General features: G+C 48.8%; 3 protein-coding genes across 7 annotated transcripts; all 3 read left to right on the top strand.

Moving 5' to 3' along the window:
* The first annotated feature begins 2,169 nt into the window (after positions 1-2,169).
* Positions 2,170-21,774, top strand: NEMP1 (nuclear envelope integral membrane protein 1). The gene is made up of 9 exons (XM_043889599.1): positions 2,170-2,336; positions 9,840-9,964; positions 11,088-11,307; positions 12,644-12,716; positions 13,957-14,050; positions 14,529-14,643; positions 15,341-15,566; positions 16,366-16,539; positions 17,287-21,774. The coding sequence occupies exons 1-9, from the start codon at positions 2,210-2,212 to the stop codon at positions 17,468-17,470; spliced, it is 1,338 nt and encodes a 445-aa protein (XP_043745534.1). The 5' UTR covers positions 2,170-2,209; the 3' UTR covers positions 17,471-21,774.
* Positions 21,775-24,321: 2,547 nt separating this feature from the next.
* On the top strand, positions 24,322-51,848 carry MYO1A (myosin IA). Of its 4 annotated transcripts, none has more exons than XM_043889609.1 (29): positions 24,322-24,378; positions 25,273-25,542; positions 26,980-27,156; positions 27,259-27,374; positions 27,629-27,723; positions 27,918-28,022; positions 29,299-29,345; positions 29,481-29,544; positions 29,745-29,843; positions 35,585-35,688; positions 35,806-35,953; positions 36,435-36,553; positions 36,628-36,714; positions 38,441-38,506; positions 38,665-38,769; positions 40,725-40,787; positions 40,986-41,186; positions 41,358-41,584; positions 42,157-42,357; positions 42,617-42,710; positions 43,171-43,320; positions 43,429-43,497; positions 44,134-44,208; positions 48,764-48,898; positions 49,758-49,864; positions 50,250-50,382; positions 50,502-50,654; positions 50,831-50,958; positions 51,212-51,848. In XM_043889609.1, the coding sequence occupies exons 3-29, from the start codon at positions 27,043-27,045 to the stop codon at positions 51,336-51,338; spliced, it is 3,132 nt and encodes a 1,043-aa protein (XP_043745544.1). In that variant the 5' UTR covers positions 24,322-24,378; positions 25,273-25,542; positions 26,980-27,042; the 3' UTR covers positions 51,339-51,848. The 4 variants fall into 4 exon arrangements, with proteins under 4 accessions (XP_043745544.1, XP_043745558.1, XP_043745564.1 ...); XM_043889623.1 differs by having other exon boundaries at positions 50,292-50,382; XM_043889618.1 differs by having other exon boundaries at positions 24,336-24,378; positions 25,276-25,542.
* A 4,673-nt stretch (positions 51,849-56,521) lies between these two features.
* Positions 56,522-63,240, top strand: TAC3 (tachykinin precursor 3). 2 transcript variants are annotated; one of them, XM_043878823.1, is made up of 7 exons: positions 56,522-56,736; positions 57,272-57,390; positions 59,591-59,696; positions 59,888-59,917; positions 60,412-60,465; positions 60,847-60,921; positions 62,985-63,236. In XM_043878823.1, the coding sequence occupies exons 2-6, from the start codon at positions 57,277-57,279 to the stop codon at positions 60,918-60,920; spliced, it is 378 nt and encodes a 125-aa protein (XP_043734758.1). In that variant the 5' UTR covers positions 56,522-56,736; positions 57,272-57,276; the 3' UTR covers position 60,921; positions 62,985-63,236. The 2 variants fall into 2 exon arrangements, with proteins under 2 accessions (XP_043734758.1, XP_043734750.1); XM_043878815.1 differs by having other exon boundaries at positions 56,523-56,736; positions 59,588-59,696; positions 62,985-63,240.
* Positions 63,241-68,993: the final 5,753 nt, after the last annotated feature.

Here is a 68,993-nt window from a genome sequence, read left to right on the forward strand (position 1 = left end):
GTTTACTACCGTTAATGAACCAGCATTGATACACTATTACTAACTACAGCCTGTCGTTTACTCAGATTTCCTTAGTTTTTATCTAATTTTTTTCTATTTCAGGATCCCATCCATGATACCATATTACATTTGGTTTCCATATTTTATTAGGCTCCTCTTGGCTGTTAGTTTCTCAGAGGTGCCCTGTTTGTGATGACCATGAGGAGTATTGATCAGGTATTTTGTAGGTTGCCTCTTTGTTTGTTTCGCTGTACCACACATGGCTTGTGGGATCTTATAGGTTCCCCCACCAGGGACTGAACCTGCGCCTTTGGCAGTGGAAGTGCAGAGTCATAACCACTGGACCACGAGAGAAGTCCCTCGTTTACCTCTTTATCTGAACTTTTTAAGTGGCTTCCCTGGTGGCTCAGAATGTAAAGAATCTGCCTGCAATGCAGGAGACCCAGGTTCCATCTTTGGATCTGGAAGATCCCCTGGAGAAGGAAATGGCAACCCACTCCAGTATCCTTGCCTGGAGAATTCCATGGACAGAGGAGCCTGGCCGGCTACAGTCCATGGCGTCACAAAGAGTCGGACCCAACTGAGAGACCTGATAATAAATGTATCTCAGTTTTATGAGTTTTGAGGAGGAAAACCACAGGAATACCATTTTCTCCACACACTATCAAGGGTACGTGGTAGCAACAAGATGTATTACTGCGGATACTGACCTCTTTAGGTCAGCCAGGGGAGTGTGTGGTGGAAGCGTGTGAGAGATAGGATGACTGTTGCACCAGAGGTGGCCTTGACTTCTCTTTCTGAGAATGAAATTTCTTCTCTTGCCTGTTGCTCGGCTTCGTTTTCACTTTTAAAAAATCCCTGTTTTGAAAGCTTGACCCTTCCGCAGCAGTTACCTCCTTCTCTGAATTTTTGATTAACTCACTGGACTCCATCATCTCTAGTATTCCTACTCACCACTATCAGATCAAAGCTATGGTTTTTCCAATAGTCATATGTGGACGTGAGAGTTGGACCATAAAGAAAGCTGAGCGTTGAAGAACTGATGTTTTTGAACTGTGGTGTTGGAAAAGACTATTGAGAACACCTTGGACTGCAAGGAGATCAAACCAGTCAGTCCTAAAAGAAATCAGTCCTGCATATTCACTGGAAGGACTGATGCTGAAGCTGAAGTTCCAATATTTTGGCCACGTGATTTGAAGAACTGACTCATTAGGAAAGACACTGATGCTGGGAAAGATTGAAGGCAGGAGGAGGTGGTTGGACAGCATGATCGATTCAATGGACATGAGTTTGAGCCAGCTCCAGGAGTTGGTGATGGGAAGCCTTGGGTGTTGCAGTCCATGGGGTCACAAAGAGTCGGACACGATTGAGCAGCTGAACTGACCTACCAGATCCTCTAAAAAATTAGATGCTTCAGTTTCGACTAACATTTATTGAACACTTATTATGTGCTAGGCCCTCTGATAGGCTTTCACCGTGTGAGCCATTTAATTGGAAGCACCTGATGCATAGAAAGAACTCGTGCTTTGTGGTAAGACCTGGGATGGAACCACAGCCCAGCCCAAGAAACTGCAATCTTGGGCAGGTTACTTTTTCTGTCTTAGTTCTGGCTTCTTTATAAATGAAGCTATTTATCTCCCAGGATGTTGTGAGGAATAAAAAAGCTTCTCTTAATCTTCGCATGCATTTAGCTCCCCCCCCCCCAAAAAAAAACCCCTACCCTACGACTACATTTTTATACGTTAATGTTTATTCCCTATCAAACTGTCAACAGAATTTTTTGTATAGCTTCCGTTTTAAATCATTTAAGACGACTTAAGTTTCCCACAACGGAAAGATCACGGTGAACAGCAAAGAAAGAAAACAGAAGGAATCTGAGATAGTTTCGATGGAAATAACAAGTTTGGTCAAGAACGCCTCGCCCTTTCTGATTTTCTATTGGTTAAGCTTACCATCAATCGGTCCAGTTGTAAATAAAGTGGAGACGGAAGCATGTTGTTAAGGGGCGGGATCTTCCTGTCGCCATTGCTCCCGCATCAGTTGCTAAGAGGCGGGACTATAGGGTGCAAAAAGGACCGAGTGCTCGAAGCACCGCCCATCCGATTGGTTGATAGGGGGCGGGCCTTGTAGCGAATAGGCTGCTGGTCCTGCCTGTTCCGGGTTAGTTGCCGGGGAGAGGCACGTGAGGAGGAGGCGGCGTGAGGCGACCATGGCGGGAGGAATGAAAGTGGCGGTCTTGCCGGCAGTTGGTGCCGGGCCCTGGAGCTGGGGGGCCGGGGGTGGTGGGGCAGTGCGGCTGCTTCTGGTCCTCTCCGGCTGCTTTGTCTGCGGCTCAGGTACCGCGGGCAGCAGCTGCCAAGGGGGCGGGTGCCGAGGGTTTATATTTAGAAAGGTGGGGAGTGTCCCCAGGGCGTGGGCCGTTATTCTGCTGACGGGCGCGGGCGTGGGGCGGAGAAAGGGGCTACATCCTTGGCGAATGGGCGCCCGCCTTGGGGCCAAGGGCCCTGGGGGCGGCTTGCGGGAGCTATCCAGAATGGGAGGAGCCTGGAGCCGTTTTGGCGGAGACCGGGAGGCCTGCACTGGGTGAAAAGCGGTCCTGGGGGCTCCGCCTTGCTTCACTGGCTTCCTCGATTTCATTGGTTAAAAGGAAGGTGACCCTAGGACCTTATGGACAGACAGAACTGCCACTGGAAAGGGAGCAACCTGTTCATTCAGGAAATTAGCAACACCTGGGCATATGCTGTCAGGGCGCGATGGCTGAGCAGATGATTGTAGTTCATTGGAATGATCTCTTTTCGATATCTTGCGCACTTGTAAGATCCTTGGCCCCTACCGGCCTTATGGAACCGATCTGGAGCAGTTAAATTCCAGTTTCCGAAAAGAGATAGAAACGTTACTTAACGTCTAGTAATTTTCTTTTGGAAATTTATTCATTCCTCAAGCAAACTTTCTTGATGCCTGTTGCTGCTTAGTTGGCTTTGGACTGGGATGAAATTATCTTCCTTTTCCGCTCTAATTCAGAAAACCTAGGGTGTGTTTGTTAAAAAAAACAAACAAAAAAAAACCCCCTCCTTCGAACCTTGTTAATTGCACTACAGAAAGATAAGTTTGGAAGCTTCCACTGGAGGAAGTTGAGACTCTTGGGGTTAAGGATAACCATATCTTGTAAACACATATTCTTTCTCTCCTCTCCCATCGTTTGCTGCCTCTTTCTTCTTGTCACTTAATGATTATCCTGAGCTACAGCTTTAAGGTTATCTCACAACCTTAAGGATCTACAGAACTAGTTTGAAAGCGCTGCGACCGTCTGAAACTTTTTTTTTTTTTTTTAAGGGAGAGGGGTATAGGTATCCAAGAAGACACTTTTTCCAGAGTCAGGGCCCAGAGTATCATTTGATGGACTGCATATGATCTGAATGACCTTTGACCAGATGTTTAACCGTAGAGGTTGTGTACTGTGGAGATGAAAGTGTTTATTCCAAAATGCTCCTCCTTAGTGCTCAGTAGTCTCAAGGTTTCTTTAATAAGGAGGTGAATGGGGACTTTGTAGTTTGGAGAAGGGTAAACTCAGGGAATACTTGTTCTTCGTGGCCTAGTGGATGATGTAGGTGGTAGCTACAAAAGACAGTCATGTAATAGAGAACTTTGTAAAGTGAGAGGTACCTAAAGAGAGAATGCAGTACTTCAAAAGGCAAGAGTTCTTTCTCACTGAAGGTTGTTGAAGAATTCGATTATAAAAATCATTTGAATTTATTTTAGACTATTTGACAAGAACAATTAAGCATAAAGAAGTAAAAAAAGAAAAATTCACTTTATTTTGTCAGAGTCAGTCCGTTTAAAGCACTCTTCTGGTCTGTATCCATGTGTTTTTAATTTAAAAAATTTTGTTTGAATTTATAATACATTCATGAACTTGTCAGCAGCCCATTTCTCTTCCTTGGAGGCCACCAGTTGTTACCAGAGGTTGTTTCTCATTTGGTTTTGTAGCATAAGCATTTTCCTTTGTCATTTAGAAGTCTTCATTAATGTTATTCTGCTTTTATGCTATGGACAAATTTTTTTTTTTTTTTAGAATAGATTCTTAGAAATGGCTAAAATATATTTAAGACCCTTGAAACATCTTGCTAAAATATTTTTCTGAAAATATGTTTCAGTTTATACCACTATCAGCTCTTATTTGTTTTTGACCTTATCCTTGCCAGCACTGGATATTCCAGACTGAAACACCTTTGCTAATTTGATAGATTGAAAGTGGTATCTTAATTATTTTGAATTTATTGTATTATTTGTGAAGTAGCATCTTTCAAATGCTCATTATTTATCTGTTTAGACTCACATTTTTTAGAGTGTGTCCTTTGCTCTTGGTCTGTTTATTGTGATCACTATTGGGGTTTCTGTGTACTTTTAAAATCAATTGATGAACCTTTTTAACATATTAAAGATATATATTTTATAATTATTTATTACAAACTTTTGATGTTTGTTCCTTTTTATCTTTTTTCTTTATATCTTTTTAAATAGAAGATTTATATTTTTATGTGGTTGCTTGATGTTATTCTTTTTTAAATTTTTATTTGGTGAAATAGAGAACCATGCATGATCTTAGTTTCCCAACCAGGGATTGAACCCAGGCCCTGGCAGGGAAAGTGTGGAGTCCTAACCACTGGACAGCCAGGGAGTCGTAGGCATTTTAGTTCCCCGACTAGGGAGCAGACCCACACCCTCTTGTATTGGAAGCCTGGAGTCTAACCACTGGACCACCAGAGAAGTTTGTTGATTTTATTCTTTAGATTTATTTCCATTGATTTTATACTTAAAGAGCCTTCTAGAATTGAGATCTTATATGTGTATATTTTGTAGTACAATTTAATTATTTTTCATTTTACTTTTTAACCAATGATTAATGTTAGCATTTGGTGTGAGATGAGTGTCTAGATGAATTTTGTTTTCCAGATAACTGTCAATTGTCCCAGCATCCCATTGACTAATCCTTTGCTAAGCCCACTAACTTAAAGATGCTAGTTTTTAAGGAGAATTTTAAAATGCTTTTAAGTAAAAAAAATAAAATAAAATGCTTTTTAAGTATGAACTGGATTACCTCTTGACAGAAATGATTAGAGGCTATTTAAGAATTAGAAGAGGTGGTTTTTCATGACTTTTTTAGGTCTTTTCTGGTCCTCACATACTATGAATCATTTTCATTACCTTCTACCAGTAGATGTTAGATGATCAGTGTTGATTGAACAGTTGATGAATATAAGTAAATAAGAAGTTTCTAACTTTTGAGTAGCTAGTTCATGGGTAAATACATGCAAGCAAGTTTTGATCCACTAAATTGCAAGAAGAATTTGATCTTTGGGCTTAAAAGGCATTTTAAAATTTATTTTTTGACTACCTCGTGGCATTGGAGATCTTAGTTCCCTGACCAGAGATCGAACCCATGTCCCCTGCTGTGGAAGCTTGGAGCCCTAACCACTGGACTGCCAGGGAATTCCTCCCAAAGTGCTGCCTCTTATAAATATTTTATTTCCTTAGGAAAATGACACTGAAGAATGTATTTACCGAGTTTTGTCTTTTTATGGATTTATTTTTGGCTGCACTGGGTCTTTGTTGCCGTGAGGGCCTCTTTGCTGCTTCCGGCGCATGGGGGCTTCTCTAGCTGCGGTGCGGGCCTCTCCCCGCGGTGGCCGCTCTGTTGCGGAGCGTGGGCTCGGGCGCTGGGCCCGGTGGCTGTGTCCCAGGGGCTCAGTTGCTCCTCGCCACGTGGGGTCTTCTGGGATCAGGGAGTGAACCCGGGTTTCCTGCATTGGCAGGTGGATTCTTTACCACTGAGCCACCAGGGAAGCCCCTGAAGAGTTTTAAAATTGTCTTAAAAATACTAATGCCTTTTCCTGGCATTAAGTTTTTCAGATGGCCTATGCTATTGATGTATTATTTGTATCTTACTCTTTCCCTGGTGGGAAAGAGTTTACCTGCAGTGCTGAAGACTGAGGTTGGATCCCTGGGTTGGGAAGATCCCCTGGAGAAGGGAAAGGCAACCAGCGTTCTTACCTGGAGAACTCCATGGACAGAGGAGCCTGGTGGGCTACAGTCCATGGAGTCACAAAGAGTCCGACACGACTGACCGACTAACACACTTTCTTGAAAATGGGTTTAAAGATATATTGTGTTACCTTACTTGTTGTAGGAGAGGAGTTAATAAAGTGTGACTCTTGGGTTTTTAAAAATTTATTTGTAAACACACTAGTTTTAAGTTTCACAGAATTTGACTTTCTTACAGTCTCCAGAAGAAAATAAACTCTTGATCCAAATTTGTGAGTGGGTGTTCTTTCAGTATATTTGTGGATTTCCTAGTGAAACAAATGTCAGTAGAATTTTGGAAAGGTTTCACTTTGTGAAAAATAGGCTTGGAGGAAATCCAAACTACTATTGAACACCAGTGAGACGTTGATAGCTGGGGTTCAGGACATTCTACCCCAGAATGTGGCACCTTGGCATACTGAATACTTGAAGCTGAAGGAGCCTGAGAAAACAACAGAAGCTGAAAAGTCACTGACCTTCCCCGCTTTGCCCTTTTTCCTTGAAATAGGCCATAAAATCCTCCCGTGAGAGGTGCCCTCCCCATACTGGAAGGGAAGGAGCACCCTTAGCTTTGAAGACAAGGGATACTAAACCCCAATGAGCAGGCCTTGCTGAGTTCCCCTGCTTTGCTGCAGGTACCTCATACTCAGCCCGTCTTACTCCTCTGTGATGATCCACTCTCATCAAACCTAGCATAAAAGTACTTGGGTCTGCTTCTTCCGGTCTTTATTTCCTTAGAGGCTTTCATGTCACATGTGACGTGAAAGTCGCTCAGTCGAGTCCGACTCTTTGCGACCCCATGGACTATAGAGTCCATGGAATTCTCCAGGCCAGAATACTGGGGTGAGTAGCCTTTCCCTTCTCCAGGGGATCTTCCCAACCCAGGGATTGAGCCCAGGTCTCCCACATTGCAGGTGGATTCTTGACCAGCTAAGCCACAAGGGAAGTTGCATAAAACAAATATGTATGCTTTTCCCCTGTTAATATGTCTTTGTCAGTTTAATTTTCAGGCCTAGCCAGAGACTCTAAGAGGGTGAAGGAAAACTTTTCCTTCCCCCCACAAAATCAACTGAATTTTAAAATGTTGAGATATAATTCACATACCATAAATCCACCCTTTCATTGGTTTTTGGTATGCAGTTGACCCTTGCACAACTCAGATTTGAATTGCGTGAGTCCACTTACACATGGATTTTTAGTTTCAATATATACACATTACAGTACTTCTGGTCTTTGGTTGGTTGAATCCACACATGCGGAACTGTGGGTCCCGAGGGCTGGTTTTTGAAGGAGCAGAGAGGCAGCATCCCTACCCATCTGTCAGTCAAGGGTCAGCTGTGTTTGTAATGTGCAGCATCACCACTAATTCCAGAATCTCTTCATTGTTCCGAAGTGAGACCCGATGCCCGTGAGCAGTCAGTCCCCATTCCTTCTCCTCCCAGCCCCTGACAACTGCTACTCTGCTTTGCTTTTGTGGATGTTTGCATAAATGGAATCATTTAATATGTGGACTTTTGGTTGACTGGCTTTCATTCAGCATAATGTTTTAAAGGTTCATGTAGTATGTATCAGTACTTTCTTTTTGTGTCTGGATAATATTCCATCGTATTGATAATACCACTTTTTGCTTATCCATTGATCAGCTGATGAGATTTAGGGTGTTTCCACATTTTGGTTATGGGTGTTGCTGCAGTGAAGTTTTATGTACAGGTATCTGTGTGAACATGTTTTCAGTTCTCGGGTGTATACAGAGGAGTGGAATTGCTATGTCTAATTGTTTTTGTCTTTGAGGAACTGCCAAGCTGTTTTCCAGAAAGTACCATTTTTCATCCCCACCAGCAATGTGTGAGGGTTCCAGTTTCTCCACATCCTTGCCAACTGTGGTTATTGCCCTCTTTTTTCTTTGGTTATAGCCATCCTACTGAGTGTGAAGTGGCATTTTATTGTGGTTTTGACTTGCATTTCCATAGTGATTAATGATGTTGAGCCTTTTTTCATTGTGTTTATTGGCCATTTGTATATTTTCTTTCAAGAAATGTCTATTCAAATCCTTTATGCATTCTAAAAAAAATTTTTTTCCCCTCTTTTTGTTGTTGAGTTGTAGTAGTTCTTTATATATTCTGGGTACTAGACCCTTATCAGATACATGACTTGCAAATATTTTCTCCCACTTTGTGGGTTATCTTCATTTTCTTGATAGTGGCCTTTGAAACAAAGAATTTTTAAATTTTTTGAAGCCATTGTCTAATCCAAGGTCACAAAGATTTACACACTTGTTTTTTTTTTTTTTTTTTCTTCTAAGTATTTTGTAGTTTTTGCTCTTAATGTTTAGGTTTAGAACTGAATTTAACTTCAAAATTAGTCTTAGCTTCACTCTAAAATCGTGTCATTGCCTTTGTGCGTGTGTAACTGGCTTTGTAAGTTTTGGTGGAGGTTTTTGTTTTGGGGTGTTTTGTTAGTTTATTTAAATCTTTCCCCCTTTACACTGAGAACCAAAGTGATAACTACATTTCCACTTAGAGTAGCATTTAATGAGTTGTTATATACAATGTGGAACAAGGAAGATACTGAAATGTTCTGTGGTAAAGAAGGTAGCTTGTGCAGACTGAGGTGGGAAGATAATGAGAGTGGTCACCTGTTAACCTTAACTTGGCTGAGTTTGAGTATAAACTCCTGAGGGCACCTCTTCTGTTTTGGTAAAATCTGAGGGGGTGTTGGAGAAGACTTTTGAGAGTCCCTTGGACTGCAAGGAGATCCAACCAGTCCATCCTAAAGGAAATCAGTCCTGGGTGTTCATTGGAAGGACTGATGTTGAAGCTGAAACTCCAGTACTTTGGCCACCTCATGCAAAGAGTTGACTCATTGGAAAAGACCCTGATGCTGGGAGGGATTGGGGGCAGGAGGAGAAGGGGATGACAGAGGATGAGATGGCTGGATGGCATCACCGACTCGATGGACATGACTAAACCCTGGGAGTTGGTGATGGACAGGGAGGCCTGGTGTGCTCCGATTCATGGGGTCGCAAAGAGTCGACCCCAAAGAGTCGACCCGACTGAGCGACCCAGTGACTGAACTGAACTGAGGGACTGCATATGTTAATTGGCCACTTTTAAAACTTGAAACAAAAATAGCTAGAAAAAAGAAACTTTGCAGTCTTTTAGTATCTGTTTAAAGGACTTTAAATATAAAAAAAAAAATAAATAAAGTACTTTAAATACAAAAGATGTTGCTAATTTTGTTCATCCTACTCAGCAAAGGAATAGGGGAAATCACTGGATGGGTTATTTTAGCTAAGCCTTTGTAAGAAAAACAGGACCTGGTGTGAATCTCAGTTAAGCTATTTATTAGCTCTGTGGCTTTGGACAAAGTATTTAATTGTTCCTAAATATCAGTTTCCTCATTTATAAAAATGAATATTATGAGAGTGCCTACCTGATAGCATTGTTAGGAGGGTTAAATGAGACACATATTGTCTGTCTTAATACACACATAATAGTGGATTTTATTATTACTCATCCTGGATCAGTGACTATAATATTTTAAAAAATTACATTTGATGGAAGCAAGACGCTGCCTTACTCCTTCTCCCATCTTAGTTTTCTTTTTTGTGTCGGTCCCTGATTTTTTTTTTTCAGCCCCTGATATTTTAACTCCAGCTTTTAGAAAGTAGTCAGTTTAATTCTTTTTATGAAATGAGTTGTGGTTATTAATTTGTTTTGTTATTATATTTAACTGTTATTTTCTTTCTTTGCATAAAGCCGAAATTGGTTTAAAGGTGGTCATGCTTCAGGAATCCCAAGTTTTTTATATGAATACCAGTCAACAATGCTGTTACAAAAATGTGCTTATCCCAAAGTGGCATGACGTATGGACACGGATACAGGTAATGATTTGGAGGCTCTGGGGAGTGGCAGATTTTGTGAATATCTGATTAGTGAGTACTTTGACACTTTCTTCCCTTTTCACAATTAAAAAAATATATATAAAATTAACAACCTTGATAAGATTGCAGTTATTCTTAATCTCATCAGTGTTTTCATCAGTAAAACCTTCATCCCTGCTTTGTGTTCCTCTCTCTGTTCCTTTAAGTGGCCTACAATAGTTGACCCTGAGGTAAACTTCCTTCCTCCTTTTCTCCTAGAGACTATTTTCTTCTCTTCCCCGGCTCCTTTTACACACACACACCCCTCTTTCTTTTTAAAGGCCATGTGCCTTTGGGCTGGAAACTGTTGCATGCTTGTCAGGATGTACACTCTGCCTTGCTTCTACTATTCTGTTTTGATTCTGCACAAGATGTTGCATAAATGCCCTGAACTGGTTTCCCCTTGATAGAATGACTTTGGTCTTTTATTTCATAACACTGTTGAGCCACCTGGCAAGCAAGCGTGTCTGGCTGTAGTGATTAAACAAAGTGAGTCCTTTGGAAATGTTTCTGCTGCTGTAAGCATAGTCACTGATCAGGGCATTTGTTCACATCTAATTCAAAAAATTATTTTTTCATTGTCTGATATAAAGATCATATTCCATCTGGGGCACACTATAACCAACATTTACCCATAATCAGTAATTTGTGACAAAGGGTTGAACTTCTCAGCCTGTCGTTATGGGAAACATTTTTGGTGCTGTTTATGCCTGGCAGTTTTCTTTATATTCTGGACCCTTGCTTTGTATAATCTCTCATAAATACCTGTATTGGTAGCTCTTTCAGCTTGGAAGTCTTTTTTTTAACCCGTATGTTCTAGCCTCACAGTAGATTCACCGTGTCAGCGATAAGACGTCCTCACAGCTGCCTCTCGGCCATGTGCAGTGCTATTTGCCCAAGTATCTTTTAGCTGCTTTTATCTTTTATCTCCACGTTTCTCTTAAGCCTGCGAAGAGCCAGTGCCATGAATGATTCAGCTGTTTATGCTAAAGGTTTTTTTTTTTTTTTTTTTAACAAATTGTATTTGGAAAAAGTTTAAATTCGTACTTCCTTCTTTCTCATCCTGATTTTGCTTGTGTTACAGATCCGGGTGAATAGTTCCAAACTGGTCCGAGTCACCCAGGTGGAGAATGAGGAGAAACTGAAGGAGCTAGAGCAGTTTAGTATCTGGAACTTTTTTTCCTCCTTTTTAAAAGAGAAATTGAATGACACCTATGTTAATGTGGGTCTGTACAGCAGAAAAACCTGCCTCAAAGTTGAGATTTTAGAGGAAGACACCAAATACAGTGTCGTTGTGACTCGGAGTAAGTCTCACCTCTGTTCTTCTGGTGGATTCTGTGTGAGAAGAGACGAGCTTTGGAGGGTATAATTAGTGAGAGAAGCCAGCCCAAGACAGCTCCACCTTGGTTCTGATTATAACCTGAATATACCACTGCTCCAAACATTGCAGAGAGACTCCACCCCTCTTAAAGCCTTCAGGCCTAGGTCTGAGCCTTCCCGCAAGTCTTTCATTCTGAGTGCTCCCGTTCTTGGATGGTGAAGGCTTTGCATTCCTGATACTTGCAGTGGCTCTGAGCTGATACACCTAGCATTCTTCAGAGTTAGATAGATGTATTCTTCTGGGTGCTTTAACTGTAGGCCTGTATATTTGAGGCCTGTATATTTCAGCCTACATTTAAAAACATGAATGGTTAAATCAAACAAAATAAAATAAACCTGAATACCTCACAAGCAAAAGAATATATGTGGAACCATAAATATGAAGATCACTGCAGTTTCAGGCTTATTTAGTATAACTGGGAGTTTTCCCTTCTCTGGATGTATCTGAGAAAGTTTCACAGAAGAGGCAGATCATTATCCTGCTGAATTCTCTATGACTTTTGGTCTCTTGGTAACTACTCTCCCAGGAGAGTAATGTGAGCGGTAGAAATGTTTCTGGGTTTCGCTACGAAATTAGTTGTGAGCCTCTAACTGTCCTAGAGTTCCATAGTTCTTCGGTTGAACAGGATCAGCCTCCTTTTGCATTTCATGATGCCTCTTGCTCCTGTTTGTGGACCTCCCCTAGACGTAACTTGAATGTGAAAGCCGTGGGAGCGACTGGTGCACCAGTAAGGGGCCTGTGCTTGGGCCCCCCGTCCTGGGCGATCGGACTGAGTGTAGGCTTTTGCAACACAGTGCTCAGATATTGTCAAAAGAAGTAGGTGGTGGTCTTGGTCAAGAAAAGCAGCCTCTCAGAGAACAACCGAGGGCCCTGACCCAGAGTTCTGGGCCAATCGGCTGAATCTGAGCCTGTGTGACTTAAGGCTTGAAAACCAGGGTGGTGGAGACCCCTTGTGGGCAATTGCATGAAGTGCTGATGGTACTATGGCTCCAACCATTGCAGAGCTTAGCTTCTCTTAGCCTTAGCATAGGTAGCCAAAACAAAACAAACCCTTGAGGGAAGTGTAGGTTAGACGGGGACCTGATTATACTTTCCCTTCGGAAGGCTGCCCAGGCTTTGTGTGGAATGCTGTTAAAATGCTGTTTAGGTGGGCTGTTTGCATTTATTAGCTGACCAGTGATGCCAACATTGCCTTTTATTCTGTAATGCTTTAAATTGTTTGTTTCCCTTGTTAAGCAGAAATATTTTATTTATTTCAGGATTTGACCCCAAACTCTTCCTAATTTTCCTCCTTGGATTTACACTATTTTTTTGTGGAGACTTGCTGAGCAGGTAGGTTCTAAGGCTAGAGGGCGGAATGAGGATGCTCAGACCTACCCCGCTTGACTTCTATCGTGAAGTCTTAAAAGTGCTGCCATTCCCTTTAGGATGGGCTAAGTCATTACCTGCTTCAGTCATTAAAAAATACTTTAATGTGTGTTATTATTTCTATTTTTTCTTGTGTTAATAAGATTGGCAATAATGAAATTCCCCCATTAGGTCACCCATCGTGTGATGGGATTTAGCCAGTATATCACCACCCTTCTCCCATTAGCCATGTTTAGCCCTCATTTTTACAGGGCCGTGTTTTACATTTTACAGGATAAGTTTCATGCTGTTCAGAAGTAAAGAAGCAGGGATCAATCACTTCACTCACTTCCTGCCTGTAGAAACTCGCTAGCTAAGATCGGTGAGACAGGCATGTACAAATACAAAGGAACACGGAGTCTCCCTGACGGCTCAGATGGTAGAGAAGCTGCCCGCAGTGCAGGGGACTGGGTTCAATCCCTGGGTCGGGGAGATCCCCTGAAGGAGGGCACGGAAACCCACTCCAGTGTTCTTACCTGGAGTATTCCCTGGACAGAGGAGCCTGGCGGGCTACAGTTCATGGGGTTGCAAAGAGTCGGCTATGACTAAGTGACTAACCCCCCCACACACAGATAACAAACATTCAGCAGAGATAGAATCAACATTAACTTCGTATACAAGGAAAGTATTTGTGAAGTAGTGAATGAAAGCTTAACCAATTGAAGTTCAACTGGAGTGAGGTTGTTGGAAGTTGTTCTTTATTTTGGGGATGCTGAGAGAAATTCAAAATGAAGGAGGGATATTTGGCAGAAAGAGCCTAGACTCTGTTCTATGCCCTGTGGGGTAAGCAATTCAGTTCTTGTTATTAGTTTCCACTTGGTAGTCCTCTTATCCCATTTTTCTCCCCAGAGAAGCTGTGCAGTTCCCAGAAGAAAGAGTCTCATTAAAAGCTGGGTGGGGAGCAGTACTGGGGATGGGAGCCGGAGACCAAGCAGAGTTTATTGTTGGGGTGTGTTTGAGGGGCCGTCACTGGTACTGATCCTCATAATTTGGCAGCAACTACACTGTACTGGTCTCTTTAGTTTTCTGCCCTCAAACGTTGAGCAAATACCTGTTCTCATCTCGTACGTTTTTTCTACCTTTTGGCTGGGATTGTGGTCTGGTTTGAACAGTGCCATGTGTGAAGAATACAAACGTAGCAATGAAATGAATTTTCTCTCTGCAGAAGTCAAATCTTCTACTATTCTACTGGGATGAGTGTGGGAATTGTGGCCTCTTTACTAATCATCATTTTTATAGTGTCCAAGTTTATGCCCAAGGTAAGTGGCAGAATCCTCACATGCAATTAGGATGAGCTTGGATAGATGAAGGACTGTTTTCTGGGATAATCTTACAGCACTGAAAATTTGCATTGATGGCTGATAAGTCAATATCCTACTCTTTCCTCGTTTCAGAAAGATACTTTCCATGATGAAACTTGGAGCCTGATGACACACAATCTCTCCCTTTTTATTTGAAATCCTGTGTACAGTGTGTGTGGAGGGGGGGGTGGTTAAAGTGTTTTTCCTGTTTATTAATTATATATGTTATATAGTCAGGCTTTTAAGTTATTTAGCATCTTTTTCCCAGTGTTCTTTGCAGACTGTATCATTTTAAGTGTAAAGTACATATTTTTAAGAGGGATGTTTTGTGCATTTTTAGTAGGTTGAATTTTTTTTAAATCGCGGTTCCATTTTGCTTCTTGTATGTGGGGAAAGCCTGTTGTAACTTTTTGCTTTCACTTCTACTCTGTTTTAGAAAAGTCCCATTTACATCATCCTGGTAGGAGGCTGGTCCTTTTCTCTATACCTCATTCAGCTAGTTTTTAAAAATTTACAAGAGATCTGGAGGTGTTACTGGCAGTATCTTTTAAGTAAGTGTTATTGGTTTTGCTTTCCTTTTTATGTGTTTATAGGCTGTTTTAGTTAATTTGATCGTGAAAAGATATTGCCTGCTTATGGAGTTTAATAGTCTATGCCATTTTATTAACTCGTAAGGGTCATAGTTTTTATTTCTAACTCTACGGTTGTCACCTTTTCTTAAATCAAGATGCTGCTGCTAGGGAGAAGACTAATTTGTTGGGGTTTACAAGTACATCTCTTTATGCATAGGCATCTTTCTGAAAAGCTGTAAATTGACTTTTTGAATATAATCATATTTTAAATTCTCTTGAAGACCTTAAGTAAAGGACTCTACAGTGAACACTATGTAAAACACGAAAAGAATCCTTTGGTTGTAAAGATAGTAACTCTTAATCTATCCTTTGAGAAGGAATTAATTTGGATTTTCATATGTTAGGTTTTTGAAACAGACTATTTCAGAGTTGTTCAGCATGTAGCTTTAATTCCCCATTTGAGAATTAAATAAGTTTGAGACAACAGAAATGATAGAAACTTAAAAGAGATTAATATATGTGAATAATGAAGGAAGTATGAATAATTGAGTAAAGATCTTATCCATTTTCCTGGTTCAGTAGGTGCTATATAGTGAATTTACTGCTGTTCCCCAGACAGGATATTTTTACCAGTTGTAGATGAAAAAAGAATGTCTTCTGATAACTCTTCTCACAGGCTATGTCCTCGCAGTTGGGTTCATGAGTTTTGCAGTCTGCTACAAGTATGGGCCTTTGGAGAATGAACGAAGTATCAACCTGCTGACCTGGACCTTGCAGCTGCTGGGCCTGTGTTTCATGTATTCCGGCATCCAGATACCACACATTGCCCTTGCCATCATCGTCACTGCGCTGTGTTCTAAGAACCTGGAGCACCCTCTTCACTGGCTGTACATCACCTACAGGTTAGGGTAATGTGACTTTGTACTGAAGCACACAGTGTGGGCTGCGGTCGCAGCAAAAGGAAACACAGGTTTTGACCTGGGAGCCTCTTTGTTAGTGTCCATTTATTGTATTATGTTTCACTTGTGTTTCTTTCAAGTCTTTCTTTTTAGAGTCTCTGTAGACATTTTAAAGAACTTATAAATTCTAATCATTTGATATAAACATCTAGTAAAGTGTCGTGTGTTCCTGTTACCACTAGGTGGTGCAAAGTATATCACTTTTATGCTACAGGCCTCAGGCACCTGGTTTCGGATTATGTCACACTGCCTTTCAGACTGTTCTGGAAGTCCTAGTCTTAGTTTAAGGTGTAATTCAAGCATGTGGTCACTTTTACCTGGTGACCATGGAACGGTCATGGGTTCTGAGGTTATCAATGGTTTTTCTTTCTAGTACAGATAGTCAAAGTAATGCCTTCTCTTCATGGGGGCGGGGCGGCGGGGGGGGGGGGGGGTCCAGGTTAATGCACCGCAATCTTATGCCATCATTTTCTTGTAGTTTTCCATTTATTGGGAAATAAATATTTTGTCTATCACTTATAAGTGAATTTATTGTGGCGTTAGTGAATAATACTGACTACTCTGACTTGTCAATAGTCTAATGTGTCAGGGTCCATTATAACTAAGGATGTCTGTGGAATTAAGATGACTCTTAATGATTTAGGCTCTCTGCTATATGCTTGACCCACTGAAGGGAGTTAAGAGATAACGATGGACACAGATTACTGATTAATCATTCACGATGTTATTTTGGTGAGCACAGAAAGATGTGTAAGGCAACAGAAAAGACTGTTCCCCCTCGTCTTCTGACAGAAGAAGAATATCGGCTACAAGGAGAGGTGGAGACCCGAAAGGCCTTAGAGCAGCTTAGAGAATACTGCAATAGTCCAGACTGCTCAGCTTGGAAGACTGTTTCTCGAATTCAGTCTCCGAAGAGGTAAACAAACTCTTGGCTAGAAGTACCAGGCATCTGTCAGGGTAATCATGACCCTAGAGTTTTAACAGAGATTATATTTCTATAATCATTTTGTATTTGTGGCTTTGTTTTCTTGTTCTTCTAGGAGTAGTCAAGGGAAAAGTACGTATATCATATGTTAAGCCGTAGCCATTTTCTGATTCCTCAAGGAACTATTTACTCTAACTTTGATGGTTGCGTTGAAATGAGAAGACTCTAGTACAATATTAAGTTTCCCCTCTTACAGTTTTGTGTTGCTCTCTGAGTGTTTAATATATTTTTTGAGGGGGGAGGGATCTTTTCATTTGGAAGCAGTCATACCAATGAATATATGAAACTTCAATTTGGAGTTTTGATGGCATAAAGTTTATAGAGCCATAAACACAAATAAATGTGTAATGCTCCTTAATCTTATCAAGGATTACAGATAACTGAAGGAACTTTAGCACTTCCATGACTAAAAAGGGTAAGCAAACTTCCATAATTTGAAAGTGCTTGGTAAGCAGGATGGTGTTGCAGGGAATGTCAGCCTATGATCCTAGTTTTCCTTTTCTTCTTATTTCTTGCTTTAGTCTACTTACCTGCCAGAGTGAGGATAAGGCTGGGGTCTAGGCTCAATATCATTTGAGCTGAGAGCACATCATGGTTTCAATTTTTTCTTATTTTGAAAGAAAACAGGGTGGAAGGCAGCTTCTAATGAGTAAATGAGTATTATCTTCTCTTTTCCAGGTTTGCTGACTTTGTGGAAGGTTCTTTCCACCTCACACCCAATGAGGTTTCTGTCCATGAGCAGGAGTATGGCTTAGGGAGCATTATGGCCCAGGATGAACTCTCTGAAGAAACGTCCTCTGAGGAGGAGGGCTCCGATTCCCGGTACCCCCTTGTCGTACAACAGAACAGCTTCCTGACTTAGGTGGATTGGCTGGGTGCTCAGTGGTCCAGGCTGCCTGTGTTTGGTGTGCAATTGCTTCTCAGATCTTTGAAGCCGGGTGAGGTGACTGCAGAGATTCTTCCACTGAAACTAGAGGCCTGAGGAGACCTCCCTCGGGAAGTGGTCTCGGTGGGGCCTCGGGGGGTCCCGAGGAAGCAGAGCGGATAACGTAGTGGCTGCTTCCCGGTGCCTTGTTGGCTCAGCTCTCAGCCCACGTTTGTGTTTCCGGAGAAACTGGATTGCCGCAGCTCGCCCAGGGCAGTCCAGCTCCTCTTTGAAGTTGGCTCAATTGTGGCACTTCAGACTCGCAAGTGACACCTGTTACATGTGAATTAATGCTTTCAGACTGTGGCTGCATCTTCAGAGACAAATCCACAAATCTGAGCCTCTTACTTCTGCTTTCATTTCAGTGACTTTAGCATAATCCTTGTTTTAACTGTTCTAGGAGGAAAATGGATTATCATTTGCCTGTCTTGTTTTTTAAATTAATACATTTAAAAAAGTGAAACTATGTTCCAGCACTAGCAGGTGCTCCAGAGTGACAAGCCTCCCACGTATTTATTAATATGGGTTGTTCATTAAAGCCCCAGTAACTCTTGTGCTGAACTTTGAGTTAACTCTCACACCTATGATATTCTAAGTCCTGCTTACTTTAGGAACATGCCTGCAGGCCCTTCTGTAGATGAGGTCTGTTGGGGTTTTTATTATATTGCATTGGCCAACAAGTTCAGGATTTTCCATAAGCTCCTTAATGGAAACAAATTTTTTGGCCAACCCAGTATTTAACTTCCAGTTCCAAATAGGCTTTCAGGCATCCCTTCCAATTCCTCTTTGTTCCCTTTGCCCTTTCAAGAAGGGTCTATTCTCTCACCTCTGAGTATGTACATTTCAGATTGTTTTATTTCTTATATTCTCTTCTGTTTGATTTATAGCATCATTCCCACTATTTAGGAGAAGTGATCTTATTTAGGGAATTTAAATGCTTTTTACAGGTTCTCTTATTTTTTCCTGTCCACTGGTCACACATCTTTGAATTGTTGTGGGATCACAAAATTAGCTCCTTTTCCTTCTCCTCCCTTTGTCTACCCATCTAAATACCTATTCTTACTGGTCTTTGCTTCCACCTGTCCGTCTCCCTGCAGGAAGCCTGGCTCGTTTGTGGGCCCTGAAACTACCTGTGAAGCTCTTGATGCGACGTGCATGTTGTAGCTGTGTGGCTGCCACGGTTTGCGTTGCCAGGAGACAGGCTTCAGACCATCCTTGTGCCTCTGGGCGCTTGCACAGCCATCCGGGTCAGATGTGCTTTCCTATGACTTCTTGTACTTATTTGCAATTCCGTTTCTGACCAGAGGTTCCTGCTGCCATTTATTACAGTGGCATTGTTTCACATTCTTTTGCCATTGGAAAGTACCCTTATAAACCAGCAATGCTATTTATGAGGGAGCAAATTCCCAAGTCTCTGTCATTCACTTGGTTCTGTCTTTGTGATCTTCACCTTTGCACCGTGGAAAAAGCTGTAATTACTTTAGCCAGGAAGATAGGCACTGATGGCAGGAGCGTAGCATGGAACTGACTGACTTACCATGTCGTGAAGCAGGCAGATGATTTTTGTTAAAAATCTGCAATGAATGACTCCTTCAGGCCACCCATTTAACAGATAATTTTGAAAGGCTCTTGGCTCCTTTACTGACTTCCAGAATGTCAGCTCCGAGACTCCCCTCCAGGTGGCCAGTTGATTTTTTCTGCCAGTGTTTCCCACAGTTTTAAACTCTCCTAAAAAGTGACAACTGCCTCAGTTGGCAAATAGACTTATAGAAGAAAGTGGAAAATAAACAGTATTTGGACAGATGACATGGGTTAAAATGCTTTACATTAGGAAACCTTTCTACCTTTGTAGTTATGTACATGGTAGCATTATATCCCTCTGCAGAAAACTATTAAGGCTTCTGAGTTTTACTTTTTTTTTTTTTTGCCTCATTTATAGAAATTGAAACTTGGCATATTTAAGCATAAGCTGATTTGAAAAAATAATGCGGCCGTACAAGTGGTCTCAGGGTTCCCTTGAGCCTTTGGTACCTTCCCCACATGGCCACTTAGGGATGCGGCCACTTCCTCTAGGCTGATACTTCTGACACCTGTCTTTATCTCAGTGAGAACGCGCTGTGAAGGAGAGAAGGATGCTCGTCTTTTCTGTTTAGTAAACTCCTTGTGATACACCACTTCCATCTCAAGACGAGTTTTTCTCACTGTGTTTGCATTTGGGGTGAGTGAAATCAAACTCGGTTTATTACTCCCTGTCTGGAAGTTGGAGAGCTGCACCTTAGGCAGGGCCAACCACAGCAGGTCGTGTTGTCAGGAGCGCGCCTCTCAGACAGCGAGGGCCGCGCCCTGCGTCCTTGGCCTGCCCTCCGCGCAGCTCTTCCCCGGACGCCTCGGGGCCTCTGCGTGCCGGGGCTTGCTCGGCTCGCTGGCGTCAGGCGCCGCTCGGCCGCTTGTGTGTTGGCTCAGCCACCGCCTGAGGCCCTCGTCGCGTTTTCTCTGGCGGCACAGCTCCTCCTGCGGCTCCTGCGTAGTCTTGTGTCTCAGACCGACCTCGTCGGGAAGGGCTGCAGGGGTAACTGGAGTGAGCTGGACATCGGAGCCCTCGTCTGCCGCCGCGTCAGCGTCTTGCTCCACAAATATCAAGCTGCAAATTGGCCCTCGGAGTCAGGGTCTCATCAGCATCAGAAATCTATGGCCTCTAATGGATCTGATCAAGTTATATAGAGCATGCCTCCCATTAATGGGAGTACAAGTCAACTGGCTTAAAACACTTTCCCTTCACTTTCCCACTCGGATTGCTTTCGTGAGACCAATGGAACCAATGACTGAAAATAAGGAAAATTCAGCACTTTTGATATCTTCTAGTAAGAAATTCCTATCAGCCACTTCATGCCCCAGAGCTAGTTTATTTCCCCCCTAAAATCACGACTTTTATATTCTGTTGCAGAATTTTGCTGATGAGAGACTCTGGAGCACCAGTGTTGCATTTTGTGCTGACACATTCCATTCTAGGGCCCCGCCTTTTCTTCACTGACTTGTGTTCCCTTCAACCCAGTCCCCACTTTGCATGTGTGATAGACAGTTGATGAAGGAAAGCACCCAAATAGGCTAGATAGTTCCCCAGGCCCTCATTTCCGTAAAAGGCTTGGGAATGAATTATGCAGTTGCCCTTAATCTTTTTGTTGTTCCAGAAAAAAAGATGGGCTCAGATGGATGCCTCTGTAAAAATGGTTCTTAGCTATGTACTCATAACTTTTCTCTGAATTGAGTAGTGAAAGTTGAAGTAGGAGGAAAGGAAATTAAATGTCCTAGTATTCCTTTGGACTCAGGTCTGACATATGAGATAATAACCTATATTGAAATGCCAAGAATTTTATCTGAACCAAGGAGAGGACAGTTTGACAGATTTATTATTCCTTCATGTTACATAGGCACTGAAACAAAGTAATAAACATAAAATAGCCATTGTACAAGGCAATTGCACCTAAAACTTTTTGTTTTTGTTTTGATGTAACAGAAATTGATCATTATTTTTTTAGGGAAACCTATGCAATTGTGGTGACCCAGTGGCGTCTCTTGGTAATTTAGCTTATGAATTCACTTGCTGTTGAGGTAGATTCTAGACAGTTATTAACTTGAAAAGGGAGTTTGGTGCCTTATGTGATGGGAGCCAGAGCCTGCTGGGAATAAACAAAGCGAATTCACACCAGTGTCAATGCACAGCTCTAGCAGGGAAGGAAGGACATTTGGGGACACAGCACCCCCAAATTTGGGGCTTTTGGCTCCCACACCCCCTGCCCATGTGCATCACCATCCTCTTCACACTCTTGACAATAACTTGAAAATGGTGAAATCACTGTCTCTGCCTTTTTCTGCAGCATGGGCAGTGTTCTCATCTTGTTAACATAATAGGTAACTCTTAATGTGAGCATTAGAACTGTTACAGCCTGCAGTTGCCTCAGTTTATCATGTTTCTAGGATTGATGGTGAAGTAGGGAGTTCCTGGGTAAGTTTTAGCCTGTGGGTAATGCCTTAGTGTTAGTTTAAAAGGTTTGTCATTTATATTTAAAATAAGTGTTAATGAATGTTTGAAAGGAACAAAATGATCAGGGATGACTCTTTGCCATGGGTCTCATTTTCACTCTTTTCTGTAAGAAAAATAAGCAATGTCTTATTATATATTTTTTCATTTTTATTGTACAAGTTTGTAAGTAATCCCAATTTTAATAAAGTTTTATATACTATGTAGTGGTTTCTCTTAACGAACATGTACTTTTCTTGCTAGGAGCTCTTGTTTTCAGGTAATCAGCAATTAGCTCTTCTGTTTCATCTTTCTGGACAGGTGTTTTGCATGTTATTTATTTTCTTTTTTTTTTAAAACCACCTCTTCCCTTGGGGTTTCCTAGTGATCTAGTGGCTGAGACTCCACGCTCCCTGGGCAGGGGGCCTGGGTTTGATCCCTCGTCAGGGAACTATCAGCAGATCTCGCATGCCGCAACTAGAGAACGTGCGTGCCCCAGTGAAGATCGAAGACCCCACGTGCCAAAACAGACCCAGTGCCGCCAAATAAAACATATTTAAAAAATAAACCACTGCTTCCCATCCTGGGTCTGTCTTGGTCTACTTCCTTGGCCTGAATGGTTTCCAGGATGCCGGATCTCTAAGAGGTATTCTGTAGGAGCACCACTGTACTGTCTCATAGGAAAATAATGCATAGATTATTCCTGGTCAGGGAGCTACTTTGTACTCTGATTCTTTTTTTTTTTTTTTTTTTTTTTTATGGTATAAAGTATCTTCTTTTTCTCCACTGAGGTGAGGATCTAGCTGTGAGATACCCACCAACAGCTTTCTGTCGGGTGAAAGGGAGCCGGGCTTTCGTGTAGTGAGTATTAGGGGACATGGAATAAAAACTTCAACTGTGTCTAGGCCCGGCTTCCGCAGTAGGAAGGAGACTGGTGCCTTCCATTTTCTGTTTTGGCTGTTTTCTTTGCTCTGGGAATCCATTCTAGACTTTGCATTAATTCTGTACCTACCTCTTATTCAGGCCACATGGAAATCTCTTGTCCATTTTTTAAAGACTATGAAATAGGATGGAAACAGGATGTGGACCATCTGTGAATTTATGTAGATTAATGCACAGTGATGACATCTTTTCATTCTATAACCCAAATAGGTAAATAAGAGACATTGGATGATCATCAGTGGTTGAATTAGTAAAAAAGCATAATTGCCAGATTTGTAAGATCGTAGGATTAAAAAAAAGATGTGTAAAATTAGTTCCTTTCAAACTTCAACATGCATAGGAATCATCTGGGGAGCTTGTTAAACTGCAGACTTGGGATTCAGTAAGTCTGGGTTGAGGCCCAAGATTCTGCATTTCTAATAAGCTCCCAGGTGATTCAGATGCTGCTGGTCCGTGGACCTCACTTTGAGTAGCATTCTACTTGTTGCCTGGCAGGTGGTAAGTATAGCTAACTCTTCAACAGCCTGGGGAGGAGGGCATTGGTTAGATGTGCCGACCCTCTGTCCAGCCAAAGCTTATCCTATAACTTTAGTTGATGGGCCTTGGTACCTGCCATCCCATATCTGCAGACTCAGCCACCCATGGATCAGGGAGTTCAAACCCATGTTGTTCAAAGGTCAACTCTACTTGATCAATGTTACTGATTGATACCAGATAATTGATGAGAGTCAGAAGACCCTCTACCACCAAATATCCTCTCCACCATATCTTTGTTGTGTCACTTGTGTCCCTGGGAGGACCAGTGAGTGCGAATTGAGCAAGTGTGAGGGCAGGTTGCTGTCCTCTCAACTCAGAAATCAGCGTCCAAGGGTTTAGAATGGCTGTTGCTTCTAGTTCCTCTTTGCGGTCTTTCTGAAGTGTAGTTTATAAAATGATACAATTCACTAGTTTTAAATTTTACTGAGTCTGACAAATGGAAACAGTTGTAACCACCGCCAAAGTCATGATCTAGAGCATTTCCATCACCCCAAAAACTTCCCTCACGTCCCTTACACAGACTAGAAATTTTGCTGGGAGAAGGAAGGGGATTTAAGCTCCAGTTGCTTCAGTTTTCCTGAGAAGCAGGAGATGAGGATCCTGCATCCCCCTGGGTCTCCTCCCCACCCCAAGAATGCTGACAGATCTTGTAATCCCAGCTGGGTCAGGTGTGTATTTTGTACCTTCTTAATTTAGACTGACCCACTTGTTCTTGTTTGCTAAGAACTTTCTGGGTTTTAGCACTCAAATACTCATGTCCAGAAAACTCATCTCAGATCCTAGACAAACCAGGGTGGTTGGTCACCCTAGCTGTGACATTCATGCCCTCTTCTAAGCCTGAGTTTTCTTATCTCATTTTAGAGTCAATTCTCTCATGGGAGCACAAAGTAGGCACTCAATAAACAAGTCCATGGGTGAACATACATGAACCTCACTGCAGGCAGCTGCAGATTCCTGGCCTGGAGAACATGAGGCCTGGGTTCTGGTCTTGGCTCTGCCATGTCTGCGATGGTACGATCCCGGAAAAGTGGTTTCCCACTCCAGGTATCTCCTCCACTGCGAAAGAGGGGATCCTTAGTCACTTCTGCCTCTGCTGTGACACAGCTCTACCCATCCACGGAATGATGTTCTGATGTCACTTCCACCCAGCTTTCTCTTTCTTTCTTGCCCCTTGCCATTCCCCCCCTTCAAATATATATATAGTAGGTCAATAAATTATGTAAGGGCAGGTTCATAATGGAATTGCTGATGGGCCAGGCTTTCGCAGAGTGCCGTGAGAGCAATAGAGTGTGGACTTTGAGCCAAGCAGCTGTGGCTGGGAGTTGGAGAATCAAGTTTCTATCTTCAGGTAAGTGTTTGTGATTACCTGATTTGCTCTTTATGCATTATTGGGAGGGAGGATGGTGGGGATGGGGAGCCTGCTGTTTAGGAATTTTCCTGGGTGGATGAAGAGGTACCGTGGCAAAGGGGATTTTATATGCTTCTTGTCTAGTGGAGGCAGTGATTTCCAGCTAAGTTAGTGCCCAGGAAACAGCACCCAGGCTATTACTCAGTATTCTAGCACAGAAGAAGGGGTATGGAGAGAAACACCAGAACTGGCCCGTGCCGGAATCTCTGGCCAGCTTGGGCTCAGGAATCTGCGTCCTGTTTCCGGTTCTGCCACCTGCTGTCTGCGGAACTCCGGGCTCATCGTGTGACCTCTTTGAGCCTCGGTGTTTGCCTCTCATTGTCCTTTTGGGGGGAGTGATTCTGCACTGCCCACTTCACAGGGTGGGGTAACTCAGTGAGAAGACAGCCGTGGGAGTTCAGTGGAACCGAATAAATACAACGTTGGGTGTTGTCCCTAACTTGGAGGCAAATGGAGAGAAACTTGGGGGTTTGTCTGCTTTTTTGTCTGCCTTTGTCTGTTCCTCCAACAGTGTCACCAATATGCCTGGGCTCCCAATGAGATAAGAAGGGTAGGTGTGAGGGAGGTGCTATTTCTTTGGTCGGAAGACGCCACAGCCTATCTTCCTCTTTGACAAAATTCCTGATTTCAAGAGGGCTCTTCCTTGGCAGTAAAGTCTGCTCCTTCTGCCCTCATTTCCAAATGTGGGGGGCGGTGGAGCAAGAACTCTGCTTCAACCCTTCCGCTCAGGCCGGCCAGATACCCTTTCCTACCCAGAGGGGCCTTTGTCCTGTGGCCAAGCGTCTCCCTCTGGGGCTGCAGGCCTGTGAAGGGTTAAGCGAGCCACACCCTCAGCAGGAACAGCCTCGGACTTTGCGCTGCCTCGCCTGGCTGGACTGGCACGGGGAGCCCTGGCTGGAGGAGGCAGCACAGAGGAAGGTCGGCACCGTGGACGCCGGCTAGAGTGGGGCAGAATCTCTCCTTTTCCGACACCATGGACAGCTCCCACTAAGGAGGACGCCTCTGCACCCTGGGGGCCTGGGTCTCCTATGCCCCCTTCCTGTCACACTGGGATTTCATCTGCCATTCTCTGACGCTGAAGTTACGCCCTGCTTCCAGCGTGGGGTGAGTCCCGCCTTAACCAGTTCCTCTTTTCATATCTGAGGGTGCCCTATGTGGGGGCTTCTCCCCTGTGCCCCAGCCTCCAACCAATCTTATTCTCATTCCTTTCAAACCTAAATCCAAAGATGCCTTCTTCACTGCCCTGCTTCTGCTTCTTACCTTGCCTGCCGAGTTATTTAAAATCTTAACTTTTTCTCAAATGGAGAAAATGTGGGGTGATGATAGTATCTGCCTCCTGGAGATACTGTAAGCAGCAAATGAATGAGTATGTGCAAGGTCCTCAGAGCCTGCCCGGCCCATAGCATTTGCTACCTGATCGCTGCTGGCTGCTGTAATCGGTATTCTCACAGCTCCCTCGGTTGTGACTTTACAGGAAGTGACAAGCGCTCAATTTTCCTGGAGCTTTTTGGGGAACGCAGAGCGGAGGGAGAAGGCGGCCTGTGTTCCCTTTTTGCCCCACCGCCCTTCTGGCTTTCGGCCCTTCCCCCGCTCAGGTTCAGCGATGCGGGAGAGGAGGATGTGGCTGTTTCACTCCTGTTAGGGAGTGGCGCTGACCATTGTACTAATAGCTCTGTCCTGCACCCCGCCTACTCAGCCCCACAAGAAAGACTGAGGAGGGTTGGGTTTCCTCCTTAGGGAGCACCTGCCGTGTGCCTACCGTTTGGGGCCGAGCCTCTCCCACTCTGCTTTCCTTGCTGGTTCCCACCAGTTACTGAAAGGCTAGGTGTGTCCCTCTGGGGCAAAGTCCATGCCAGAAGCTTAAGGTCGTGGATGTAAATGCTGGAGATAGAGATTGAAAAACGGGGACAGACGAGGAGGCACATCCAAAGTTCCCGACCACTGCTTGCTTGTTGGGGAAAACAAATCTCATTTTCATTTTCTTTGGGGGCACTCCAGCCTTTAATGGGGGAGCTCCTGCCTCTGTCCTGGGGCTCATCACCTTGTCCAGGCCCCATTTAAAAAATGAATCTCACTGTAACAGTGAGAAGGGAGGGAAAACTTTGGAGCAATCCTGGAAATGAGTATGGGTGTGCCGGGTGAGGAAACAGGCTCTGTGAGAGGCAAGGAGTCAGGAGGGAGATGGGGCCCAGAGTCAGGGAACCTGGACTCGGGCCGGGGCCCCAGTGATGGAGGGAGGGGGCCTTGCTTCCCTTGCCTCCCCAGCCCTCCCCCCTGCAGCACAAGGATGCCCCCCCCCCCAACTGCCACCTACTGGGGTCCTTCTTTACCCTGGGGCTTGGAGGCAGGTGGTCCTGTCACACCCACCAACCCTAATTCAGGGAGCGGAGTCTCCCTCCCGCCCCGGCTTCCCTGCAATCTCCACAGTTAGCTTGGGCTGGTCTGGAGGCCTCTTCCAGCGGGCCAGGGGCTCTCGCCGGGGCCAGGACTAGGGGGAGGGGAAGGGTCTCTTAGGTCCTTCTGCCTTCCTCCCCTACATAGTTACTGGCCGCAAAAGCTGAGCAGACACCAGCAAACTGATCCCGACCAATAGCGCCTCTGGACATGACCCTTCTGGAAGGTTCTGTAGGGGTGGAGGACCTTGTGCTCCTGGAACCCCTGGAGCAGGAGTCTCTGATCAGGAACCTCCAGCTGCGCTATGAAAAGAAGGAGATTTATGTGAGTGCCCATGGGTGTCCCTGGCTGTGGATGTGTGGCCAGAGAGTCCCCAGGTCTTTCCCAGACCCATCCTGGCTCATCCATCATCTCCCCCAACTGCAGACCTACATTGGGAACGTGTTGGTCTCGGTGAATCCCTACCAACCACTGCCCATCTACGACCTGGAGTTTGTCGCCAAATACCGGGACTATAGCTTCTACGAGCTGAAGCCCCATATGTGAGTGGAGGCGCCGGGGGAAGGTGACAGGGCCCAGCTCGCCGTGACGAGGCAGCCTCATTTCCTCCATCCTTTCTCCCGAAGGAGGCTCTCCAGCTGCCCCTTCCTCCCTGGGCCCTTTGGAGGCCTCTTACTAGGCCAGCTGTTTGCCACGGTCTGGTCCGTGCGGGAGGGCGGATGAGTCTGGGGATCGCGTGAAAGACAGAGTCTTGAGCGGACCCCACACTAGTCATCACCCACTTCCTCCCTGCCAGCTATGCACTGGCAAGCATGGCCTACCAGTCGCTGAGGGACCAGGACCGAGACCAGTGTATCCTCATCACGGGCGAGAGTGGCGCTGGGAAGACGGGTGAGGCGCCGGGAGAGGGGCCGGGGACGCCATGGGGTCGCCGCTGGAACTGCCTCCTGTCTCTCTCCGAGACAGACCCAGGCCTGCCCCCAAGCCCTGAAGTTCCTTCCTGGGTTTCTCTGAATGGGGTGAGGTGCTGCAATGAGGGAGGTTAGGGGCAGCGGTGGGGATCCACGCGGGGCTTTCTCTTGCAGAGGCTAGTAAGCTAGTGATGTCTTACGTGGCGGCCGTCTGCGGGAAAGGGGAGCAGGTGAACTCAGTGAAGGAGCAACTGCTTCAGTCAAACCCCGTGCTGGAGGGTGAGGAGTCCGGCCTCTGTCCTCTGTCCTCCCCACCCCAACCCTCCCCACCATCCCCCGTGTTCCCGAGATCACTGTCCCCCCCACCATCCCCCGTGTTCCCGAGATCACTGTCCCCCCCACCATCCTCCATGTTCCCGAGATCACTGTCCCCCCCACCATCCCCCGTGTTCCCGAGATCACTGTCCCCCCCACCATCCCCCGTGTTCCCGAGATCACTGTCCCCCCCACCATCCTCCGTGTTCCCGAGATCACTGTCCCCCCCACCATCCCCCGTGTTCCCGAGATCACTGTCCCCCCCACCATCCCCCGTGTTCCCGAGATCACTGTCCCCCCCACCATCCCCCGTGTTCCCGAGATCACTGTCCCCCCCCACCATCCTCCGTGTTCCCGAGATCACTGTCCCCCCCACCATCCCCCGTGTTCCCGAGATCACTGTCCCCCCCACCATCCCCCGTGTTCCCGAGATCACTGTCCCCCCCACCATCCTCCGTGTTCCCGAGATCACTGTCCCCCCCACCATCCTCCATGTTCCCGAGATCACTGTCCCCCCCACCATCCCCCGTGTTCCCGAGATCACTGTCCCCCCCACCATCCCCCGTGTTCTCGAGATCACTGTCCCCCCCACCATCCTCCATGTTCCCGAGATCACTGTCCCCCCCACCATCCCCCGTGTTCCCGAGATCACTGTCCCCCCCACCATCCCCCGTGTTCCCGAGATCACTGTCCCCCCCACCATCCCCCGTGTTCCCGAGATCACTGCCCCCCCATCCCCCGTGTTCCCGAGATCACTGTCCCCCCCCACCATCCCCCGTGTTCCCGAGATCACTGTCCCCCCCACCATCCCCCGTGTTCCCGAGATCACTGTCCCCCCCACCATCCTCCGTGTTCCCGAGATCACTGTCCCCCCCACCATCCCCCGTGTTCCCGAGATCACTGCCCCCCCCCATCCCCCGTGTTCCCGAGATCACTGTCCCCCCCCACCATCCCCCGTGTTCCCGAGATCACTGTCCCCCCCCACCATCCCCCGTGTTCCCGAGATCACTGTCCCCCCCACCACCCTCTCTGTTCCTGAGATCACTGCCCCCCCCATCCCCCGTGTTCCCAAGATCACTGTCCTCCCCGCACCATCCCCCGTGTTCCCGAGATCACAGTTTGTGTTCAGCCTGAAAAATCTGAGACTGGCCTGATGGCTGGAGGACCGTCCCCCTTTCCTGTCCCTGGAGTCCTTCTTCTGCCCTCAGCCACCTCACTCCTTCTCCCCTCATCTCCACAGCTTTTGGCAACGCCAAGACCATTCGCAACAACAATTCCTCTCGATTTGTGAGTGAACATCTCCTTGGCCTGGGATGAGAGAGTGTGGGGTCTTGAGAGGGAGGAACATGGCCCAGATGCCTCCTGGACAGGGTGATGAGAAAAGGCGGAAGCCAAGTCTCTCTTTCTCTCTGCTCTCTGAAGGGAAAATACATGGATATTGAGTTTGACTTCAAGGGATCCCCCCTCGGTGGCGTCATCACGAACTGTACGTGCCTCCCGCCCCACTTACCCCCTCTCCCACATGCCCCATGGTGTCCCTTTCTGCTAATCTACCACTGCAGAAAGGAGGAAGGTTAGACTAACAGGCTTCCCAAGCGCTGGGAACACCAGGGATTAAGATGGAATTAGAGGGAAGTTGCGGTACGTCTCAGATCCTCAGAACATTATTTTCGAATTTTCTGTCAGATCTGCTTGAGAAATCCCGTGTGGTGAAGCAACTTGAAGGAGAAAGGAACTTCCACATCTTCTATCAGCTCCTGACGGGAGCAGACGCAGAGCTACTGAGTACGTGCCAGCCCCCGACATGCAGCAGAACATCCTCAGCCTCCATTCAAGCCCCAGAACCCTTGGGCCCCTCTGGATCCCTAAAGCCATCTTCCCTGGACTCTCAGGGCACTCCTGCCCTGATTCTCACCCGCCCGCTGTTGGGAGCAAATCCTTTGACTTCTGTGTTCTCTTCCGTTTCTGGGGTTTTAGTCCAGGAATAAGCCTGCTTACCCCTTCACCACTCTTACTTCTCTGAACTGCCTTGATTCCTTTTCCCCAATTCAGTTCAGTCACTCAGTAGTGCCTGACTCTTTGCCACCCCATGGACTGCAGCACGCCAGGCTTTCCTATCCTTCCTTCACCAACTCCCAGAGCTTGCTCAGACTCATGTCCATCAAGTCGGTGATGCCATTTAACCATCTCATTCTCTGTCATCCCCTTCTCCTCCTGCCTTCAATCTTTCCCAGCATCAGGGTCTTTTCTAGAGAATCAGTTCTTCACATCAGGTGGCCAAAGTATGGGAATTTCAGCTTCGGCATCAGTTCTTTCAAAGAATATGCAGGACTGATTTCCTTTAGGATTGACTGTTTTGATCTCTTTGCAGTCCAAGGTACTCTCAAGACTGTTCCCCAACACCGCAGTTCAAAAGCATCACTTCTTTGGTGCTCAGCTTTCTTTATAGTCCAACTCTCCCATCCATACATGACTACTGGAAAAACCATAGCTTTAACTAGATGGACATTTGTTGGCAAAGTAATGTCTCTGCTTTTTAATATACTGTCTAGGTTGGTCATAGCTTTTCTTCCAAGGAGCAAGCGTCTTTTAATTTCATGGCTACAGTCACCATTCACAGTGATTTTGCTGCTGCTGCTGTCACTTCAGTCGTGTCCGACTCTGTGTGACCCCATCCCTGGGATTCTCCAGGCAAGAACACTGGAGTGGGGTGCCATTGCCTTCTCTGTCACAGTGATTTTAGAGCCCCCCAAAATAAAGTCTCTCACTGTTTCCATTGTTTCCCCGTCTATTTGCCTTAAAGTGATTGGATTGGATGCCATGACCTTAGTTTTCTGAATGTTGAGTTTTAAGCCAACTTTCTCACTCACCTCTTTCACTTTCATCAAGAGGCTCTTTAGTTCTTCTTCACTTTCTGCCGTAAGGGTGGTGTCATCTGTGTTTCTGAGGTTATTGACATTTCTTCCGGCAATCTTGATTCCAGCTTGCACTTCATCCAGTCTGGCATAGCGTGTGATGTACTCTGCATATAAGTTAAATAAACAGGGTGACAATATACAGCTTTGACATACTCCTTTCCCGATTTGGAACCAGTCTGTTTTAATTGTTCTAACTGTTAGAACTGTTGCTTCTTGACCTGCATACAGATTTCTCAGGCGTCAGGTAAGGTGATCTGGTATTCCCATCACTTGAAGAATTTTCTGCAGTTTTGTTGTGATCCACTTAGTCAAAGGCTTTGGCTTAGAAAATAAAGCAGAAGTAGATGTTTTCCTGGAACTCTCTTGCTTTTTCGATGATCCAGCGGATGTTGGTAATTTGATCTCTGGTTCCTCAGCCTTTTCTAAAACCAGCTTGAACATCTGGAAGTTCATGGTTCACGTACTGTTGAAGCCTGGCTTGGAGAATTTTGGACGTTACTTTCCTAGTGTGTGAGATGAGTGCAATTGTGTGGTAGTTTGAATATTCTTTGGCATTGCCTTTGCAATCGGAATGAAAACTGACCTTTTCCAGTCCTGTGACCACTGCTGAGTTTTCCAAATTTGCTGGCATATTGAGTGCAGCACTTTCACAGTATCATCTTTTAGGATTTGAAATAGCTCAACTGGAATTCCATCACCTTCACTAGCTTTGTTCGTAGTGATGCTTCCTAAGGCCCACTTGACTTCACATTCCAGGATGTCTGGCTCTAGGTGGGTGATCACACCATCATGATTATCTGGGTCATGAAGATCTTTTTTTTTTTTTGTATAGTTCTTCTGTGTATTCTTCCTACCTCTTAATATCTTCTGCTTCTGTTAGGTCCATATCATTTCTGTCCTTTATTGTGCCCATCTTTGGAGGAAATGTTCCTTTGGTATCTCTAATTTTCTCAAAGAGATTATCTAGTCTTTCCCATTCCATTGTTTTCCTCTATTGCTTTGCATTGATCACTGAGGAAGGCTTTCTTATCCCTCCTTGCTATTCTTTGGAACTCTGCATTCAAATGGATATATCTTTCCTTTTCTCCTTTGCCTTTAGCTTCTCTTCTTTTCTCAGCTATTTGTAAGGCCTCCTCAGAAAAGCATTTTGCCTTTTTGCATTTCTTTTTCTTGGGGATGGTCTTGATCACTGCCTCCTGTACAATGTCATGAACCTCCATCCATAGTTCTTCAGGGATTCTGTCTATTAGATCTAATCCCTTGAATCTATTTGTCACTCCCACTGCGTAATCATAAGGGATTTGATTTAGGTTATATCTGAATGGTCTAGTGGTTTTCCTCATTTTCTTCAATGTAAGTCTGAATTTGGCAATAAGGAGTTCATGATCTGAGCCACAGTCAGCTCCCAGTCTTGTTTTTGCTGACTGTATAGAGCTTTTCCATCTTAGGCTGCAAAGAATATAATCATTCTGATTTCGGTGTTGACCATCTGGTGGTAGCCAAGTGTAGTCTTCTCTTGTGTTGTTGGAAGAGGGTGTTTGCTGTGACCAGTGTGTTCTCCTGGCAAAACTCTGTTAGCCTTTGCCCTGCTTCATTTTGTACTCCAAGGCCAAATTTGCCTGTTACTTCAGGTATCTCTTGACTTCCTACTTTTGCATTCCAGTTCCCTATAATGAAAAGAACATCTTTTTTGGGTGTTAGTTCTAGAAAGTCTTCATAGAACCATTCAACTTCAGGTTCTTCAGTGTTACTGGTTGGTGCATAGACTTGGATTACTGTGATATCAAATGGTTTGCCTTGGAAATGAACAGAGATCATTCTGTCGTTTTTGACATTGAACCCAAGAACTGCATTTCAGACTCTTTTGTTGACTATGAGGGCTACTCCATTTCTTCTAAGAGATTCTTGCCCACAGTAGTAGATACAATGGTCATCTGAATTCGCCCATTCCAGTCCGTTTTAGTTCACTGATTCATAAAATGTTGATGTTCACTCTTGCCATCTCCTGTTTGACCTTCTAATTTACCTTGATTCATGGACCTAACATTTCAGATTTCTATGCAATATTCTTCTTTATAGCATTGGACTTTACTTCTATCACCAGTCACATCAACAACTGGGTGTTGTTTTTGTTTTGGGTCCATCTCTTTATTCTTTCTGGAGTTATTTCTCTACTCTTCTTCAGTAGCATATTGGGCACCTACTGACCTGGGGAGTTCATCTTTCAGTTTCATATCTTTTCGCCTTTTCATACTGTTCATGGGGTTCTCAAAGCAAGAATGCTGAAGTGGCTTGCCATTTCCTTCTCCAGTGGACCACACTTTGTCAGAACTCACCCCATGACCCATCCTGGCTTCTTGGGTGGCGCTAGTGGTAAAGAACCCGCCTGCCAATGCAGGAGATGCAAAAGACACAGGTTCAGTCCCTGGGTCAGGAAGATTCCTCGGAGAAGGAAATGACAATCCACTCCAGTATTATTGCCTGGGAAATTGCATGCACAGAGGAGCCCAGCAGGCTATAATTCAAGGGGTCGCAGAGTCAGACATGATTTAGTGACTAATCTCCTCTTTTTCCCCAAGCAGGCTTCAAAAACAGAATACTTATTTCCATCTGCCATGCTTTTCTACCTTTAATTTAAGGGACTTTATCCACAGCTCAGCAGGAGATCGGACAGGATGTTACAAGTATTCAAGAACTTTCAATGAGCTCTAGTTGAAGTTGTTTTGGGTCTATATCTGTCTCACCCATGACTTTGTCCTTGGTTTTTTCTTCTTGGATAATTCTGTGGAGGTTCCATTCACTCATTCATCAAACACCTCTTGAACATCTGCTATGCTTGAACATCCTGCTAGCTTCTAAGGATACAGAGTTGAGTAAGACATGGACCTTGTCCTTGAAGAAGTCATCTTCTAGGGATGGCAGATGTGTGAGCAGACACGTCCCGGTGTAGTGTGGCTGTTGCCAGTACGCTGTGCAGTTGGCTACGGGGCGGAGTCATGGAGCACCACGCTTTGCCTTAGGGAGGAGACCATCTCAGCCTGGATGCTGGCTGGGCCTTACTGCAGGGTCTGATGGGACTTTAAGCCCTGCCAGAGTTTCCTCTCTAAATCCCACCTCTGGCCGTGGGCACTATGGATATCTGATGCCTAAGAACTTATGGCTTTGATTTCTGGTTATTCTGTGCTGGACTTGTGCCTGTCTCCTTTCACCCTCCTGGAGATCTCTATGGCTTAAGAGCCCCCACAGGCATCATCTTCCCTCCTGGCTTAATAGTCTTGATTGTATTCAATTTGTCTGAATCAGACACTGGAGTCTTGCTCTGGCTGATTCTCGCTCACTGATTTGAGTCCGGGTGGGGCCTCCCTTCCTGGTGTCATCCCAGGGCCTTTCTGACTCATTCTCCTTCCAGACGCCCCTCTTTAGCAGCCTCCTGTTTCAAAATTTGTGTCTCAGGGGAAGCTGCCATTAAACCCCACTTTGAGAGTCACTCTCTAATTCTCAGATCTTTTGAGTAACAGATAACTGATACCATTCAAGCTCTGTGATTAACTCCTTCCTTCCCATCTCCATGAATGGCTTTGTCCATTCCCTTGATTCATTTATTAAAAGAAAGTTCTTGCATGCCAGTCAGGCACGCAGAATATGAAGATGAAAAGCACAGCCCCAACATACAAGCTGTTCATTGGTAAGAGGAACAGGGAAAAAACCCAAAACCCAATCCCTGAGATGTGGTCTGGGGTAGGGATGCACCGTGTGGAACACAGGAGAGCCTTTTGGCTCTGCCCCAGCCTGGGGAAACCTTCCAAAAGGGGGTCTGGTGTGGGGAACATAGTGTCTGCAGCTTGGTCGGTGTTTTGGGAACAAATAATGAATGCCCAATCTGGGTGATGGGCCACGTGTGGAGGCCGGGGGTGGGTGGGAGGTAGGTGCTCACCCTTCTTCCCTTGCCTCGTTCCTCCCAGAACCACTGAGAACCAAGCGGCATGGCAGGTTTGCATTTCTGGGTTTATTGTTTGAGCCCTGAGGGCGGAGAAAAGAGTAGAAAGAGGCTTTTCTTTCATAAAAGTTGGGGGAAACCGCAAGGATTATGAAAACTCACTTCCCCGGTAGCTCAGCTGGTAAAGCTGCCTGCAATGCAGGAGACCCTGGTTCGATTCCTGGGTTGGGAAGATCCCCTGGAGAAGGGATAGGCTACCCACTCCAGTATTCTAGGGCTTCCCTTGTGGTTCAGCTGGTAAAGAATCTGCCTGCAATATGGGAGACCTGGGTTCGCTCCCTGGGTTGGGAAGATCCCCTGGAGAAGGGAAAGGCTACCCACTCCAGTACTCTGGCCTGGAGAATCCCATGGACGGTACAGTCCATGGAGTTGTGAAGAGTCGGACATGACTGAGTGACTTTCACTTTCAAACCCTAAATACAACTTTAAAAGTAGCCTGTAATCATAAGAATTAATGATCCCAACACAAAGAAGACACAGGGAGAAACTAAAACAAAGACGGCTCCTCTGAATAAATGAGTGAACCAACCCGGAGCAAGGGCCGTGAGCGTCAAGGTCGGAGGACTCAGAGAGCCCGGGTACTGACCCTTCCCCGATGCTGGTCCTTGCAGAGGCCCTGAAGCTTGAGCGGGACCCAGGTGGCTATGCCTTCCTGAACCCGGACACGTCCAGGGTGGATGGCATGGATGACGATGCCAACTTCAAGGTTCTCCAGGTGGGTACCCAGGATGGGCCATTCGGCCATGCCCTGAGTCCAGGCTCTGGCTTTGGGAAGGGAGGCAGGCTTTGGACTGGCCTGAAGTTCAGCTTCCGACTCTCCTTTCTTCCCTAGAGTGCGATGACTGTGATCGGCTTCTCCGAGGAGGAGATTCGGCAGGTGCTAGAGGTGGCAGCCCTGGTGCTGAAGCTGGGGAACGTGGAACTGGTCGACGAGTTCCAGGCCAATGGGGTACCAGCAAGTGGCATCCGTGATGGGAGAGGTCTGCACCCAACCAGCTCCCTGAATCTCCTACTGCAATTTCTGTTCTCCCACTGTCTTCAGCATAACAGACCTCACTCTGATTAAGTCTCCCTCTGCCCACTCAGGAGTTCCTCCCCAAACATGCTCATTCAGAACTCCCTGTGAGACATATTGGAATGAAGTGTGGATGTTCCATAGCCCTTGGTTCTGGGACTCTGTGAATTCTCAGTAGATTCTTTGCAAAAATGGGGACAATTACACTCATTTCAAGAGATTCTCATATTAAAGGAGATGATACATGCAAAGTGTCAAGATCTCCCTTCTGTCCTCCTCCTTCTCCCCAGATGTTCCTCCAAGGCCATATTCTGGATGGGCTGTAAGGACTTTCCCAGTAAGACTCGGGAACAGCAGGCCCCCAGCAGTTTCACGTATCAACCCTCCCTCCTCCTCTGGGAGCAAACCCTCTCTCAGGCCGTGTTTTATTTCCTCATCACTCCCAGGTGTTCAAGAAATTGGGGAATTGGTGGGTTTGAATTCAGTGGAACTAGAGAGAGCTTTGTGCTCAAGAACCGTGGAAACGGCCAGAGAAAAGGTGGTCACCGCACTGACCGTCACCCAGGTGAGGGGCTCTCGGGGGAGGCTGGGTTTGGAGTCTGTTCTGTGGCTCTTGCTGACCAGCAGCCTGCCCTCTAGGCTCAGTACGCCCGGGACGCCCTGGCCAAGAACATCTACAGCCGACTTTTCAACTGGCTAGTGAATCGCATCAACGAGAGTATCAAGGTGAGGGATTGCCCTCCTTCCTCAATGCTTTCCTCTGCCTGCCCCATGCCTTGGGTTTTGAGATGAACAGAGAAAGAATGATAGTGTGTTTTCTTTTATCTACTTATTTTTGATACTGTGTTGTTTTGGAAATACATCTTTTTTTTTTTTTTTTTTTTTAATTCAACTATCTGGATTCTCTATCAGCTGCCTGGTCTTTCAGCTGCACAAAGATTCTGAGCCTCAGTTTCCTGATTTGGGAAATGAGACACTAACATTTACGTGTTTCCCAGGATTTAGTGAGGATCACTAAATTTAGTGCTTCCCTGGTAGCTCAGTCGGTAAAGAATCTGCCTTCAGTGCAGGAGACCTGGGTTTGATCCCTGGGTTGGGAAGATCCCCTAGAGAAAGAAATGGCAACCCACTCCAGTATTCTTGCCTGGAAAATCCTATGGACAGAGGAGCCTAGTCAGACACAACTTAGCAACTAAACCATCCGTGATGATCAGATAAAATTGTGTATGTGATTACCATATAATCCAGGAATTCTACTCCTAGGTATATACCCAAGAGAATGGAAAACATGTCCACATAAAAGCCTGTGCATGAACGTTCATAGGGGCATTATTCACAATAGCCAAGAAGTGGACACAACCCAAATGCACATCATCTGATGAATGTAGTGTATCCATACAGTGGTATATTATTTGGCTATAAAAAGGCATGAGGTACTGATACAAGCTCAACATGGATGAACTTTGGAAACATGTTGAGTGAAAGAATCCAGACCCCAAAGGCTGCGTTTTATGTGACTCCATTTATATAAAATGTCCAGAATAGGCAAATCCAGAGGGATGGGGAGTAGGTCCATGGTTACCAGAGGAATAGGGAGTGACTGCCAATGGGTCCATGTACAGTATTTCATTTGGGGGTGACGAAAATACTCTGGAATTTAGTGGTGATGGTTGGACACTTTTTGAATATACTAAAAAAAAACACACAACCACATCACCGAATTGTGTACATTTACAGGGTAAATTTTATGGTGTACAAATTAGGCCAAAATAGAGCTATTGTTTAAAAATTACGTATGTGAAAGTGCCGCCAATTACTGGAAGGCAGCAGGGTAAACTAGGATTTGAATCTAGATTTGGGGAAATGCTTAACTCTTTTGGCAGTTTTTCGGTTTTGTTTTTTTTTTTTGGCTACACTGTGCAGCATATGGGATTTTAGTCCCTGCCGGCTCTCCCCTCCACCCTCCTGCCCTGAGCAGATACTGAACCTGCACGCCTTGCAGTGGAAGCGTGGAGTCTTAACCCCTGGACCAGGGAAGTCTCTTAGCTCTTTTGAAGTTTGATGTTTTTGTCTGTAGAAAGGGAATCATCACACCTTATAGGGATATACAGATTAATGAAACAAGATCTTAGGATTTTCTTGTAAAATGCTCTGCACATATAAGGGATGGTTATTTTCCTGAGATTTTCATGTTTTTCTACATTGTGCCATGGGAGCATTTTCCTGGAATCTATTTGCCTCTTCCCTTCCCTCCTTTCCTCCCTCTTGGCTGGTCCTTCAAGACCAGCTGGTCGTAGAGGAAGAGGGAGCATGAAATCACCCCAGTTCCTCTCCAGCATGGTCAAGTTCACTCAAGTGCTGTCTGCCCCCTCCTTCACTCCCATCCATCCAGAGGGGCCTGGCCACATGTGCAGAGGGCTGGTCCTCAGATGGATCTTTTCCTCCTCTCCAGGTGGGTACCGGGGAGAAGAGGAAGGTCATGGGGGTTCTGGACATCTATGGCTTTGAAATATTAGAGGTGAGAGAGCTCCAGCAGCCTCAGCACCCTGCTTCCTGGGCGTGAGGGGTGGCAAGCTCGAAGCGGGGTGTGGGAGAGGGGAGGCCAGGCTGAGATGGAGGAAGCGTTTTTGTGCTGAGCTGGTCTCTCTCTCTCCCTAACCTGTGTCCCCACCTCAGGATAATAGCTTTGAGCAATTTGTGATCAACTACTGCAACGAGAAGCTACAGCAGGTGTTCATAGAGATGACACTGAAAGAGGAGCAAGAAGAATATAAGAGAGAGGTAAATGAAGCCTTCCTGCTTGCCTTTCTCTCAGATGATGTAAGGCGTATGCCAGACCTTTTTCTCCTTTGTCACAATTTCCTCTCAATTGTCCCCAGATGGGAACAGTAAGGACAGAAAGTTTCCCTTGCACAGCTGAATATGCCAGCATTACCGAGAAGCCCTAACGCTCTGCTGTCCGCCCCCAGTTCCCCACCCTTCCACTCCAGGCCAGGCGAGGAAGGGGCAGATTGATGGAAGGGTGTGGGGGGCAGGTGGGAGCGGGAAAGCCTCCTGACAGAAGCGGAGCGACAGCTGTGCTTGGCCCAGGGCAGACTGAGAGCCAGATTTAGCAGGGGCATTTCTCCTGGCTTGCCACCCTACACATCGCTTTTGGTGCCCTTCTTTGACATCAGAATCCTTTGTCTCCTCCGGGCTGGACTCATGTTGCTGTCGTCTTTTGTAGCACCCAGACTTCCTCATCATAAGTGCCCCGTAGCTCAAAATTTCCACACTCCTTCCCCTGGTCCCCGTTTTTCTATGGCCAAGTGTTAGAAAAGCTAATTCACTCCAAAGTGTGAATGGCTGTGTCTCACTCATCAAAGCCTCCCAGGAATGTTCCTTGTGAACTCAGGGACCTGCCGTGGCAGCATTTCAGGCAATGTGGTTACAACTCAAAGGTTTTTAAAAAAATTTTGTATGTTTTGACTTTAAGAACTTATATTATCAAGTAGATAAATCATACCCATGCTTCCAGATTCAAAAAGCTTAAAAAGGTGTGTAAAGAAAAGTCTTCCTCCCACCCCCTTTAAGTTCTCCCTCCCCTCCAGAGGCGACTGAAGTCAGCCTCCTTCTGCAGAAAATCTGTAAATACATTTTCCCACGATATTTATTCAAGCGGCCACAAATACACCCCATTCTGCATCTTGCTGTCACCAGTCAACAAGAGACCTTTTTGTATCAGTTCATAAAGATGCTTCTCTACAGCTGCCTAGGATTGTAAGGATATCCTCATTCATATAACCAGTTGGGAGAGGTATTTGGTGGATGAAGTGGGAGGGCAACTTTACCTAATTCCACTCTGCATTCCCTAAAGACCTGTGAGGGAAGAAGAAGAGAAAGGCTTGTGTTCCCCAACCACACCTGGGAGTGGCCCGAACTGGGGAGGTGTGGCCCTTGGGTGGTCAGGGCCTGTCTGTAGGCCTGATGCCCAGCAAATTCTCTAAATGACTGATTCATGGTCTTTCGGTCCTCTGCTTCTATACCTTTCTTGCTTTTTAAGAAACAAATTATACAGCCCCGATGTATCACGTTGGTCAGTGGTTCTGAAAGTGTAGTCCTGAGCCAACAGCAGCAGTGGCCCCTGGGAACATATGAGAAAGACAAGTTCGCAGGCCCTGTCCCAGGCCTGCCGAATCAGAACCTGGGGCTGAGACCCAGAAGCCTGTGTTGTAACAAGCCCTCTCAGTGACTGCGGTGAACACTTCAGTTTGAGAATCACTGATGCAGGTCTTTGGAGATGTGTCAAATCAGCTTTGTTGTTTGATGATAAGCCTTTGGTTTACTTAAGTGCTTTTCTTCTATGGCTTGTTGCCAGAGTGGAATGGCAATTTGCTCTTCCACATACTCAAGGATCCCTTCCCCCTTCCACAGTGGGGTGGTTCCTATCCCAGTCTTCACCCACCACACTGCTCTTCCCTCCCAAACCTACAGCACCCCCAGGGCTCTCTACACTGCCTCACCCCCTCTCACCACCGCCCTGGGTCCTCCCAGACATCTGTCCACCCACGCCACAAATTCTCCATCAATCCTGGAGGGATGAGGATGTAACAGAAACCACACCAAGGACCCTCTGAACTACAGGGCTTTCTGATGGTCCTTGGTGGGGTGGATGAAAGGGGGCCTGGTTCTGGTGGGGTCTCTGAGGTCTCGTCTTGGATCTGCTACCTGTAATTTGTCATGTCTCCCCTTGCCAGGGCATACCGTGGGTGAAGGTGGACTACTTTGATAATGGCATTATCTGTAACCTCATTGAGCATGTAAGTTCTTCTCTTATCTCTGGGACCTCCCGCTCCAGACTGCTTGAACACCCTTCCCCTGTCTCTCTCTCCCCCTCCCACCCTACTTGATAAGGATGGTCAAGAAGGCAAAGGATGAGGGGGCAGGGGGGCGGCAGTGAGGTGTGGACATCTTGAAGGGCAAGGTCCAGGTTGGGCTGTTCTCGTTTCCCTGGCCAGAATCGGCAAGGCATCCTGGCCATGCTGGATGAGGAGTGCCTGCGGCCTGGGGTGGTCAGTGACTCCACCTTCCTGGCGAAGCTGAACCAGCTCTTCTCCAAGCACAGCCACTATGAGAGCAAAGTCACCCAGAACGCCCAGCACCAGTATGACCACAGCATGGGCCTCAGCTGCTTCCGCATCTGCCACTATGCAGGCAAGGTGATGTGATGGGCCTGCATGGTGAAGATGGGGGTCTGGGTGCGACTGAAGACCGTGGGGGAGGCACTGGGGGAGACGGGAGCCGGGAACACGTCACGGTGAGACCGGGAGCGCCAAGAGCTTGACAGACAGTGTGGCAGATGCGCCAAACCACGTGCTGTCCCCACACAGGTGACCTATAACGTCAACAGCTTCATCGACAAGAACAACGACCTGCTCTTCCGAGACTTGTCCCAGGCCATGTGGAAGGCCCGGCACCCACTCCTCCGGTACTTGTTTCCTGAAGGGGATCCAAAACAGGCATCTCTCAAACGCCCCCCAACTGCTGGGGCCCAGTTCAAGAGTTCCGTGACCACTCTCATGAAGAACCTGTATTCCAAGAACCCCAACTACATCAGGTGACATGCTGGGCACACAGGGGGACATGCTGCTTCTGTGACGACACGCACAGGGTCCAGGCCTGGTAGAACACGTCCACATGGGGAGGGACTCCCTGGAAGAAGGGTACCAGAAACCCTTTCCTCATGGGAAACAGAGCCCACGGAGCAGCTAAACGTCCCGTGATGGGGAGAGCAGTGTGGTCAGGTAGCAACCATGCTCTACTGAGCAAAACTGGGACGGCTGGTATACCTGCTTTCTCTGGAACTTTTCAGCTAAGGCGTGTGGGCTTCCAAGGTGGCCCTTGTGGTAAACTACCTGCCTGCCCATGCAGGAGATGCAAGAAATGCGGGTTCAATCCCTGGGTCAGGAAGATCCCCTGGAGAAGGGCATGGCAACCCACTCCAGTGTTCTTGCCTGGAGAATCCCATGGACAGAGGAGCCTGGCGGGCTACAGTCCATGGGGCTGCAATGAGTTGGACACGACTGAAGCCTCATAGAACAAACACAAGGCGGGCAGAGGCTAGGCTGGGCAACCCTGGCAAGGGTGAAGCTGCTGCTGCAGCCGGGACCTCGGCCTACCTCTCATCAGGTGCATAAAGCCCAACGAGCACCAGCAGCGAGGTCACTTCTCTTCTGGGCTGGTCAGTGCCCAGGCTCGGTACCTGGGGCTGCTGGAGAACGTGCGGGTGCGACGGGCAGGCTACGCCTACCGCCAGGCCTACGGGTCCTTCCTGGAAAGGTATCGATTGCTGAGCCGGAGCACGTGGCCTCGCTGGACTGGTGGAGACCAGTAAGATTCAGTGGGAGACTGGGGGGCAGGGAGGGGCGGTGCAAGGAACCTGTGGGGAGGAGCGCCTTCAGGCGGTGCCATGGGCACTGGAGTTTGGCGAATGGCTACTGGGGGACAGGAATTGAATGATGACTTTTCAGAGGCTCTGAAGTCTGTTGAGCCCTGAGCTCTTCTCACCTCTTAGAAGGGGGAGAGGAAAACTGGGAGAGCCCCGTCCCCTGGGATGCCCCTGGACAGCTTTCTTCACCTGACTTGGCAGGGAGGGGGTCGAGAAGGTCCTGGGGGAGCTGAGCATGTCCTCGGAGGAGCTGGCCTTTGGGAAGACAAAGATCTTCATCAAAAGCCCCAAGACCGTGAGTTGCAGGGGGCACTTGTGTTTGGTGGGGCTGGACGGTGGAAGGGTTGGAGAGCCCCCCTGAGTGAGAGGCTGGCTGAAGGGAGCTTCTAGAACCTGGAAGGGATAGTGGGTGAGGACGTCTTTCTGCAGAGGTTGTACCCCTGGGAACTGACCCCTTGAGGCCCCAGCCCGCCTGCCCTGGGCCCTGGAAGCTAGGTGTGCTTGCCTTGCTGGTCTGGGCACCTCTCCCTGAAGCAGGGCTCCTTGAGAGTCAGCGGTCTGAGTGTCCAAGTCCTAGCGCAGTGCCTGCTCAAGAGTTAGGGCTCATGGATATGTGGATAATTGAGTGAATGGATGCACAGATTAGGAAACTAAGAGGACAAAGGAATGATTGAATAAAACACTGGCTGGGAAGCCACTGGGGCCATGGGTTCCCCCTAAGCCAGCCTCTCTGTGCCCCCTGCACCCCTCCACAGCTTTTCTACTTGGAAGAGCAGAGGCGCCTTCGGCTCCAGCAGTTAGCCACGCTCATACAGAAGACATACCGAGGCTGGCGCTGCCGCACCCACTACCAGCTGATGCGCAAGAGTCAGATCGTCATATCCTCTTGGTTTCGGGGCAACATGGTACCAGTTACCCCTAACGTTCTATCCCCCTCACTCTGTTAGGAGAGCAGGAAGTAGAAAGGTGGCTCTGGAGGTGGAGTTTCTCTAACAGGCTCATTGTTTCTACAGCAAAAGAAACGCTACGGGAAGATGAAGGCATCAGCGTTGCTGATCCAGGCTTTTGTGAGAGGGTGGAAGGTAATGGGGAGGGGAGAGGGGTTTCATTCCCACACGTGGCTCCCTGTGCCGGCTGCTGCTGGGGTGGGGGGAAGAATGTGTGCGTGCCAAGTCACCGAGTCACGTTCGACTCTTTAAGACCCCATGGACTGTAGCCCACCAGGCTCCTCTGCCATGGGGATGCTCCGGGTGAGAATACTGAAGTGGGTTGCCATGCCCTTCTCGAGGGGATCTTCCCGACCCAGGGGCTGAAACCACAATGTTTACTGCATTGGCAGGCGCATTCGTTACCGCTAGTGCCACCTGGGAAGCCCAGGGGTAGCAGGGAGCAGGTCCTGCCCAAATTCAGGACACATCTCTGTGTGACCGCACGTGTTTCTGGGTCTGCTCCGTGTGTGTCCGGGAGTGTGGATGCACCTTGGGGAGATCTGAACACGTGCCTGGGTGTGCTTCTGACTTAGCTCTGCCTTCTGCGCTGAGTGTCCTCCCGGTTTAGCCCACTTGTCTGACTTCACTCTCTCCCTCCAGTTAGAGTCTCAGCTCTTTTCCGTACTCTGTTCTTTGCATGACTGAGGAGTAGTAGAACCTCTCCTCAGCCTGTCTTCTGTCTTCCAGGCGGGACTCACTATCCGCTCCTTTCTTGTTTGTCCCTGACAGGCCCGGAAGAATTATCGAAAGTACTTCCGCTCAGGGGCTGCCCTCATCTTGTCGAATTTCATCTACAAGAGCATGGTAAGTGTTGGGGGCTGAGGAAGGAAACGGCGTGGAGGAGGGAGGGACGGGGTGGGAAGAGGAAGTGTGTGGGGCTCAAGATGAGGTGATCTGAAGCTTTTCCCCAGGAGCCTCCTCTGTCCGTGAGGGGGCAGGGCTGTAGGAGGAGGGCCCCAGGGCTCAGGACCCAGGGGTAGAATCGGAGCACGTTTTGGCGTGAATGGTCGCTACAGCAACCTGCAGCGGGAAGGGGTCCCGGCACATCCACTGACGAGTCCATGGTGAACGGGCTGGAGAAGAGCCTGGGGCTGGGCGGTTAGTGAGCGTCAAAGAGTCTGAGCCTCATAGAAGAGCAGAGAGAGGACACACATAGGGTTAAGTAACCCCACCTCCCAAAACTCACTTTAGGGTTGAGGGGGTGATGGTGGAGGAATGGAACCTTCCTTCTATCTCTTCAGACACTGTAGCAGGCGAGGCTGGAAGTGAACCTCAGGAAAGATCTTGATTCAGGAAGACTCAGGTCGGGGTGAGCAGGAAGCAGTCAGGAGCAGGCCTGGAGGTTCAAACTGTGAACAGTTTCCAGCGAGAGGAAAATGGGGACAGAAAGGGGTGATTGCCAGAGACATGTCTCCGATAGCGAGGGTGCTTCTGAGAAGTGTTGGAGGGAAACCGGAGGCGGGAAGCAGGGCTTCCAGTGAGCCCTTGGGAAAGACCAGCGAGGGGAGCAGGCGGTTTTGGACGGAGGGCGGGAGCGACTCTGAACTGAGCTCGGCTGAGTTGACCGTTGACGGTTGTCAGGGCTCTGGCTGACTTTGCTCGCAGGGACGTGAGGCAGTCACTGGTGCTCCTCTCTGTCCCCTTGGCCGAGTTGAGGGACGGGGGCTCTGGGCGTCCTCCCCGCCTCCCCGAGTCTTCCCTGGGACCTCCACCCTCTCTCAGGGAGGCCCCGGCGTCTTCCTCCCGTGCCGGGCGCTCCGCAGGCTCCAGTGTGTCTGCCCGCCCAGAGGACGTGCTCGCCCGCTGCACACCGCGCCTGTACTGTGATTTTGCTCTTGTCTCCTGACTGACCTCTCGTCGACCTTCACGCTCACCCGCGAACTATCAGGCATCTGCAGAGTGTCACCCGGGAGCTGCTGGGTTTAAACCAGCATTTCCATAAATCAAACCCACCGTGGAAGTCTGCTCACGGGGGCCACTGGGCCCTGGTTGCCCCAGTGTTTCTGGCCAGGCCGTTACCTTGCCTTTACTATTACCTACTTAGCTGATGCTACTAATGCTAATACCTACTATTTTTTTTTTATCACTTAACTGTACGCTAAGCCCTTTAAAGCATTAACTTGAATAATTTCAACAACCCTATGAGGTAGGTCCTTACCTTTCCCCCATTTTATTCTATTTTTAATTAATTAATTTATTGAACTTTTTTTTAAAAAAGCACAAAATCCTTACATACTAAAATTGTACATATCAAGTATTGGTCCGATCTATATCAATCTATTTACAATTAAACAGCACCTGAAGATCCCCTGGAGAAGGGAGAGGCTACCCACTCCAGTGTTCTGACCTGGAGAATTCATGGACTATACAGTCCATGGGGTCACAAAGATTCCGAAACAACTGACCGACATTCACTTTCACTTGGTTTTCTCACCTAGGTTAGTTAAACATGCCCAGAGAATTTTTTATTCAAAGTGTGCATGCTAAGTCACTTCAGTAGTGTCCGACTCTTTGCAACCCTATGGACTGTAGCCCGCCAGGCTCCTCTGTCCACAGGATTCTCCAGGCAAGAATACTGGAGTGGGTTGCCATGCCCTCCTCCAGGGGATCTTCCTGACCCAGGGACTGAACCTGTATCTCTTATGTTTCCTGAACTGGCAGGTGAGTTCTTACCACTAGCGCCACCTGGGAAGCCCATTCAAAATATATGTTCCTTTAAAATAAACCCATTTTATTGTTAAAAACTAAGGCGCAGAGAGGGGGCTACCCTCGTAGCTCAATTAAGAAACTGCTTGCAATGCAGAAGATCTGGGTTCGATCCCTGGGCTGGGGAGATCCCCTGGAGACGGAAATGGCTACCCACTCCAGTCTTCTTGCCTGGAGAATCCCATGGACAGAGGAGCCTGGCAGGTCACAGTCCATGGCGTTGCAAGAGTTCAACGTGACTTAGTGACTAAATGACGAAGGCCCTGAGAGGTTGAATAACTTGTAGGCATTTCACAGCTGGTATGCGGTAAGAGCTGGAATATCAACTGTTTGACTCTAGTTAACCACCACCTGTACCTGTTCCCCTCTCCTTCCTCCCTCCCATCCCCACCACAGACAAAGAGACCCAGGCATCCGTGACTCTGGCTAGACCTGGGGGCAGAAGAGACACACAGGGAAAAGTGGAACTTTCTAGGTCTAAGAAAATGAAAAGAGAAGCCTCAGAAGCTCCCCACCAATTGGTATATGGAGGATTATAGGAGATGCTTAGGAATGTTTATTGAATTAAATCAAAGCAGGCCAAGGACTGGAACTTCAGGGTAATTAGACTAAGCCCACTAGATCTGGGTAGTGGAAGGTACAAAGAGCTCGGATGGTTCCAAGTTATAGCAATATTGCTATTTTATAACTATTTTATATAGCAATATTGCTATTTTATAACTATTTTATATAGCAATATTACTCGGCCTTTTTCTATTTTTGTGTTTTACCCTAATGTCTCAATAGAAAGCTTTCATAAAAATTCCAAAAATTTGAAAGTGTTCAAGATCAAGTCATTTTCTATACCTTTAATAATTCTGTCCCATAAACAAACAAGGTGTTAGGTACTCCCTGGGATCTAAAGACTTAAGAGTCCTGGTTCTAGATTGGGGGAGACTAAACAGTCAGATGCCATGGATGAAACTTGATTGGATCCTGGATCAGGAAAAATAAAAGCAAAGTCAAAGAGAATACTTATAGAGTTTATAAAGGACATGAGAAGAGATTTGCATATGCATTGCTGTTGGGTGAGTGTATTTAATTAATGTTAATATCCTAAGGTATGGTGATGGACTTATAATTGTGTAGGAAAATATTCTGGTTCTTGGACAATGTGTGCTTAAGTTTCAGGGGGAAATGTCTTGATAACTGTGACCTACTTTAGGATGCTATAGTAGCCAAGATTTGTACATTTGTGTGTATTTATATATTTATATGTATTTGAATATAAGTGTGTGTTAGAGTGCAACGGTAGGGTAAGGTACTATCAGGAGGTGAATTTAGGTAAGAAGTATATATTATTCAGATGCTCACTGTAATCTTTTTTCAAGTTTCATGCAAATTAAAAATTTTTCAAGATAAGAAAGTAAATTGTATTACATTTAAAAAATTAAACAAATTAAAATGTAAAATCTTAAGGCAGATTATGTCACTCTTCTAAAACCAACTAATGGTGTTCTGTTTCACGCCATGTAAAAGCCAGATTCACTATCACAGCCTACAAGGCCCTTTATGATCTGTCTTTGGCCAACCGATTTTCTGATCTCTCCTCTCACTCAGCTTAGGCCAGTCGCACTGGCTTTCCTTCTGGGTCTGGAATATGCCACCTCTCATCCCTGTCTCAGGCCTGCTTTTTTTGTACCATAGCGCACAGAATTCTTTAATGTTGTGCTCTGTGTTTATTCGCTTGTGGGCTGTCTCCTCCAGTCCCAGTAGGACATAAATTCAGGGAGAAGAGGCTGTTGACGGCCGTGTTCCATAGAACAGTGTCCGCACAGAGCAGATCCTCAATGATGTTGAATGGTGAAAACAGCCGGGACCTGGGATCCTGGCTCCCACAGGCTTGCCCTATACAAGAGGGGGAAGATTGCCGTGCAAATAACAGGACTACAAAAACCAGAAGCACAGACAAAGTGCTGAGGGACCTCAAAGGAGAGACACCCTGGCCCAGGGAATCTGGGACGGCCTCGAGCTCCGTCTCAAAGGATAAGTAGAGTCTGGGTTGGCAGAGTTGAGCTGAGAGCAGCATTAGCTAAGGCAGAGAGCGGTAATCACGGGCTGGGCAGAGGGCAGGGCAAGGAGTCCAGTCTGGTTCGTGTGCTGGGGTAACACAGGGGATCCCATGACGTGAGGTTGCACTATAAGTAAGGACTTTGAACAGTGTCCTGGCGGCAATGCGACCAGGACTCTGCCAGGTTGCAGGGCTGGGCTTGACTGAGCAGAGGAGGGAAGATGTGGTTCGCGTCCAGCAGCTAACAGCGGGGCAGCCACCTGTGGACGGTTAAGAGTCTTGGGAACAGGAAACTGCAGGAGCAAGACATTAAGGCCAGGTTTCGTATTGGCTCCTCCTACCTCACTACAATGGCTGGACGGTCTCTGCTTGGGTCTAACCCACCTCTCCCTTCCATCTGCCGTTCATGCGGCTCCCGCTCAGCCTCAGGCCCACGTTCACGCTGAAAAGACGGGCAGTGGGCTCGCTTCCACCTCCTCAGCCCCGCTCGTTGCTCCGGCCTGTGGTGGCCTTCCTCGTGGAAGGGGCAGGATCTGGGTGCAAGTTTGCCCGTCAGGAGGTCTTCTCGTCATCCCACTCCCAACCCCCTTGCTCCCAACCCAGGTACAGAGATTCCTACTGGGGCTGAAGAACGACCTGCCTTCTCCCAGCATCTTGGACAAAAAGTGGCCGTCTGCCCCTTACAAGTGCTTCAGCACAGCCAACCATGAGCTCCAGAGGCTCTTCCACCAGTGGAAGGTGAGTGGGGCCTGGGCAGCTCTCCTGGCGCCCGGGCAATTCCTCTCTCCTTTGCCTTTTTTCTCTTCTCCTTCCTCTGATTTTCCTCTTCTGCCTCCCTCTTCCACTCAAACATTTTTTTTGTTGTTGTTTATGGTGGTAACACATAAAATTTACCACTTTAACCAATAAAAAAATTCTTTTGGTCACACCCCACAGCATGTGGGATCTTAGTTTCCTGACCAGGGATCCAACCAGGGCCTCCTGCATTGGAAGGTGGAGTCAACGACTGGACCACGGGGAAGTCCCCATTTGAACCGTTTTAAAATACACGGTTCAGCGGCCTTAAGGACACTCACACTGTTGTGTGACCATGACCACCGTCCATCTCCATACTTTTTTTCATCATCTCAGACTGAAACTCTGTACGCATTAAGAAAAACCCTCTGCTCCTCCGTCCCCTAGCCCCTGGAGCCAAAGTCTACTCTTTGTCTCTATGAATTTGACTATTCCAGGCACTTCATATACGTGAAATCCTACCACGTTTGTCCTCTCGTCTGGCTTATTTCACTTAGCACAGAGTTCTCTTCAGGAGTACTTTTGCGCTCCTGTCTGGGACTACGCCTTAGGCTGTGCGCTGGGTGCACTGCCCTCCTGGGGCTTGAGTGTGATGGTCTCCATTCCCGCCCCGGCCCCCCACAGTTCCCGCCTCCCTGGGGCTCCTCCAGCCCTCCGCAAAGTGTCTGCTCCCTGTCCTTTCACCTCCGTCTCTTTCCAGCCCCTGCCCGGCTCCTTTCTCATCTCAGTGTTCTCCCCACCTCACACCCCAGCCCTGCCCTCTTCCTCTGTGACCTTCGCTCCTTCCCCTCCCCCGTCACAGTGCAAGAAATTCCGGGATCAGCTGTCCCCGAAGCAGGTAGAGGTCCTGAGGGAGAAGCTCTGTGCCAGCGAGCTGTTCAAGGGCAAAAAGGCTTCATACGCCCAGAGGTGAGGCCCTCCGAGACCCTGCGCCACTTCCTCAAGAGCAAAGAGAAGCTTCCCCAGGAAGAAACACGCTGGAGTCCTCAAACTTCAGCATGCATTGGAGTCACCCCGTGGGCTGGATAACAGCCAGATGGCTGCGTGCCCTCCTCAGAGTTTCCGATTTAGGAGGTCTAGGGCGGGGCCAAGAATTTGCCTTTCTAACCGGGTTCTAGGGGATGCTGATATTGGCCCTGGACCATGTCTAAGAACCACTGAGGCAGAGGATACAGTGGAGGATGGGGGATGGAGACGGGAGGACTGGGATGGGAACTCCGTGGGGGAGGTGCAGAGACCTTGGGGTCAGAGGTCAGGACCTCGTCTCCCCTGTGCACTTCCTGTGTGTCCTCAGTGTCCCTACTCCGTTTCACGGTGACTACGTCGGGCTGCAAAGAAACCCCAAGCTGCAGAAGCTGAAGGGTGGGGCAGAAGGGCCTATTCTGATGGCTGAGACTGTGATGAAGGTCAATCGTGGCAACGGCAAGGTGAAGTCCCATACCCTAACCCCCCTCACCCCCTCAGCCTGATCCAGAGCCCTGGCGGGTAGCCGGAAGGGTGAGGACTAATCGTCACCTTCCCTCACCCTTTCTTCTTCTGTCCCTAGACTTCCTCGCGAATCCTCCTCCTGACCAAGGGGCATGTGATCATCACAGACACCAAGAATCCCCAGGCCAAGACTGCCATCCCACTAAGCAGTTTGGCCGGGGTGTCGGTCACCAGCTTCCAGGATGGGCTTTTTAGCTTGCATCTGAGCGAGGTATCAGAGCCGGGTGGGGGCAGAGCCCAGCCTGGAGAAGGCGGTGGACACTACAGGGCCAGGCTGAGCTGGAGGCGAGGGGGACCCGACATCTCCCTCTGGGCCTTTGATATCTCCCAGGCTGCTCCCAGGAGGAAAAATGAATCCCTTCCCTGCTATTTTCTCCCCTCCCTAAGATCTCCTCGGTGGGCGCCAAGGGGGACTTCCTGCTGGTCAGTGAGCACGTGATTGAGCTGCTGACCAAGATATACCGGGCTACGCTGGATGCCACGCAGACACGGCTTCCAGTCACCGTGACTGAGGAGTAAGGCCCTGAGCCGGGGGCGAGGGATGGCTTGGGGCAGACGACCAAGCTGGTGGTCACTGTGACCCGGAAAATCTGTCCTGTCAGAAGGCAAAGCGTACTGTGTCAGGCCAGGGCCACCCGAGGTTCCTGTGGCCTTGAGTCTTCTGGCTCCGGGGCCAGTGGGTAGGAGGGGGGAGCTACTGTGAAAATACAGGAGTGGGGTGGGGGGACAGGGGCGCTAGCTCTGCCTTTCTGTCTGTGCCCCGTCCAGGTTCGCAGTAAAGTCCAAGGAGGGCAGCTTGACAGTCAAGGTCGCCCAGGGCCCTGGGGGTGGCGGGACCGGCAAGCTGAGCTGCAAGAAGAAGGGGAGTCGTTGCCTGGAGGTGACTGTACAGTGAGGACGCGAGGCAGTTTCTCCTTCCTGGACCGGCGCCGGCCCCTCCCGTACCCGCCCGCCTTTGTGGGGGGATCTCGAGTCTGAACCCCCTGATCGGCTGTGGGGGCGGAGACTGAAGAACCCTTGAAGAGGACCTAGCTTCTCCCAAACCTTCCCAGAACTCTCTCCAAAGTCAGCTTCCTCCCACCCTCGGCCTCTTTGCCCACTAATAATGTGACAAGAGACTTTGCGAACGTTCTATCACGTGGGTGGGTCCCTGCTCCGTCCTTTCTCCGGCTTGTGCTTAGACCCTCCGGCCCCTCCCTTTCCTCTACTGGGGCTCCTTGGAGCCAGATAATGCAGACAATAAGAACGAAAAAGAAGGAAAATTGTCTCTGGGCTCCTTGACCGGCTGAGCTCTGGCGGGGTCTGGAGAGACTGGGATGGGGGCGGGGCAGTCCGGGATGGGGCTCAGGTCGCAGGTGGCCAATGAGCTGATTCATTAAATGTGTCCCTGGAGGGAAGACGTGAGGATCTCTGTCTCGTCAGATATGGGGATCCTTTCAAGATTTAGCCTGAAAGGGGGCCCAAGGCTGGGGGGCTCATGTGAGCAGAGGTGAGCTGGGTCCACAGCTCCATGCATGGTCCCCTCCATCCCTGGCTCAGCACTGGACTTCCTCACACCTGCCCCCTGGCACCCCCTGCTTTTCCATACACCGGAGATGTCAGGCTGCTGCCAGCTGTCACCTTGCGAATCACTGCCCCGCAGCTGGGGCCTGCAGCTGGTGGCGCTTGACAGGGGGCTGCTCCCCCACCCAGACTCTGTCATCCCCATGACTGACGTCTTCCCTCTTGTCTTCATTTGTTTTCCATGTGTCATCAACAGTATTTCTTTCTGGGTTTCCAGCTGTCTCACACCATCTCACTGTCCCCGTTTCCGGGGGCTCTGACTGATGTTAACACGTGATATTTTGTATCATGCTTTAGATGTCCCCCCACTTCCTCTGTATCTATTTCCTGGTAGATGCTGTATCGTCTCAGCCTCTTCTGCCCTGGTGTCTACCTTTAGGGAACAGGCAGCTCCTTTGTCTGCAGTTAGGGGTAGATCGCTCGCGAGAGCACAAAAATGGCTGCCTTTGTTTCTGTCCGGGCGGCTCTGCCTCCTTCCATGGTCTCTGCCTTCCCTGCTTCTTCCCTGTCTCCGCTGAGCTCACCGTGCCTTGAGGACAGGGTCTCCCTCCACCTCAGCTTCCATCGGCAGGCAGCTCACGCCCCAGGTGATCATGCTGGCGGGAGACCTGATTAACTCCTCGTCTTGCCTGCAGACGAATCTAGCTCTCAGGGCACAAGCCAGCCCTGAGTCCTGGCACACCCTGCCCTGAGCTGACATAGGACCCAGGGAGGCAGCTCTTCCCTGTGGGTGAGCATCTAGAGCTGCCATGGGTAGGGGAGCTCTGTCCTGAGCTGGGGCTCTGGCCACCCTTCCGCCACCCCAACCTCTCGGAGTCAGGCTGAGAGGGGTCGGTGACCAGAGCCTGCCCGCCCCGGCTCTCTGCCTCATCTCCTGCTCCCAGGGCCCAAATTGTCGTCACTTTCCCACTGAAGTGTCTGGTCATTTTCAGAAGCGATTCCAGGAGAATCTGCAGCTGCTGCTCCCTCCCCTGCTTTCCCTCTCCCAGGGCTGAAGGCACTGTCAGCTCTCAGGGCTGGGGATGGGGCGAGGGGGAGGGGGCAGGGTTCCTGACCCCCTTCCTGCCCTCCCCCTCAGTCATGTGGGTGGATGCTAGGCTGAGGAAGGCACGTGGGGATCCTCTCTCCTTTACTCTCCCACCTCACCCTCCCCCGTCTTTCCTGTCTCTGCTTCTCTTCTCTTCTGGAATTCAAGAGCTTGTGTTTCCATCCCCTGAAGGCTACAGGGGCTGTTTCCCTACCCTTGTCATGGGGCTTGAAGTGGCTCCATCATGGTGGGAGAAGCTGAAGTTCTGCCTCCCGCTCCCCGCCACCCATCCAGCTCTCTCAGTCTTGGCCGTTTGAGCCTCTGATAGGCACCAGTCATCCCAGCACCCCCTAACCGCAGCGAGGAGTCATTCTGCCGTCTCACGGCACAAACCAGCTCTCGCTCAGCCCCCCAGGCTCAGCCCCCTTCTGCCCATTCCTCGTGCTGCTGGTTGTCTCCCAGCTGTGTCCTGGCCGCGGGGTTTGGCATCCTCCCATTCCTCACCGGTATCTCTCCGCCCAGTGTCGCCTGTGGCTCTGGCCCCTCCCGCAGCATCCGGCAGCACCCCTCCGGGACGTTGAAGGGGTCCACGTGCTGCCCCGCAAACTGTGCGTGTGCTGGACAGACACAGGCCATCTCGAGCGCGCGAGCACACGCTCCCCCTTGACCCCCGGGATGGGCTGACCTGCTCGTCTCGTCTCAGCTCCCCCATTTCCTGGCCTCACCGCCAACCTGAATCAGCAGTAAAGAGAGGGGCGGGCCCCAGAGGGGATCCTTCTAGGGATTCTGCTCCTCTAGGCCATTGACAGGGTCTGAGATGTGGCTCAAGTCACACGTGTTCAAAGGGAAAAACACCCAGGTGCTTTGTAGCTGCAGTACCTGCTTTACATGCTATTTGCACACGATCTGTGGGCAAAGTGAAGCCCAGCCTGTCCTTGCCTCCCTCCTCCATCACCGCTCTGACTTAGCACCAGCTCTTTCAAGTCTTTGCTAATCCCAGAGATCAAGGGGTGATCCATTCTCCCTGCCATTCCCTTGCTCCCCCCCCCGATCTTTGGCTCCTGCCATCCTGTGAGATGCCTTATCATCAAAGGACATTATTCATGCTGGACCTTTGCTGAAGCCTTGCTTCCCTGGTACCAGGGCGTGGGGGCAGGGTTGAATGGGGTGGTGGGGGACAGAAGGCTGACATAGAGATGGGACCCAGGAGACTTTAGTCCTTGGCCCTCATCTAATATGTTCTTCCTCCCGCACCCCTAATTCCCTCCAACCTGTACGGCTTGGACCTGCTTTTCCAGATTGGTGAGAGGAGAGGAGGGGAGGAGGTGGGAGATGTCCAGGTCCAATTAAAAATAGCATCTGAACTTCTCAAAGGCATGAACCAGTCATACTATTTACATGTAGACAGCCTTCCCCTTCTGCCCTTTATCCCAACCCTGAGTCCGGGGCCATGGTTTCCCCAGAGAGCCATGTAATTAGCTGGGTAATTACATGAGGCCCCAGTGGCCTCTCGTGTAATTCCATGGGGTCCCAAAGAGTCGGACACTGAGTGAATGAGCATGCAGGAACAAGACCTAGCTGCTGCCCTCACCTGGGGAGGAACCTGGAGTCCCGTGCAGCCAGAATGACCTCTTAGTACGGCCCAAGCCCGAGGGTGGGTGGGCTGGGGAAAGAAATGCTTGAGAGGCTTTATGGGAGATCCACACTGTGGGCGGCAATGCGAGAAGCTGGACTCAGGCTACCTTTTTTGTTTTATAAATAAACTTTTATTGAGCACCTATTATATGCCAAACACGATAGAGCTAGGAATCCGACAGCAAACAGATGAAAAGTCCTTGCCCTTGTTAAGCTGACATTCTGGTGGGAGGTGAGGTCGACAGACTTTGAGTAAATTTGTAGTATGTTTGATGTAATGTATGAAGAAAAGAAATGAGGGGACATGGAGAATGGACTGGTAGTAATTTTATTAAAAATCTTCTTTTCTGGCCAAGCCGAGAGGGATGTGGAACCTTAGTTTCCCAACCGGGGACTGAACCTGTGCTCCTGTATTGGGAGCTCGGAGTCTTAACCACTGGGCTGCCAGGGAAGTCCCTAGTGGTAGCTGGTAGCAACTTTAAATAGGGCGATTGGGAAAGGTGCTGGTGAGCGGGAACCGTTGTAATAAATATGCACCAGAGCTATGATTCTCTTCCAAATCCCAAGATGTAGAAGAATACCCGGTCCCCATCTCTAGGTCTTTTGGGGAGGTGGACCCCCACCCCTCGGGGGGACCTGACTCTCCCCTTGCTGGTCAAAGTACAGACCAGCGCAGTACAGTGAAGGGGAGGTTGGGAGGAGAAACGCCTGGATTTGAGGCTGTTCTGCAGGAGCTACCTGTCCCGACGCATGTGGCTGAACTTTCTGAGCCTCAGTTCCCTCGTCTGAAAATAGCAATGTTTCCCGCTCACACAGTGGAGGTGATGAAAATCAGTTGAATCGCTCCCTGCCGAAGTGCCTTGCAGATGTTCAAATTCTTCCTCGGTTATAAATGAACACTGACACTGACGACTGCTCTGAAGCCGGCTTTCACTTCACCTCTCCCCTCATCTCCTACGGCGGCGGCCTTCTTCCTCTCTGGGTCTGTCTCAGACCCTGACTCTGGCCCTCCCCCTGGGGCTCTCTTGCCTTGAGGGGCTGAAGTGAGCACAGTGAAGCCTCTCAACTGTGGGGCAAGAACTAGAGGCTTGAACGTTCAGGGGAGAAGATGCCTAAGTTGTATGGAGACAGAGTGGGGGATAAACGTAACGAAGGGGAAAAAGAAGCAATTAAGAGATCAGTGCTGGAGCGGGGGCGAGAGGAACAGTTAGCCGTGGCGTTCTGTTCCTCCTCTCAGAGATGACAGCAGGAAGGACAGAAGTGAGAACCCTGGAAGGATGCAACAACGTCAGGCTGATTCAGGGGTCAAGAAATGGGGTGGGAGGCCGGGGGGAGGGGCACTGGCCCTGGGGAGGCGATGGAGGGAGGCAGATGCCGGACGCTTTGCACTAGCCACTGGGGAGAAGTGCTGACCCTAAGAGGTTTGAGGGCCAGTGCGATGGGTCAGTTCCAGCTGGGAGGAGGACAGAGGGACACCTGAAGACTAGAGGAGTGCCCGACTCGCCTCCCAATCCTCCGGGATGGGATCCTGCTCATCCTGGTGGTGGTGGGGGGCCAGAGAAGGACCTGCCCGAAGTTGGTTTGGCCTGGCAGTTGAGGCTTGGAAGTTTAAAGGGCAAAGAGCTGGTGGGTAGACATGGAGCAGAAAGAGCCCAGGGACCTCACCTATTGAGTTGCGTAAGCAACATCATCCTTAGTGCGCCCAGCTCCAGGGCTGCTGGGCTGTGAGTTGCTGGATAACCTCAGCTCACTGCTGGGTTTGTGGTGTGTGTGTGTGTGTGTGCGCGCGTGTCTGCAGCCCATGTCCCCCTTCACCCCCACCAGCCTCCCGCCCTGCCAGCCACCCTGGGATTGGTGATTCTCAGCCCCTCCCCCGGCTCCCCCAGACCCTCCCAGAGCCTTTATCAGAGAGCTGGGCCGGAGTTCCTGCCACATTCCCCAGTCCCTCCACTCCGTTTCTCTCTTCACAGCAGGAGCACCAGCAGCGCTTGTGGGGAGCGGGCAGTGCTTCCGGCCAGCTCCCCGATCCTGCGAGACCATCTGTCCCAGGCTCCAAGCTGCTCCACAGGTAGGCACAAGCCAGAGAATGCTGGATGGATGGGAGCTGGCACCAGAGGACAGGGGCAGAGTCAGGAGGGGATAGAGGTGGCAGCCTTTGATCGGGGAGTGGGCTGCTGGGCAGGTGAGCAGAAAGAGGCGATAGGGGTTGATGTAGTGATGCCTGGAGCCTGTGGGTACAGATGGATTCTTCCAATATTTAGAAAGTTTTGGCCTAAGTCTTAGGGTATCTAGGGCTGGAAAATAGCATTCAGGACCCCTCCTCCAGCTGATGAACGAAATAGACCCGTGCAGGTCCCGTCAGTCCATTATCTCCCCTGGGAGCTGGAGCCCCCGGCGTCATTGCGCCATTGCTCCTTGCCAGGTGCCGACGGGGGGAACATGTGGTGGGAGCAGGGAGGCTGAGCCCCTCCAGCTCAGAGGCTCTCCCTGACCAAGGCTGGGGGGGGGGCAGCCGGGGGCTGGGGCGAATGCCTCTTGCGTTTGCCCCTGTGTGGTGTCCTCCTCCTCCCCGCCTCCCCCGTCCTGTCTCTCTGCCCTCCTAGGCATCATGCGGAGCGCCCTGCTGTTTGCAGTCATCCTGGCCCTCAGCTCGGCTCGCAGTCTTGGTGCGGTCTGTGAGGAGTCCCAGGAGCAGGTGGTGCCCGGTGGGGGTCTCAGCAAGGTAAGGCTGCCCCTCTGGTTTGCCCACCCCGGCAGAATACCGACACCATCATGGGGCCGCGCTCAGCCTGTCCCACCTCTGTAGGGAGGAGGGTGGGATGGGCGGGTGGGGAGTTACTCGGATCATCCACCAGAGAGCCGGACTGCCCTGCCTCTCTGGGGGCCTCATGTTCTCCCAGGATGTCTGTCCGCATCTCTGTCCCTCTGCCTGGCTTTGACACCTTGTACGTAAAAGCGGCCCCGCTGGTACGGTGTTTGTCTGATTGTCTGGTGACCTGGTGAGTGGATGGCACTGGATAAGGTGGTCGCATGTTCCCTGAGTCCAGCTCAGGTTCTGCCCCTTTGCAGGGGGCAGATCTTCCCCACTCCCTGGATGGTATGAAACAGTCAGAATTTCTCTCCCAAATAGTCGTTTGTATTCTTTGTTACCTGTCAGTCTTATGTATTATGTGGCTTAAAAATTCACATGAATTCCCTTATCCCCTGCTCTTCCACCCCCAGTAACCTCAGGGGCTCCTAAGATCCCAACCCTTTCTTTCCTCCTGTCGCATGTCCTCCTCTAGCCTCTGCTTAGTCAGGATAGGAAACAAAAAACCACAAAACAAGTTGGGCCCCAATTTCTGAAGTTCCTCTAAGAAAAAGAATAGGAGTTGTCAGAACAGGGGTACTGGGGGAGAACAAGGAGGAAGTCTTTTCAAGGTTTTGAAAAGACAGCAATTACATTGGTACAAGTGCTTTTAAGATGATTACAGGTGGAACTTATTACAAATTCAGCGTGTGAAGTCTAACTGCCTCTCCAGCTTGGATCTGTTTAGCATCTCATTACAGGAGGTGCGCAGAGTATTTGAACAATTTGGTGAAGTGGTTGCGTGGGAAGCTGTGGGCTGGGCAAAGAGAGACATCATCAGCTTTTGTCCAGGTGGTGGGGTGTCCCAAGGCATGATGGGCTGGCAACCTTGCAGGTGGTAGCCGCTGCACCAGCTCCAAAAGACCAGAACCAGTTAAAAAAACACAGAGCAAGTGCCAGACAAAGGCTGGACACTGTCTTCGGAGCCAAAGTTCCAGCTGGAGCCGGAATAGCTGGGTCTGTTACTCTGAGACAACTGTGCTTTGCGACCTTGCCCCTCCTGTCCAGTAAAAGAGAGGTTGCTTTCCTGCCCCTTCTCCCTTCAGGTCCATGAGGATGAGAGAAATTGGGACGAGACGGGGGTAGGATGTGTGTGTGCCTGGGCAGCCAGGTTGCCATGTGTGAAACCACCAAGATGATTAAGAACCCCTGCTCAGCAGCAGGGCTACAATGGGGTTCAGTTGTGGAGAAGAAGAGGCTTCATTCTGAGCATGCTGCCTTCTGAAATTCTAAATCTGGGGCGGGGGGAGCGGGGAGAGAGAAAACCACAGCGGAAACCCATGGAAAAGGAAAGAGAGGGAGAGGCGGTGGGAAGCACAGGGAGAGAAACACCCAGGGCGAAGTGGAGAGAGGGGCAATTCCAGGATGGCTGGTGGCCCCCGTTGCCTACACCCATCTGTCCCCGGGACCAAGTCCTGTCTGTGGCTCAGTCACGGAGCACAGACCAGAGGATACTAGCTCTGTCTGATGAACCGTCCTCGGAAATTCCTGGCTCACTCGATTAGTGGGGCAACCATATCCTTGGTCAGACCAGTTCTGGATGTGCCAGGGTGAAAAGAACCAAAGGCCCTTTTCACTGAGAGCTGGCAGGAGCCGGGAGGGGCCCCAGGAGCCTGCCCCCTTTGAGCTTGGGCGACAGCATAACCAGCTGTCCTGCTTTTCCCAGGACTGTCCCAGCGTGAGCACTGAGAGCCCCACATACCCGGGCAAACTGGGACAGGTGGTCGGCCTCAGGCATACCCAACGTGTTCCCTCTACACGTGCCTCCCAAATCTTGCTGTGTCTATGAATCACCTGGGAGCCTGGTTAAGACTCAGATTCTGTCTCAATTGGTCTGGTATAGGACCAAGATTGGGTATTTTTAACAAACTCCCAGCGGTGATGCTGCTAGTCCACAGACCACAATTTGAGAGCCCACTTCTCTTCTAGTGTGAACCAGAGGAAATCCGGAAAGAAATAGGATGTCAGGTTCAGCTGTGATGAGCTCGGGAAGAGGCCATTTCTTGTGGGAAAAGAGTGAGAGGACTGGGGGTGAGCCTCCTCCTTGGCCCTCTTTGTCTCTCTCCCCCAGAAGGACTCAAATCTCTACCAGCTGCCCCCATCATTGCTCCGGAGACTCTATGATAGCCGCGTGGTCTCCCTGGATGGATTGCTCAAGATGCTGAGCAAGGCCAGCGTAGGTAGGATACAGCCCCAGGGAAAGAGGTTTGGGGGGCAGGATTCTGAAGATTAAATAGGCCTGGGAGACCCTCCAGGAGGGAAGGAGATTGGAGATGGCTTCGTGACTGATTGAGGGTTGTGATCTGAGCCCCGTCCAATCGTCTCTTTGCAGATCCCATTCCCCAGTTACATGCTTCTTCTTGCTTCACAGGTCGGAAGGAGTCGCCACTTCCCCAGAAGCGTGAGTAGCCCCCTCTCCCTCCCGACCTCTGCTGCCCACTTGCCCGGCTCTCCATGGGCGTGGGGCCCGGTGGCTGTCTTGGCTGGCCCCGGTTCCACGGGTGCAAACAGCGTCCCAACTGCACTTGCTCAGTCAGCCTCTGCAGAGCATGAGCGGCCCCTGGGCGCCAGAGGAGGCAGGTGTGAGCAGCCTGGTGAGGTCTTCCTCCCCAGGCGCAGTGGTGCAAGTCAAGAGGATCTCTTGGTGGCTGTGAAGATTCTAAATCAGGCACCTGCTGGGGGGGAGAATTTTAGAGAGTTCTTGAAAGATGGGGGAGAGGGAGGTAGATGGAGAGGCTGGGCTAAGGGGACAGCCTGCTCACCATGGCGGGGGACAAGCTGTGGAGAGATGCAGGAACAGGGACCAGAGCCAGCCTCAGAAGTCTGGACGCCTGTCTGGGGAAATGTATCCACCCCTCATCGTGATGGCTGACCGTGTTGGCCCTTTTTCTGCAGGTGACATGCATGACTTCTTTGTGGGTCTCATGGGCAAAAGGAACCTCCAGGCAGGTAGGAGCATGGGGGAAGGCTAGGGTGCTGCAAAGGCGTGGCAGGAGGCAACTGCTTCATGTCTGCCAGCAGGGGGAAGACAGGACTTTTCCTAGCTACAGCAAGGGCTCCTCCACCCCTTCTGCTCAACCAGCTTGGACCCACAGTCCAGCCCTCCCCAGGAGCAAAGCAGGGAGACCTTTCTAAGAAGGTCCTGCTGCAGTTGGGATAGGGTCAGAGAGGCTTGCTTGCCCCCTCCCCCGTTTCCCAAACAGAGAGTCCCTCTTCTTCCTAACTCTGCCTTCCAAAGCCGTCCTGCATAGCCAGCCCTTTGCTTTTGGGTTAGGGTGAAGGTCATAGTCAGAAAAATCCCTCCTAACTACATCCTTTACATCCCCCCAGACACTCCTGTTGATATAAACCGAGAAAACATCCCCGGCTTTGGCACCTTCAAGTACCCCCGCAGTGTGGCTTGAGGTAAGCACTTACTCAGGGCAAGGAGAGGGGATTGTGGGCATGTGGCGGGGTAGGAGGGGCGTTGCCAGAGGATCATTTCCTCTGATGCTGTGGGCATTAATGCTCATAATTAACACCCTAAATATATCCCGACACTTGGAAGTGTGTGCCTGTCTGTGACCGCACACACACACACATGTGCACACAGAAAAACACACACACACACACACATACCCCTCTTTCTCATCTCTATCCAGCCTCACTGATCCCAGCTTACAATTGAGCAGGAGTGAGTGGGGGGATTTAGCAAAGGGAGGTTTTCCCCTGGGGTTTCTTGGATGGGCAACTTCTGTTGTTTGTACTGTATGCTCTTGTGATTTGTGCAAAAGATGGAGAGATCATTATTGGATAATTATAGGTACCACATTTATTCGCATGTGAAGCGTTTTGCTTCCCATGGAGGCTGAAACCGTCCAGATCATCCTGAATCTTGGGTTGCCGGGTCCACCATAGAGTATCATAATGGCTCTGTGTGGAGTAATGAGTAAGAGCGTGGCCTGAGTCTGAATCCTGGATCTGTCACTCACTCGCAGTGTCCCTTGGCCAGGTTACATAATCCTTCTGTGCCTCTGTTTCCTCCTCTGAAAAGCGGGGATGGTAACATTATCTCACAGGGCTGTTGCTCTGCGTCTGGGTCGAGTGCTCAGAGCCGCGCCCGGCACACAGCTCTGTGCCTTGGCTTCGCTGTGACCGTCGCAGCCTGCGAGGTGTAGGGAAGTTCCCAGGGTTGCCTCGGTGGGCTCTGCTCTGTCTGCCTGAAGCTGTCTGGGCTGGACCCTAGGCCTGAGTGGGCTGACAGTCCTTCCACTTGGTGTGCGAACGTGAGTCCCCCCGGGGGAAGTGTCTTGTCGAAATGCGGAACCGTCTGCCTCGACCCCGGCTTCCCACAGGCAGCAACAGCAGCTCGCGGATGGCTTTCTTTGCGCTGGCTTCCCGAGAAAGGTGTCGGGGGAGGCAGAGAGAGGGGTCAGGAAGCCTCTGTCTTCCTGGAGACTCCTGCCCCTCCCCCTGCGGCCCTATTACCCCCTCTCACTGGTCTCAAGGGAGACCCGAGGACCAGGAGCTGGCTCTCAATGAAACTGCCGGTGCATGACTCCCGGGCCCACAGTCATGACTGTGCCCCCGATTCAGTGTCGGGCGAGGGGGCACAAAAAGCTGTAATAACCGTAACTTGCTGATTACATGGTACTTACTGTATCATTTTGCTCTCATTAGATTGTTATTTCAGTCTTGCTGACGGCCAGATAATTATACGGGCAGCTATATCTGGATGACATACTCTCCCCAACGTTATGCATCGGCCGTAAAGATAATTACAGTGCAATTTTGCCATAGTATTTTATACAAATGGCAGAAACAAGCGCATTATAGAAATCTACTTTTAATGCTTTCTGGTGAATCTAGGCTTTTTCGGAGGGACTGGGCTCATAATTGCCACCCTCGTAATCTCACCACAGATGGCGCATTTTGAACCTGTTAAGTACTGGGGAGAATAAACTCAAGGCCCCTGGGGGCTGGCATGTAAAGATTAGATGAGATGGATCAACACAGATCATTGTGCAGCCTAATTTCATTCATGTGAAACTGCTGAAAAAGGAAGTGATCCCTGGACCTGTCCTTCCTCGGGGAGGTTTCTGGAAAGAGGAGGAGGGACGGGGTGAGGCCAGGGGAGCACTAGCTCCAAGGTGCATTTGACAGAGCTGTGTGTATGCCCGGCTCATAGGGATGCCAGGGTGATGTGAACTTTGCCACTGCGTCTTTCTGTGTGGGCCCCTCAGACCATGCACACAGGGTCTATTAGGGGATAGTGCGGTGCGTGTGGCAGCTGGGAAGACGCAAGCAGCTGGGAGAGTTTCTCAAGCCTCTAGTTCAAAGGCTACATGGAGAGCTGAGGGCTAAGGCTTCCATTCTCCTTACTGCTCCCTTCCAGAGGCCCCTCCCTTTCTCCCCCACCTCTCCGGGGGGCGGTTGGTGGGAGTTTTAAGGACAGAGATGTGATCTGGTCTTTTTTTTTTGGTCCTCAGCACTCCACTCCTGGACTCCTGGGCTACATCGTGAAGACACCCACCCCTAGATGCACACGCCTCTATTTCCCTTCCTCCTCCCCACCGCTGGAACACCCCTTCTTCTCTCTGTCCCACTTGCTGCAGAAACTGCCTTGTGAGCATCCCCAGTCCCTATAACCATTGACTACATATTGCCCTGGAATTTCTGTAGCGTCCTACAAATATGATGTCTCTCTCTATTCCTCAACAATAAAGGAGTTTTACGTATTATGACTTACAGGGATGTACTTGGTTGGTGGATGGGTTTTTCCCTTTCTTGACTCTTCTGGCTGTATTACACACACACACACACATACACACACATGATACACACACTTATGTCATATATAAATGGAAGTTTCTTTATTTTGTACACATATCAATTTTCCCAGCAGTGTCTTATCACTTCATACAGTTACTTATGGGAAGATTTATTTAGTGATGGAAAGAGGAAATGAATTTGGAAGATGGTTTCTAGCTCTCAAAGACTTTTACAGATCAGCATTAGATAAAGATAAAAACAAGGATTTCCCGGGTGGTCCAGTGGTTAAGAATCCACTTTGAAATGTAGGGGACCCAGGTTTGATTCCTGGTGGGGGAACTAAGACCCTGCGTGCTGAGGAGCAACGACGCCCGCGTGCAGTGACTCCTGAGCCCGAGCGACACAGGAGAGTCTGTGCAGCACAAGGAAATGTCCTACGTGATGCAAAAAAGATCCCGCATGTTGCAACCGAGACCTGATGCAGCCAAGTGAACAGATAAATGTTTAAAAAAAGAGAAACCAGATATTCTGTATTTCCAGGATGGGCCTGGGCGACATTAACCCCTGACTCTTACTCCTAGAGAAGGGAGATGGGGATGATGGTTGTGCAAAGACCCAGCCCCAAAGAAGGATGCATCTGTAGCACTATTATTTTTCTATCCCCAGATATTGGGCTTGGGTCCTATGACAGGTAGTGGGATAAGATGGTGACCCACAAACAGAGTTTACAGGCTAGCAGGGCTTTGGGTCAGCAAACAGCCCTTGGTCTTGCTAGGTTGGAACATAGAAAGAAAGTTACTGTAGGAGCCGAGAAGGAGGAGAGCCAGATCTCTTGAGCTTTAACTGGTTGCTTTAGTTATTATAAAGGGAAAACGTTTATTTCTGACTCTTCTGTAATGCAACTGTTACCGGCCTCTGTAATGGTGGTCTAGTAGTCTGCAGTGTACGTAGGGCACTTAAAGGAGGTAGGTGTGGGTGTCTTTTATTAATCTGATCTGCCACCCATCACAGTCCACCGGTCCCAAATGGGGGTTCTGTACCCCGATGGAAGAGAATAGCCTGAGACGTCCTCAGGCTCCCTGCCTTAGCTTGGTGCAAGGGCCTTGGCTATGACCCTGAACCATCCTTGTATAAAGCATTTAAAAATAAATAAAATTGTTAAAAATAAATAGAAATGAAAAGATTGGCATCTGGAGGTGTAGGGATGGGAGGCGTTCTGTAGGGCTGAGACTTCGTCCTGTGGAATCTGACACTACCTCCAGGTGGACATGTTAGAGCATTGCCTGTTGGTGTGGGAGATCTCAGCGAGATGCTCAGCTTTCCCAAGGCTGGGAAAAGACAGGGCCATGGAGCCAGAGACATCTTCCTGCAGGTCCTTCGCCCCAGTGAACGTTCTCTCTTCCCAGAACCTGACTCGGGCACTTTGGGGCCCACAGCTCCATGGTGGGGCACTTACCCAAGTATCCCTGGGGTCTGGTTTACTGCTAGAAGTCAAAGAATCCACCTGCAATGAAGGAGAACTGCGTTTCATCCCTGGGGTTAGGAAGATTCCCCTGGAGAAGAGAATGGCAACCCACTCCAGTTTCCTACCTGGAAAATTCCATGGCCAGAAGAGCCTTGGAGGGCTACAGTCCATGGGGTTGCAAAGAGTCAGATGTGACTGAGAGACTAGCACTTTCATGTTTCGAAGGATACCCTCACCCCAGATCTTGGAGGCCTTTCTCAATGAGTTATCATGTCAGCATTTCAAAATTATCTACCTAGACTGTTTAAAAGTGGGATAAGTTTTGCAGAGCCGGGGGTTTATTTGGGTCATGAACGCTTCCGTTCAGACTTGAGAGTCAGGCCCGTGCTTTGCCTGACACACGTGCTTTGCAAGTAGGAGCATAAATACAGAAAGGTTGCTCTCTGGTGGGACTGATGAAAACTGCAGGACTGGGGATTCCAGGAAAAATGAAGACCAGCTTTAAATCCGATTCCCGGTTTTCTGTTTGGAGACTGTGTGAAGCAATGCTGGCCTTCTTCTTCCTATTGGAAGGAGGTTGATGCCTAAGAGGGCCTTGAATCAACAAGACCCTGGCCTAATTGCTGGCTTTTCTCCATTTAGTTTTGTACATCTCTGTGTTGTTGTGATTACATGGTGATTTACTTCCAAGACTTTTGTATTAAAGGTTCTAGACCCAATTCAATGCACGTGGAGGGGGAGGTCGCTCACACCAACAAACAATGCTCCAACACGGTCAACCTGGAGATAGTGTCAGATCCCACGGAGTGAAGACTCAGTCCTGTGGAACAACGCCAGACGCCAATCTTTTAACGTTTATTTATTAATTTAAAAAATTTTTGTTTATCATTTTAAAATTAATTTTAAATTGGAATATCGTCGGGTTACAACGCTGTTACTTTCTGCGGTACAGCCAAGTGAATCGGTCACACAGACACATAAACCCACTCCTTCTCATACTCTGTTCCCACACAGGTCACTCTGTTCAGCTCGGGGTTGGTCGCTCAGTCCTGTCTGACTCTTTGTGACTCCAGGGACTGCAGACTGCCAGGATCCTCTGTCCAGGGGGTTCTCCAGCCAAGAACACTGGCTGGAGTGGGTAGCCGTTCCCTTCTCCAGAGGATCTTCCCGACCCAGAGATCAAACCCAGGTCTCCTGCGTTGCGGGCAGACCCTTCACGGTCAGAGCCCCCAGGGAGCCTGTACAGGTCGTCAGAGAGAATAGGGTCCCCTGTGCCACGCAGTAGGCTCTCCTTAGCTATCTGTTAACACAGAGCAATGTCTGTGTGTCGCTCCCAGTCTCCCAGCTGTCCTTCTCTCCCTTGCTCCCTGTGACGCAATTTCCGTTTTACAAATAGTTCATTTGTACCATTTTTCTAGACTCCACAAGCAAGTTATATCATGTGCTATTTGTCTTTCTGTTCTGCAATTTTATTTACTTATTTTTGGCTGTGCTGGGTCCTCATCGCTGCATGAGGGCTTTCTCTGGTTAGGTGAGCAGGGGCTACCCTCTACTTGAGACGCCCAGGCTTCTCATTGTGGTGGCGTCTCTTGTTGCAAAGCACGGCCCCTGGGGTGCGCAGGCTTCAGTATCAGCTGCGCTCGGGCTCAGAAGCTGCGGCTTGTCGGCTCCAGAGTGTGGGCTCAGCCGTCGTGGGGCCTGGGCTTAGCTGCCCTGCAGAAGGTGGGGTCTTCCCAGACCAGGGATCAAACCCATGTCCCCTGCATTGGCAGGTGGATTCTTAACCACTGGACCAGGAGGCAAGTCCACTTTTTCATTTTTGTGTTTGTATCTATTGTAGTTTTGGGATTTGCTGTTCCCATGAGGTTTTGATTTAGCAGTCCACATATGTACAAGCTTGCTTTAAGTTGTTAGCATTTCGTTTAACACTTCCTTTCCTTTAACATGGAGAAGTTCCTTTAACATTTGCTGCAATGCTGGTTTGGTGGTGCTGAATTCTCTTAGCTGTTGCTTGTCTGTAAAGCTTTTGATTTCGCCTTCAAGTCTGAACAAGAGCCTTGCTGTGTGGAGTATCCTTTGTTGTAAATTTTCCCTTCAATTATCACTCGAAATATGTTGTGTCACTCCCTTCTGGCCTGCAGTTTCTGCTGAAAAATCAACTGAAAACTTTATGGAGATTCCCTTGTATGTTATTTGTTGCTTTTCCCTTGCTGCTTTTACCACTTTTCTGTTTATTTAATTTTTTTCAGTTTGATTACTATATGTCTTGGTGTGTTCCTCCTTCGGTTGATCCTCTATGGGATTCTCTACACTTCCTGGACTTGAGTGGGTGCTTCCTTTCTCATGGGAGGGAAATTTTGGCTATAATATCTTCAAATATTTTCTCAGACCCTTTCTCTTCTCCTTCTGGGGCCCCTATAATGCTAATGTTGGTGTGTTTAATATTGTCCCAGACTGCTCTTTTCTATTCTTTTCATTCTTCTTTCTGTGTTCTGTTTTAAGGCAGTGATTCCCACCACTCTGTCTCCCAGCTCACTAATTTGTTCTTCTGCTGTTGATTCCTTCTAGCGTATTTTTCATTTCACTAAACATTTCATTTTCATTTCATTATTCATCTGTTTTTTTCTTTAAATCCTCTAGCTGTTTGTTAAGCATTTCTTGTATCTTCTCAATCTGTGCCTCCACTCCCCCCCACCAAGATGTTGGATCATCTTTGTTATCATTTCTCTGAATTTTTTTTGTTTCAAGTAGATTGCCTATCTCCTCTTCATTTAGTTGTTCTCGTGGGTTTTTCTCTTGTTCCTTCATTTGCAACTTATTTCTTTGTCATCTCATTTTGTCTAACTTTCTGCATTCATGGTCTCTTTTCCGTAGGCTGCAAGATCATAGTTCCTTTTGCGTCTCGTGCCTGCCCACCTTGGCGGGGGTGAGGTTGGTCCAGGGGCTTGTGTAGACTCCCTGGTGGGAGGGCTTGGTGTCTGCCGTCTCGTGGGTGGAGCCAGGTCTTGTCCCTCTGATAGGCAGGGCCGTGTCAAGGGGTGTGTTTGGAGGTGGCTGTGAGCTTGGCTTAGCAGTGAATAATCTGCCTGCAATGCAGGAGCTTCAGGAGACACGGGTTCAATCCCTGGGTGAGGAAGATCCCCTGGAGAAGGAAATGGCAACCCACTCCGGTACCCTTGCCTGCAGAATCCCATGGGCAGAGGAGCCTGGCGGGCTACAGTGCCCGGGGTCGCAAGAGTCGAACATGACTGGGCGACTAAACCACCAGCGTTCCGCGTCTGGAGCTGCTCACCTGGAGACGAGCTTCGTGGTGTCACCGAGCTCTGTTTACGCTGTTGCTGGCGCTGCTCTCAGCCCCACCTTAACTGTGGCTACGCTGGCAACTGACCCTATGTCTCTCAGACGTTGTTTTCACCAGGCCACCAGCACAGATCCTCTGAAGTCAGGTCCCAGGATACCAGTATTCATGGATCGGACTCTCTGGGCTTTAGGGGCAGTTCGAACTCTTGCCTGGCCCAACGTCTCCTTGTATGTGCCCACAAAATCTGTAGGTGCTAAAACTAGGCCCATCTTGGCTGCAGGAGCACTCACGGCCCACTCAGATGCTCTGTAGGTGCTTGAATGTACAAACCTGGCCACTGGGTCTCATTTCAGGGTTTGTGCACTGCTAGGACAGATTTCAGCCTTTTCTCCTTGGCTGCACGGCCCCTGGGGTTCAGACCCCACAGGCTGAAGGCTGCGGACAGACTCACAGACTCTCAAGGCTGCCGTGGAGCGCACACAGCTCTGCTTTGGGAGGAGCAGGTGAGCAGGTGGTGTGGGGCCCAGGGAGGCAGGGCCCAGCGTGAGGGGACAGAGTCTGCAACGGAGGCTCCATCCTCGTCCAGCAATGGCGCTTGGCTTCTATGGCAGCCAGGGTTTCCCCCTCAAGTGTTCCGGGTGGCACATTTCCTCACTCCCGTCCCCTCAGGCTATCTCCTTGCAGCTAACATCAGTCTTCTCCCTGGGTTTGCTCTCCAAACCTCATGTTCCAGCCCCCAGTCCCTATGAGTGTTAGCGGATATAGGTCTCAGGATGGGGGGTTCAGGGCTGTGGCAAGGACCCTGTGTTTAGGTCTCACTCTGTTCTGCCTGCCGCGGACGAGTTACTGCACTCTCCCCCCATGGCCCCCAAAGCTCCCCTTCTGTCCCCCTGCTGGTGAGGGGGCTTCCCTGGATGCAGAAACCTTTCCACTCCTTCAGCCCCTCTCTTGAGGGGCACT

Source organism: Cervus elaphus, chromosome 3 (genome assembly GCF_910594005.1).
Source record: "Cervus elaphus chromosome 3, mCerEla1.1, whole genome shotgun sequence".
In the NCBI taxonomy this organism is placed as follows: Eukaryota; Metazoa; Chordata; class Mammalia; order Artiodactyla; family Cervidae; genus Cervus; species Cervus elaphus.

Bases quoted from the DNA above. Each gene is read 5' to 3' on its own strand.
- NEMP1 (XM_043889599.1), top strand. From the start codon at position 2,210: ATGGCGGGAGGAATGAAAGTGGCGGTCTTGCCGGCAGTTGGTGCCGGG. The intron at 9,965-11,087 runs GTAATGATTTGG...CTTGTGTTACAG, and splicing joins ACGTATGGACACGGATACAG to ATCCGGGTGAATAGTTCCAA. The intron at 14,051-14,528 runs GTAAGTGGCAGA...ACTCTGTTTTAG, and splicing joins TGTCCAAGTTTATGCCCAAG to AAAAGTCCCATTTACATCAT.
- MYO1A (XM_043889609.1), top strand. From the start codon at position 27,043: ATGACCCTTCTGGAAGGTTCTGTAGGGGTGGAGGACCTTGTGCTCCTG. The intron at 40,788-40,985 runs GTAAGTTCTTCT...TTCCCTGGCCAG, and splicing joins TCTGTAACCTCATTGAGCAT to AATCGGCAAGGCATCCTGGC. The intron at 49,865-50,249 runs GTGAGGCCCTCC...GTGTGTCCTCAG, and splicing joins AAGGCTTCATACGCCCAGAG to TGTCCCTACTCCGTTTCACG.
- TAC3 (XM_043878815.1), top strand. From the start codon at position 57,277: ATGCGGAGCGCCCTGCTGTTTGCAGTCATCCTGGCCCTCAGCTCGGCT. The intron at 57,391-59,587 runs GTAAGGCTGCCC...TCTCTCCCCCAG, and splicing joins CCGGTGGGGGTCTCAGCAAG to AAGGACTCAAATCTCTACCA. The intron at 59,918-60,411 runs GTGAGTAGCCCC...CTTTTTCTGCAG, and splicing joins GTCGCCACTTCCCCAGAAGC to GTGACATGCATGACTTCTTT.